The sequence below is a fragment of the Sinohyriopsis cumingii genome, unplaced genomic scaffold (genome assembly GCF_028554795.1).
Source record: "Sinohyriopsis cumingii isolate HCF-2022 unplaced genomic scaffold, ASM2855479v2 utg001770l, whole genome shotgun sequence".
NCBI classification, from domain to species: domain Eukaryota; kingdom Metazoa; phylum Mollusca; class Bivalvia; order Unionida; family Unionidae; genus Sinohyriopsis; species Sinohyriopsis cumingii.
This window is the reverse complement of record NW_028316047.1, coordinates 804,489-876,577: the sequence shown is the minus strand read 5'-3', so window position 1 is coordinate 876,577 and position 72,089 is coordinate 804,489. Positions and strand designations below refer to the sequence as shown.

At 38.0% G+C, this 72,089-nt stretch overlaps 1 protein-coding gene across 1 annotated transcript; it reads left to right on the top strand.

Moving 5' to 3' along the window:
• Nucleotides 1-27,804: 27,804 nt before the first annotated feature.
• Nucleotides 27,805-52,213, top strand: LOC149771576 (perlucin-like). The gene is made up of 5 exons (XM_089948346.1): nucleotides 27,805-27,850; nucleotides 28,258-28,352; nucleotides 31,067-31,157; nucleotides 49,410-49,653; nucleotides 52,180-52,213. Exons 1-5 carry the CDS (start codon nucleotides 27,805-27,807, stop codon nucleotides 52,211-52,213), a joined length of 510 nt encoding a protein of 169 aa, XP_089804472.1.
• Nucleotides 52,214-72,089: the final 19,876 nt, after the last annotated feature.

The window sequence follows — 72,089 nt, the reverse complement described above, 5'->3', positions numbered from 1 at the left end:
ATTGGATCAGAACACGGTGGTGCATTAGACCATTCTGATAAATTATTACCGCGTAGGTAATTGTTCTCAACGATGACATTTGCTGACGGGGAATAATCGCGTCGTATTTCTTCTTTAATTCTCCATGTACCCCAACTCTCGTCCGGACTAGTAAACTCGGTTACGTTTTTCTTATACGCTACGTCTATATAAAATGAATCAACGGCTACTCTAACCGCGGTATCGGGGAATCTATTTATCATCGAGAATAAATTGATAGCGGCGTAACCCAGCATAGACGCCCTCAAATGTGGATACGCGGGGCTGTCTCCATCGCTGTAGGAAACAACTGTACCCAACTTTGTTCCATTGGACAAGAAAGCTGTTTTGCAGTTCACGTATCTATTTTTCGCCACTGCGTCCTTGATTACGAAATCATATTCTGCGTCATCTATAATCAGCCGTGAGCAATATCGTTTGTAATCGCAGTTTTTTCCACCTTGTGTAAACTTACCAATTATTCTTCTACCGAGATCTTTTGCCTCGTGGTTTCGTTGGTTGAATATCCTCCTGGACCATTCGATGATATATTCCTCGTCGGCATCAATGTGTTTTCTGGATTCATCAATTATGCTATCTAGACGCTCTGGTTCTGGTAACCAGACTTCAGTCTGCGCCCGGTATGATATAATCGCGTCACTGACAATCAACGAAACTAGCATGCTACAATCAATCATATACCGTAGCAGCGCTATTGGCAACCACTTCTTTTCATTCATGTGTCTACCGATCCAAATATAGCAACAGCGATGAAGTCCTGCCGCAAATTCAAATGATACTATGCGAGCGAATCCGGTTAAATCAAAATCAGGCAGTGGTCCATTAATAGCAACACGAGTCATTTCATGTCTGGGGTGTCCAAATCGTTTGAAATACTCAGCGGCGGATCCATACCCAAGAAAACTCGCTGGATAACAGGCAACCATATCAACGGAAATTATAGCATCGCGGCTGTATTCAGTGTTCCATAGTCCACCGTGATAGTATTCCAAACAACTGGATTGTACATCTGGTAAAAATTCCTTGCGCGTTGGTCTCCACGCATTTTTCCTTGCTGCAACATGAGCCGCAACCGATGGAATCGTAAAACAATTTGTTAGCAGTTGTTCATCATGCTCCTCAAATTCTATGGCGGTTTTTTTCATCCTGTTGTGAAATGCTTCAGTGCGATATAATTCACCGTTTGGCCTTACAAACTGATCAAAGGTATCCGCATCGTTTTCAGCGCTGCGAAGTAACCACACTGATACAGGGTCGTTTTTACACAAGTAGGCAATAGCATCAAATAGTTTCCTCTCCGCGAGAAAACCGTCCTTGGAGAATTGTTCTCCCAGGAATTCTTCGGGTATATACTTTACTGTTCTATTCCGTGGAAATATTGTGATCACGGGCGTCCATGCGTGTTCGTTATGATCGATAATTTTGATTGGGGCTCCCTTTGATTTGTACTTTGATTCGTATAATACTTCACCGGTTATCGTTGTAACGGTTATTGGAAATCTCAACGACGTTTCTAATCTCGCTATGTCGCTGATGGTTGCTCCACGCTCTTTTACGGTTAGTTCCCACTGGTTGATTTTGCTACGTCGTAAATCAGTCAATTTGTTTCCTCGACACGCATTTGTAAAATGCTCTATTATTCGTTCTGCTACACAATTTATCCCAGTTGACTGTTTCATCGGTTTCAGTTTTCCGATATCAGGTTTCTTATTTAACGGGTATATTCCATAAACAACTGCTGTTTCAGGATACGCTCGTTCATAGTATGGTTTGTCAATTCCGGTTAACAACCCCGGCTTGGAGTCGCGGCTGACAGTGACTGTTTTCTTGTCGCTGAGAACTGGTTCAAATTTATCACGCATGATCCAATCGCCTGATTCCACCCGGACAATGAATTTTACTCTGAAGAAATACCTTTTACCGTCAAGTTGTGATATTATCATTGCTGCGCGGTTGTCGTTCATGGTAGCATCAACAATGCCATCAATTCGAAATGTTGACCAACTGTGAGATGCGCCATCACGCTTGAATTCATTGATACAATCGCGTATTTTACTCAACAGGGTTTTATCGTTTATTAACGCTTTTGGTGTGTCCTTGAGGACTCTATCGAGATTAAACCTAATATTTTTCCGGGGCTTAATTGCTGCCAATCTCTCGAACTCATCCATATAATTAAAACAAGTATTTAAATGAAAGAATATAGTATAATGAATCACTGCAAATGGTTGATGATTGGGTCGACAACCCCGTGCAATAAATCATGTAGAGGTGAATTCTGCGGGTATCATTTACAAAGCGTTCGTAATGGTTCTCTTGGCCCTCTCCCGTGCTTGGTTTGCCACGTCGGTGTAAGAGGAAAATCACAGTTATGTATTAATTGTGGCGGAAAGCGATACAGGGAACTAAAACGCTATTATGACAAGCGAATTAAAAACGCCGTCATTGACCCTACCGCAGACTTCGTCATCAAAACCCCCCAAGACTACGTTGAAAGATTTATAATTAAACCAAATAATAAATTAGACAAATAGTATTATTATACAAATGGACCAAGAATTTCAGCCGCATCCTGTGCTCGTCAGTTACGAGGCATCTCGCGACGGCATTGTTAGAAACCGCAAACTGAAGAAGCCGGTTGGTACCGTGAATAATCGGGGGTATTTGCAATTTAGTGCTGGAAAGAAGACGTATTTTGTTCACAGGGTGGTATATGAAGCGTTTAACGGATTGATCAAAGATGGCCTCGTTATTGATCACATTAATTCTAATTGTCAAGATAACAGACTGTGTAATCTGCAAGCTATCTCTCAGAGCGAAAATATTAAAAAAGGCCAAACTGGTAAGTGTTCAAATCAAGCAAGAGGTGTCAAATCGTTTAATACATCAACGCATGAGGAAAAAACATTTCACTCCATGCATGCGGCAGGAAAATATTTCGACATTTGTAGGGCCTCAGTACGATTTGTTGCAGAACGAGTATATCAAACAGCGATCTCAAAAAGGACCGGACACAGAATTCGATTTTCATATGTAAATATCAGCGAGTGACGAAGTCACCGGCGCCTATGGCGCTGACAAGGCCACCGGCGCTGACAATAAATTGTCCGTTCCGGAAGAAAACAAAGTATGAACACCTCGGAATTGATACACGCGGTTTTCATTTTTTTTATTTAAAAACAAGATGTTTTATAAGAATAATGAATATCGAAGACATCAATAATATATTAACTGAGATTTCAAAATTAAAAAATCAAGGAATTGAATTATCTGATGGTCTCGACAGTGAAAAAATATTATCCGATTATGAGATTATTAACGAACAGTCGAAACGGGGGCGTTTTACCCTGGCCCGCGAGTACTTTTTTATAAAACGATTACAACATACGATTAATGAAAACTTGTACCACAATGACGCAAATGCATTCATTGGACTATTTACTGCCGTTGAAATAATACGAAAAAAACTCGGACGTGTTTATGAACGACGCCGGGAGATTTCTAGTAAGATCAAAAACATTAGAAGGATTATAGACGAAAACTCCGGCGAGAAATTAGAAATTGCTTCGCAATTGCAATAATGGTAGGCGAATCACTTACTACTCGGCTAGCCAGAGAGCGGCTAGCAGCGCTTAAAAAGTTTATACCGTTACGAGACAGGGTCCGAGAACAACTTCAAACGCGGCAGCAACTACAAACCGATTTTACTGTTGGAAGCGAACAACTCTTTGCCCCGGTAACTAAAGCGACCAAAGATGTTACGGCGGTAACTGTACCCGTTCTTGGTGCGCTTGAAAAGATAGCGGCTCAGACCGAACAAACAAAAAGGTCTTTAGAAACACTTCCTGCAAAAATAGCGGCTGCTACAACACGGAGGCCGCCACCACTCGCTATAACCGAACCACAAGAACCCTATGTTACAATGGCCGATGAAGAAGAACTAGGTGCTACTGCGAAAGAACCGGAAGAAGAAATACCAGAAGAGGAAATACCAGAAGAAGAAATACCGGAAGAAAAAGAGGGGAATATACCCCGTATTGTACTCAAGAAGAGCACAATAGATGAAATTAGAGGCTTCAGCAGCAGGGAAGAATTAATTAATTTTGCTGCCAACAATTTTGCTAAGAGCATACGAGATAAGAAGCATATCAATAGCGGTTACGAGAAAAATATAAAGTCGTTAAAGGACTGGGCAAGAATAGTGTATTTAGCGAGTAAACATAAAGATGCATTACCACATCGTGGTGATCCCGATTACGATGAATTCCACAAGGAAGTTAAGAGTATAACACCAAAAAAAGGAAAAGGATACCCTGTTGGTAAAGAATCCTACGGCGTTACCTGTCCTGGTAGTGTTCTCAGTGATATATCACGGCTAGAGGTACTAATTGGAGGAAAACGAGCCGGAAATAACTCTACGGAAATAATCAATGAAGCCGCTGATATTTGCAAGCGGTTATTTGCAGGCGGTATTATGGACATTAATGCATATCGAACGCTCATAGACGAACTCGTGGATGATTAATTGGAAAACTGGTGTTTTTAATAAGGATGATCATACACTACAACCATGATAAACCAGTACTCGTCTACGTGGTAAACTCGCGATTGCCTGTTTACCACGCGTACTATGGAGACGGTCTCGGTAGCACCATTGCGGGGTTATTTACAAGAATGGCTCCAAAAGTAGCGCCGTTAGCCAAACAATTAGGGATGAAGGCTATTGATGTTATTCGTGATAAGGGAATTAGTGCTATTGGAGATGTTGCCGGAAAGGCGCTTTCAGCCGCGCGGGACAAACTAATGTCGTTGGTGAAATCTAGGGGATTTTCAAGAAAAAAACAGAAACCACCGGTAATGCCATCAACGACAGTGATGCCTGCAAATGTCAGTAAAGTAATAAATAACGCCGTGGAAGAAAAATTAGAGTCGTTGGCGACGAAGCCATCAATGGCTGAGCCATCCGCCGATGCGGCAACCAACGCGCTCATGAACGCGATAGCGGGAAGTGGTTTAAATTCAAAGAATTTACGACGAAAAAATCGCAATTGAAAACATCAACATGATAAATAATAGAATGTTTGCGCGTACCGCTGATCCCGCGTTTGATATGGATGCCCCAGTGCACAGGGATGATTCTGTCCGTGATTATCAATATTATTCTTATTATGCAGCGCAACCCGACCTACGATCGCGAATTGAACTTCAAGTCCAAGATACCAGTAAATATTTTTTGCCGTGTGAAGCGTTTATCGAAATCGAGGGAGAACTCGTGACAAATGCCGCCGATAATGCACCATACGCAGATGACCATCGTGTTCGAGTTGGCTTCGTCAACAACGGTATCATGGCGTTATTTGAGAGCGCCAGATATCTTATTGACGGGCGAGAAATTGAATCAATAGAACGCGAGGTTGATGTTGCAACGACGATAATTGGGTTAGCGAGATACTCGGATGATTATACAAGATCGGCGGGCCCATCTATAATGTTCGCAAAGGACTCCACCGATAACGCTGACCATCTTCAGTACGTTAACGTGCTAGTGGAAAGAGATACCGCAACTGACCCACAGGCTGAAGCAAATAACCCAGACCGCAGAGCAAGACCAGGCGCTAATTTCAATATTATAAAAAGTCTTAACGATAATTACAATATGGGATTCGCAACAAGAGTAGGGATGTTGCAAGGACCACGCCGAAAGTTTTCATGCGCGATTCCACTCCATCACATATTTGGATTCTGCAGAAATGTTAGAAAAGTCATCTATGGGGCTAAGCATACAATTGCCCTGACGCGAAGGGGCGATGATAACAATGCAATATGGCATGCTGCTGGCGTCGCTGCCGGTAAAGTCATTTTAACTAAAATGGCATTGTGGATGCCGGTGCTGACTCCATCAGTTACCACGGAAGCACGATTGTTAGCATTTATGGAACAGGGGGGGAAATCGTTGTTGAGTTGGCTAGCGGTAACAACTGATGCTAAAGAGGATAACGTCGCCGATACGTTTACATGGCACTTGGCATCAAAACAGGGTGTTTCAGCCCCGCGTCATATATTCATAGCGCTACAGAATAGGGAACGATTGGACAGTCAAGAACGCAGCCATATGATATTTGATCGATTAGGAGTCATGGAGGTTTCGCTGAGAATAAATGGACAACAGGAACCATCCGAGGATATACAGCTTAATTACGGCGACAACCATATCGCACGTGTGTACCATCGATTGCTGTCATATATGGGTCGTGATCAAAACGTCGACACTGGTTTGCAAATATCACAACTTGATTTTAAAAACCTGTATCCGATTTATTACTTTTCGTTGGAACATCTTGATTTAACGAGACAATCCGTCGTTGATATACACTTCAGAGCTCGTATAGCCCCGGGTGGTGTTAATTATAGAGCGGTTGCTGTCATTCTCAGCGATAAATCAATGCTGCTAGAAGGCGTTGGTGGACGAATGAGAATCGTTGATGCGCCAGTGGAAAACATGTAATTGAAAGCACAAAACGCGTTTACAATAAATGTCGTATAGTGTCGTCAGTGTAGAGTTGACTGATGGTCAAGTCAAGAAATTACGATCAAAGTCGGCTAAACAATGCGGGACCACAATAACGCTGAAGCCGTCACAGATGGCGGGTGGTAATCATAAGATATCGTTGACGGCGCGTCAAATAAAACATTTCAATGATGCGATGAAGAATAAAAAGGGTGTTCAAATAGATTTTTCAGCCGCAGCAATTAAAAACATGGAAAAGACCGGTGGGATATTTCCGCTGTTAGCTGCGATTCCGGCATTGATTGCCGCGGCCGCACCAGCAGTGGCTAAGGCGGCGGCGTTAGGAGCCGTTGGTACCGCGGCGGGGATGGCATTGAAGAAGGCAACCGGGAAAGGCTACAAAAAAAAACGACCCGTGGCCGGAAAGGGTCTAAGACTACCGGGAACCCCGTATTCATGGTACTCGGGAAAGGGTCTAAGACTACCGGGAACCGTTTAATGACTCCAATGTCTAATTTTGATTTAATAGACGCCGCAAACGCGCTAGCGATAAAAAACTTCAGAGGTGTTTTTATGAGGGATCAATTACCGGCGGCCCCAAGGAATACTGAAACAGGCATAATTAACCTCGATGGGTCCTCCGGAGCGGGAACTCATTGGGTTGCATACGCGATTGATCCGCGTGCGATCGTCTATTTTGATTCATACGGGTTAGCCCCGCCGAAAGAGTTCATGCGGTATATCCGGGCGTGTTCGGCCCGGGTTTTTTATTCCACGCTGCCAACACAGCAGTTAAGTGACCCACCGATATGTGGCCGCGAGGTATTAAACGTACTTGCGGCGATTTCATCATCGCGAAAACCACCTCATGTGGTTGTAAACGAATACACTAGTGGGGTCGTAGAAGCTCAACGGATTTTAGAGAATAACATTTACAATAATAATGATTGATATCTGGGGACGACCGGTTTCGGCGCTGAAAAAGCCCACGGAAACGCCCGCCACCGATGACATAAAAAAACTAATTGAGGATGAAATCGCTGATACGTTGAACTTAACCAGTGTTGACCCAGATGAAATAGTTGTATTTCAAGACCGCCAGGGTAAATTGAAATCCAGTAATGTGTCGCTGGATGACGTTTTAATACGACAGCGTGATACCGCCGAGGACACTATCGCGCTGTATACCAGCGACGGACGAATCAAACCGGGTGAATCCATCTTGACGATAAATGGAAAAATAAGTACACTTGGCGACAATTATATAACCATGTCAAATTCGTTAAAAGGTTTACGTAGTGAAATTAACTTGCATGAAGAACGGTTCAGGTCGGCGCTAATGCATTTCGACGATGTGAAACACATTGTCGATAGTTTTTTTCGGGGACCCCCGATGGCAGACGAACCGAATTATGTAATGATAAAAAATGCTATTTCGGATCTTATGACGCTGTCGGCCAATTTACCCCCGTTACGAAAAAATGTTAACAGGATCGATGACAACTTTGATAAATTCTTTGGTAAAAAAAATACCAAGCCGGATGAGATTACAATAACTATAAATGATATCACTGCGCATGGACAGGAAATAAAAACAATCAAAACTGATGTTGCAACAAACAAAAGGAGTGTAGACGCGCATGAACGGGAAATAGAAATAATCGGCGCTAATGTTGCAACGATCATAAATAATGTAGACTCGCATGGACGGAAAATAGAAACAATCAAAACTGATGTTACAACGATCATAAATAATATGGACACGCATACACAAGAAATAGGAACAATCAAAACTGATATTGAAGCGAGCAAAAAGAGTGTGGACGCGCATACACAGGAAATAGGAACAATCAAAACTGATGTTGAAGCGAACAAAAAAAATGTAGACGCGTATTGGCGGGGAATAGGAATAATCAAAACTGATGTTGCAGCGAACAAAAAAGGCATAGACGTGCATACATATGAAATAGGAACAATCAAACTTGATGTTGCAGCGAACAAAAAAAGTATAACCGAGAATACACGGGAAATAGAAACAATCAAAACTAATGTTGCAGCGAACAAGAATAATATAGACGCGAGTTGGCGGGGAGTAGGAATAGTTATAACTGATGTTGAAGCGATTAAAGAAAAACTACCGAGAATAACAGAGCAACTCGAAAAAATAAAAAACCCTCATGAGAACATCATCAACACAGTATACACAATTCGGCATGGATCATTCGATTGGACTCCTACACAGAATACAGTAAATATCACCGCAACTGTTAAGGGCATTTATCGACTGACACTGGTTTCAATGATGCAGTTTAATATATTATCGTCGAGTTCATCCGGGTTTAACAATACAATATCAACAATTATAGACAAGAACGCAACTGAACAGTTTACAATTTATGCCGTTGATGGAAATTTAACCAGGGCAAACATTACATGGTATGTGGAATTTGTAGCGAATCTAAGTAATTAAAAACACTAGCTCTTTTAAAATAAAAATGACCACCAAGGAAATTGAATCAGAGGTATCACCGACGTCACATCAATATCGATTCGATACCGCAAAAGAATTTTCCGCGAACTTGAAAACGCTTTCCGAACAATACCGTGCAAAAATAAAAAAATACCGTCGTAAAATAACCGCCATCGACGCGGTCGTGTACTCGGTGTCGGGTATAGTAGCCGGTACCGGTGTTATTTTATCCACGGTGACCACGATAGCCCCGATCGCTGTTCCAATCGCTATCTCCGCGATGACAACAATTGCTGGAGTCGCCAACGCAATCACTAGGAAGATATCATCGTGTTTTCAGAAAAAACTCAACGAGTATACAGTAAAACATCAAATAGTATCCGACGCATACTCGAAATTATCCGGGTTGATCTCGTTATCGATTGATAATTTGTTCGTATCCGATGTTGAATTCTCCACGATGGTCCAGTTATATAGCTCCGCGATGTCAAAAATCGAGGATTTTCAACTGGAAGCCGAAACCACCTGGTTGTTAAAATTAGACACTAAAAACAACGAATAATAATAATGTCGCTGAACCCCGAAGGGTTTCAATTACTTCAGCGGATCGCGGAGAACACCACTCCGGTACAAACAAATATGATATCGATAACGTCAACGAAGCCAGAATTCAGTGTGAACTTCCCGTCGCCGGTTCCAGTGAAGGAAATAGCACTGGCAAAATTGCGAGTATATCACAGTTGGCCTAATATCCGAGCGGACGCATTTAACGGACAACAACCTAATAACTCGCTGGTTTTTGCACGGACAAATAAACCCGATGGGACCCCAGACTGGGAGGAGGTTACAATACCAACTGGGTCATACCAAATAGAGCAAATCAATAAAGAATTTCAACGCAGGATAAAATCGATCACAGGAAAGGAATCAAAAATCGCTATTACGGTTCATGAACCGACGTTATCGTCGACGATTGAAATAAGCACACCGGGGTATATGGTTGATATTTATAACAGTTCAATAAGAACCATACTAGGATGGCCTGAGAATCCACCCGCGGACACCCCCCCATCAACTATCCTCAGACACGATAACGGAGATGGTGGTAGGCATATTGCTCCATACAACGTAAATATTGCATCGGTGATAGCGATTAATCTAGTGTGTGATGCTATCGAAGGAAGTTACCAGGTAGATACCAAGCAATCAAATCAGGCTCAACAGGGATATATCCTTTATTCGTTTTCACCAACAGCCCCTCCGGGATTTTTAATCGTTGAGAGTCCGATTAATCCGGTCTATATGCGATGCCATGATCGGTTTTTAACGAGAATTAATTTTAGACTTACCGATCAGTCAAATAACCTAATTGATCTACAAGAGGAGGAGTTAGTGATCACTCTGTTTGTAAGATCATAGCAGCAGAGGGGGCGATGACATCGACGCGGTCGTCGATGTGCTTACCGGACGCTGACGACGCTGGGGATCAGCGCGCAGAAGGTGTTAATTAAACCAAATGACGATTGGACGATCCCCCAACGACGACGTCGTTTTTTTTTTACCAGGCGCTGACGACACTAGATCGTTGAGTGCAGAAAGTAATAATTAAGCAAAATAACGATTGGACAAAATGTCCGATTCGCCCCCTCTGCTGCTATATTGCCCTACAATGTTGTATGTTAACTTTGGTACCTTGCTATTGTAAACAGGCAGTTCGTTTATAATTTGTTTTGGATTTAACAAATCAATAAGTATTAACCTTTTCTGTGAATAGTCTGTATGAATTAATGTGTATGTGTGTATGTATTTGGTGGAGTGGATGGTCGAGAAAAGGTCGAGAAAAGATATTTGCTTCATTCTTGATAAAGCATTTAGCTTGTCATTTTACCAGAAACTAAGCATTTGAATTCGAAGAGATTGCTTCCATGATATACCTTTTTTTCTAAGGCAACCACAGTACACACATTATTTTTATATAAACACTTGCAAAAATAAGCATCTAAGTGAAAAAGCAATTGTTATCAAGTTTTTGTAACCGCATTCAGTGAAGTTGAGTAATTGTGTGAAATTAACCAAAGTTTGGAATGTTTCGTATCAAGCTTATGTAGCTATCCCCAATTAGATCCCGTTGTTAAAGACGTACTGCAGTATGCGTCAAACTTCATATGCAAATTATATACACTACAATGACTACATTATATATCAGAAGCAAACTGCTTATTGTTGCAGATATCAGGAATTACTTGTGGAGAATCTTATCAGTCTATTATTAGAGAGGATTTATAAAACTAAAATAGATTTATCGATATGTTTATAAGGTAATTGGCAGACAAATATGCATTAGTGGTAAGTTTCAAAGGTAGGAAACTGCTGTGTAGTATGAATATCATTTTGGAAATTCAACGTTAGGTGTGTGTGTGTGTGTGTTTGTGTGTGTGTCTGTTTGTGTGTGTGTGTGTGTTTGTGTATGTGTTTGTGTGTGTGTGTGTGTGTTTGTGTGTGTGTGTGTGTTTCTGTGTGTGTCTGTGTGTGTGTGTGTGTCTCTGTGTGTCTCTGTGTGTGTGTGTGTGATTTTGAATTTTAAAGTAGCTTTAACAATGTATCAGTTATATCACTACGATGTTTGCATTGGGCAGTTTAGTGTGATGTCTAGCACTGGGGCATGGTGCCACAGACGTATAGCATGCTGTCCCACCCAGGCAACCAGGCCGACCAGTTCTAAAAATAACCCCTTAATGCTGAGATCCTAGCGAGGCAGCTGCTACTACCATAATTAAGTATTTGGTATGACTCGGCCGGGGTTTGAACCCGCAACCGCCCGATTCCGCGCCTGTCGTTCTAGCCACTATGCCACCTGAGTGGTCTATAACGTTAGTTCAGAGTCAATTATTTGTCTTATGCGCTATTGATCCAGCTTATGTGATCTATTTGATCAAACACATTATTACAAGAATAAATATCGTTGACTGGATAAAAATAATTACTGGAAACAAGTTATGTATTTATTTCCGATTAAGCCTTTTTGTTCGTAAACTTTTTGCAATAATAGATTTGAACAAAAAAAAACATTTTTATTAGACCGCTATCACTACACAGGTACTATTAGAGGTACATTGGGAGAGCTAACCGGGCTAAAGCTTATATAACTGTCAATTACAAAGTCATTATACTCAAAAACAGAGTACATACTATCATTTCACGTTTTTAAATCTTCTCTTTTAGATGGTTCGTTCGCAGGAAGTAAGATTATTTAGCTGATCTTTCCAGGAATGTGTAGTGAATATTAATTTGTTTCAGCAACAACATTACGGTAGGATTAATTATCATACTATATATATGTATGTATGTATGTATGTATGTATGTATGTATGTATGTATGTAGGTAGGTAGGTAGGTAGGTAGGTAGGTGAGTAGGTAGGTAGGTTTAAGTAGGTAGGTAGGTAGGTATTTAAGTAGGTAGGTATGTCTGTGTGTGTGTGTGTGTGTATGTATGTATGTATGTATACATAAAGACGAGTATGTGTGTGTAGCATTATTTTATATTTGAATATCTCATATTACTCTCTTCACTGATCTATAATCAACATGTTCTATCATTAGCACGTTCTATATTTATTCACGTTTCCGTTTCTTCATAATTGGATTCGGACAGTTAATAAAACCTAACCGAAATCTCTTCTTTTCGATATTTTGAAAAATAAATTTCAGAAGTCGTACAATAATAGACTGATCATTTGCAGTTTTTCGTTTGCTTGTTTTGTTTTGTCTTTTAGGAGGGTGTATTTTTTGTTAGATGGGTTGACTCCGCACAATAGCAAATGCCTACGGAGATCATCCTAACATAGTTGAAAGTACATGGACTAAGATAAAAATACATACTCTGCAGTATCAATCTCCTATATTAAATTTCCTGTTGTTATAATACTTGGCATATCTGCGTCCCGATTGCATTAATTCATCACGTGCCATCTGGCATGTACTTTCCAGTTTCTGTCGCAGATCTAACATGTACTGGTAGGTAGTTTTTATTTCCTCGCTCGCGACTTCACCTGTCCATAGTTCGCGTAGTATCCACATCGGGCCTCGTACTGTTCTTCCGTACAGCAATTCGAAGGGTAAAAACCTTAAACTTTCTTGCGGTACTTCACGGTACGCGAACAGAACCGCGTTTAAATAGCGGTCCCAATCTTGCGGACGTTCAGCGCACATCTTTCGTAGCAAATGTTTTAGGGTACCATTCAATTTCTCTACCAGTCCATTGCACATCGGATGGTATTGGGTAGTGTTGAGCTGTTTGAATGATAACAGCCTACTTATTTCACCCATGAGGTCGGAGGTGAATTGGGCACCACAATCGGTAAGGATTTCTTCTGGCACCACTACCGTACTGAAGATGTCAACCAATGCTTCAGCCACCCGTTCCGTTCAATAGTTGGTAACGCTACGGCATTGGGATATCTGGTTGCGTAATCCACAAGAGTAAGAAAATACCGGTTTTTCCTTTCGGTAACTGGTTGTATGGGGCCTACTATATCCACTGCCACACTTTTAAACGGTGTATCTATTAATGGCATCTGTCCCAAAGGCACCCTTGTGACCCTTCCCTTACATACGGTTTTCTGGCATACGTCACAAGACTTACAGAACTGTGTGACATCGCCATTAACACCAGGCCAGTAAAATTCAGCGACTACTCTGCTGGTGGTCTTTGCCTTACCTAGGTGTCCTGCCATGCTAGACTCATGGGCCACCCTAAGTACTTGAGATCTGTATATCTGGGGTACGATCACTTGCCAATGCATCTTACCCTCCGGATTGATAAACTATCTATGAATTAGCTCGTTCCTACGAACGAATCTCGAGCTGTCCCCACCCTTCCAGTGTCTAATTGCGCCGGACGCGATTTTCTCACTAACAGTTTTGATGGATTTGTCACGTTCTTGTTCTTGTTTGAATTCATCACGCGAAATTCCGGAGATCGATTCAGGGACTTTTAATTACTGAAACGCGTTTTTCTCTCGTCTGGTTTGCATTCGCGTTTCGACTGCCTGGGCCAAATGTATCCTGAAATCTGCCATGGTTGGAAGACGGCAAACTTCAACATTACCGATCGTCAGATCGTTAATAGGGTTTTCCATACAGAGGGCATCTACAGTTCCGGTTAGGAAATGTGTTTCTACCGTGATCCTTCATACGATAATGCGACCGATCGTTTGATCGAGTAGCATACATGGGGACTCCCACCCGAGCATTTGATTATCTTGCACGAGATTACGTTTGATCACTACACCCGTGCAACCAGTGTCACGTAATGATACGACTTCTCGACCGTTCACGAAACCTCTCGCGGTTAGTACTCGCGCTTCGGGGAAAAGACACTTGCCAAGTGTATGAATACCTGGTTATACCTGCACCATATTATCAGATATACTTTTACTCTTTATAGCCACGACTACCTTATGCATAAGTCCCTTTCTTTTAGGACAATTTACTGGAATATGACCCCATTCCTTACACAAGAAACATTGTATACACTGACCACCTGTGTATCTAACTGACCTACTTGCCTCAGCTGATTTCCCAAGCTCCCTAGGCATCGGTCTCGTAGACTTGTTTCCAGACTTAAAATCTTTTGAAACCACGTTCTGGGTTTCCCCACGAGCCTTGGCATAGGAATCGGCTTGTTTAGCAATATCATGTACGTTTGAATATACTTTAGCCATATCCTGTACGTTTGAATAGACTTTCTCTTTCAGAAACTGACTTAGTTCCCGCCCAGCTGTGTTCAGCAATTGATCTCTGAGCAAGAAATCAGTCAACCCTTCAAACATTTTCACCGCTTTGCCGCTTTCAATCCACCGCTGGAAATAGTTAGTTATTCTAACGATGAACTGATCAGGTTTCTCCCTTCTCGGGCTTGCTATACCTAAACATTTTACGAAAACCCTGTTCAGTCAGCTCGTAGCTTTTAAGAAGTGCTTCCTTCAGGACGTCGTATTTGAACACATCGTCTCTAGGAAGTCGTGAGTACACATCCAGCGCTTTACCTTTTAATAAAGCACCGGAATGCAGTGCTCAGTCATTTCGACTCCACTTCTAGTTCTCGGCATACTGCTCAAACCGACGAAGATAACTATCCATGATATCTTTTTCATCGTCAAGGGGGGGGGGGTAATTTAGGACCCTTTAATTTACTAGACGCATAATCGTGTTTTCCTTTTCTAGCTGCTGATAACTCTACCTTACGTTCATGATCTCGTTGCCTTAATCTTTCTTCTACCTCCAAAGCTTCTAACCTTGCTTGTTTTTCTAACTCTATTTTCTCTCTCTCAGCTCTCCTTTCCCACTCTATCCTTTTTCTTTTTCGGCCTGTTTTTCTAGTTATATCGTTTCCTTCTCTAATTCTATCTTTTCTCTTTCGAATTCCCTCGCCCTTACCCTTTCATCCCTCTCCTGGGCGTGTTCTTCTTTTTCTAATTTAGTTTTCTCGCCTTTACCCTTTCATCCCTCTCCCGGGCTTGTTCTTCCTTAATAAATTCCCTTAAACTTTCTCCTTCATACACAAGTTCTTTGCCTAAGGCGACCAAGTCCTTAAGGGATGACATGATTAATAGTAACAAAACAAATTTAATTTTACAAAAGAAACTATTCCTGATGAAGGCAACCAAAACAAAATGAATATGTATTTATACTAGACCCGCAGACCTAGAACTGCTAAATAAAATAAAAACATACTTGAAGAAGATCTTGTCAAGAACATCACACTCGAATATAAACAATAAGTGTAGACTTTCACAAACAATATGATGACGATTCACTTAATCCAAAGATCCCACTTCTGACACCATTGTCGAAGAATAGAAACCGAGTGGGTCTTTGGACTCAATGAATAAGAAAACACAATGTGAGAAAGATGGAAATATATGAATGAATTAATATAATACAAAATATATGATGTAAGAATACAATGATTCTATCACGCTCTCAGCATACGATTTACTCAAATCACTCTATACAACATTCAAACATCGAAAATAAACCAAACATATTAAATCAATATGAAGTACAGATCCAAGAAACCTCATGGACTGCAGATACGCTTCAAACAGTAATTTTTAACTATAAGAGAGATTCACATAATCTCGAATATGAACTCTATTAAGATTCAGAATAATCTTATGAACACAACTAAGATTCAACATAATCGTATGAACATAAAATTGCAATTGGAACAACAATTGATCCAGACGTATGCTTCTAGACCCCTTGTACCGTCACACGATTCCTTGGGTTGGCCCACACTCTTATCGGCCGCTCGCACCCTTTATGGATCCACCACGTGTACAGTCATACGAACACACAAGTACATACAGCATACAACACCCTTTTTAATTTGCTACGTCTACTTCCGTGGCACAGACATACGTACATACATTCATACGTATCGACATCACGCAGCCTTAAATACTCTGGAAACTCCAGACAGCTCTAAACAACTTTAGACAGCTTCAGACAGCTCTAGTCATATTCACACTTGCAATCACAGTGACAGACACAATCACAGTGACAGACACAATCACAGCGACAGACACAATCAGCTACAATAAAACTAAATTGGTCATAATACTAGTTTCTGTATAATCTCTAGATATATGATAATACTTTAACCTCTAATAGTGACTTGTAATTCAAAGTTCAAATATGCATTGTAACAAATGCATTATTATGCGATAAGATATTACAAACCGAATTAGCTTCGCGTATCAAATGAAAAATGTAAATTTAACACTTACCCCTATGGCTGGAGAACAATGGAGAGCGTACACTCCTTGACGTGATCCAAAACGACCAGTGTCGGTTTTAGAAATTGATTTTACTTAAATCCATAGGAGAGTGAGGAGAAGTCAGGGTAAAATACTCGTGCATATCATGTTAGTAATGTTACTTCGTCACACGTAATTTCTGGCTAGGTACATGCTAATACAGTCGCTTACCTGGGAAAAACGCGTATTCACCCTAGATAACGTTGTACGCATGTGCAACGAGAAATAGTCGAATAGTTCTAAGGCAAAACCAAGTTATGTCTTTGCCTAATTATGTGGCAATAAGGAAATAAAGTGCCAACAACTTAGCATTAGCAATTAATGAAACCAAATTCAGTCTTACCCTACAACCGTGATAGTTTATTTCTGTGCTGGTTTGTTTGATTGTTTTTAATTTAGTTCCTTATAATTTGCTAATTTTTATCCGCAAGAGAGATACAAACATAACTACAGCTTTACCCATAATGTGTGCAGTTTAGTAGTTGTGACAGTTTAACATGTGATCATATCACTTTATATGATTATGATTGATCCAGATAAGCCCATGACATTAGTATGAAGTATTTACTGATTGGCTTAGACCGTGGGAAGACATCTTTAACCCCTCCATCTGTAGAGTTGTGTTTTCAATAAACATTTCTCGGTCATTTTTCAACTCGACTGGCGAAAAGGAATTGAGGACAAATCATCTTGGCTGTCTCAATATGGACAATTTACACCTACAGTGGTTTGTTATGTCATGTATAACAATATCATAATCAGAAAAATGGCGTTAAACTGCAATAAAAGATCAGCAACAAGAAGTAAAATTAAGGGTTTTGCTCATTTGTTAGCAGAGGCGACGTGGGGGTGGGGTCGGTGATATATCTGTAAAATATAACTTTAATCCACCCTATTTACCAACGAGGTTTAAATGTTAACTTATTCAATTAAATAAACTCACTTCTGTTCACAGAGGAATGGTGACATAAACTGCTTACCAACTAACATAAATTTATCCAACCACAGCATAATCACTTAGTAGACTCAAACATAAATTTGTTTCACACCTTCTGTACCCAAAAGGATTGCAAATGCCGAATATTTTTCAACTCGACTCTTAAATTAAATATTAAATCATTATCCGTTTGAGAACACACACACACACACAAATATATATATATATATATATATATATATATATATATATATATATATATATATATATATATATATATATATATATGTGTGTGTGTGTGTGTGTGTGTGTGTGTGTGTGTATTACTCCGACACTGCCTTTCTTTTTCTTTTAACTTTGGCCCTGGAGCGTTGCATTTTATAAGTTTCATTTGATTAAATATGGTCTACTTTAGAGTTAAAAAAGATGCAAAGTCCCTTTTATCGTTGACGTTAGAGACTGTGCGTAAAGGCTCGTCCTAATATTTCACTTAGGATAAGCATCGGACACTTCCTCGGTAGCTTTTGAATTGTTATTATTAAGAAAATGTACGTTATGTAAAGATGGTGTTATATTTTTGTGCTTTTGACTTGTCCTAGCACCGTTATTATGTTGTAATGTTGAATTATCAGAGGTTTTGTTACATGTTTATGTTATTATTTGATATCATAAACTTAATATAATGTATAATATTGTTTCCAAACATAGTGTTCATTTGTAAATTATAGTGCATGCTCTTTACAGCTTTAAAACTAAGATCATTTAAAACCCTTAAAATACCTCTCCCATTTAATTTACATGCAAAGTGTGTTTTGCATGCATTTTTTTAAAATCTATAATTTATAGTCCCATTGATGATGATACATTTCGCCTATAATACCTGTTTGTTATTTCTTGCAATGTCTGTTAAAACTGTACGAACCGAAGTTATCGTTAATATCATTTATAACTGGTAATGAATCTATAAATTACGAACAATAATTATAATTCCGTTGGGAATAATTAATATGATCAAGGAAAATGATCTGTAGGCTTAAAACCGATAAAGCACACGTATTTAGTAGATGTTTGAATAAAGCTCTATATATTAAACCCTAATAATTGGGACTGTATTTTTCTATTTACACAGTATAGCTATCGTTTTGGCTTGTGATAACTTGAGAGTTATATTTCAACTTATAAATATAAATGCTTTTTTTATAGTACTTTGCTGTCCTTTTAATTCTGACTCTTTGTATCATCATTTGAAGACGATATAACGCATCGATAATTAAATCAGTCTCTTTGTTGACGTAAGAGACTATTGTTTTCACCTTGGATAATTAAACGAAATTTCGGACGTTACTACGAAAGAAAAAAGACTGGATGGACATAATAAGAAAGAAATCAGTTATTTTATAATTTATATTACAAAATAATCTAATGAAAAGTTAAAAGTTAAGGTCAACAATTTTTGGGAATATGAAGAAATTTCAACACTAAGCAAACATGGTACCTGTAAACTGATTTAGCTAATTATGTTATACCTTCGTCGGATACATGCCAATAAGAAACTAGATGAATCCAGCGGTTGTCATCCACATTGTGAAATTTAAACAAATAACCCACATTATGTAATATCATAATGTAATTCGAATTTGTTCTCAGAGTCACTGTTAGCAGTAAATCTGGTTTTGAAAACAAACCATAGGTAATATTTTCACTCATCACTTTAAATCGAGTTGGATACATATATCGTTTGGGTAAGCCATGATATAGCCAGCTAAGGCTGGCAGACCTTTTAAATTTCCAGGAAACAAAATTAAGAATCTAATCTGGCACACGCCATAGAATGCCTTCTTTCGTAAATATAGCTATTTAACGTTAATATAATAAAAAGCAAACTTTTCACACGAAGCATTTCGGTAAGCCATGGTAAAGTCAGTGCAATACTTGTTCAGTGACTGATTAATGAACATATGCCTGACTTGATACTAAATGTGTTCGAAATGCAACTTGCAGCCAAACGCATACGAAGAAACTAGATGTGGGAATTTTAAATCCAGGCCTGGAACATAAAGTATTACATCTGTATCCCCTCAATTAAAAATCTGCGCTTACAGGATAGGATTCCAACAGTGTGTCGCATGTGTACTTTCTTCACCAACGTAGTCTTGAATTTCTATTAGAACTTGTACTAACGCAGAAGAAGAACCCATGCCAGAGAAGACATTCCAAAACATAAATACATGTACTGTACAAAATGAAGCAAAATGGAATTCGTGTATTTTCTGTGCAATTTCAGTGTAATTTATATTAATTAGGAATACCCCAGAAAATCAAGAGTCTCAATGTCTTTTTTTGTAACATGAATAATATATTCAAACAATCAGATACATACACGTTTCGCATATGTTTGATAATCATAGGTTACTGAATTTGTATGAGGAAAAAAGAACGAGTGTTTTGGATGGAATACTGTACGACCTTAGGAATGCAGTAGATCTATCAGACAAAACGGGTTCATATTTTCCCATACAAATGCAGTAACCTTTTTTTATCACATGGTCATTTTTTTATTCTACTTAATGCTTAATTATATGAATAAATTACACTACAAGAAACAACGTAAATGAATGTGTGCGGTATTCCAAACTAAGAACAAAAGCGCATATTGGTCATTATACAACACCAACAATATCGCTGCGCACATAACTAGGCCAAAATAAATTTGAGCTTAGTCGCGCGCTCGACATAACTTTCGAAAGAAAATGGCCTGTCTAGTTTAGATTGAAATTTGAAGTCATATTGTGAATGAATGTGCATTGCAACAACTTTTCCATTTGATCTGGAATTGATAGATTTTGGTATTGTTTTCGATTCTACGAAATTGTATGATTATGGACTGGATTTGTATGTGAAAATTCTACATGAAATACATGGGATTGAATAAGCTAGGGAAAAGCGTGTTGACATCTGCAAATGTATTTCTGTTTCTGTCATTGAATGTTTGGAATCACAATGTGGGAAAATATGGAAGTCTTTCAATTGCAATTGTCAAAAAGACGCCATGGAATTAAATGCTTATTTCATGTTGAGTGCAGTAAGGAAGATGTAATTGCACTTGTCATCGAAATTACAGCACAATTCCGAAATGTGTAATCAATATTGAGAACCTATGACATTGCTCATGTAATTTGGAATTGCAGAACTAAGAAAGTACATTTTGAGGAAATTCAGGATGTAACACTGCAAGTATATTTTTTATCATTCTTATCACCAGCTAGCATGGCATGTAAAGAAGCAGGACAGAATAAATTATTGTATACGACTGCCGAGCTGCAAAGGGCCATTTTCAAGGAAATTATTTCTTTTGGAAATGTTGAAATAACTATTAGAAATTGTAGAATCTGCTTCTTCGGCCATTTTGTTTACTATATATGTAGGATATATATGTAGGTGATCACCGCTTATGTACGCTATCCCAAATTTAATTATATTTAGGAGGACAATATGTTAGTACAATCTTGCCCATGTAGCCAAGAACATAAGCTCAACAATTTAACCTATGTTCAGATTGTTTAAAATGTAGATCCTCTACAGCTTTGTACTGAGATAGGTATATAAATTTGGCATGATCTTGTCCATGGTATTCCTACATATATAGCCTAGTTATTTGATATTGACAAAGTCTAAGTGTAATTGTCCTATTGGCACGTTTGAACGAAGACTCTTTTGTCGATACAGTTTGTTTATCCTCATTCGGTTTTTTAACAGGTGCCGTATATCTAAACTCTAGTCACAGTCCCTCGATTTCTGATGAGATTTAGTGACAAAAGAATCACTTAAAATATGCTGTCAGCAATTGTTGCCGATATCTAAAACATAAACAATGTGCTCAGATACACGTTGTTTATTTCTCACACTTAATATGCATCATGCTGAAGGCGCTAACTTCAGAGAAAATGTATCCTGTCAGTATTATTAAACACTGGTGCTATTGTACGACTTCAAGGCACTAAATCCTAAAGTTAATGCTCTGAGCTACACGTGAAGTAATGCACACCAAATAGTACATAACACTGGACAACAAATTTTTACAAAAGTCATGTTACTGAAAAAAATTAGTCAATTCTTATCAATTTTTATGTGCTGAACACGAATATGACAGTCAAATTGCAAAATTCGCTCTAGTTTTTTTGTAATCTGCAAGAAATTAATGTTTACATAACGAAATGCATTCCAATAGTAAAAGGTCAACTGTAATAGCCTACCTATAAAAAATCAAGTCATTGACTACATCTTAGATTTCTTCGCCTGTCTCTTGTACAGCTGTTCGGGAGCATCTCTGAGGAGTGTCCAGCAGTAGTCAGCCAGCATTGTAGTGGACCATTTTCCCTGGTATCTTTGTTCCATTGTTGCGATATCTTGATGAAAACGTTCGCCGTGTTCATCACTAACAATACCACAGTTGCTAGGAAAGAAATCCAAATGGGAATGAAGGAAGTGAATCTTTAGAGACATATTGCAGCCAAGTTTCTTATACTTCATCAACATGTCTTCTACTAGTTCCTTATAGTTTTCTGCCCTAACATTTCCGAGGAAGTTTGTAGAAACTAGGCGAAAAGCATTCCATGCTTGTTTCGCGTCACCTTCCAGCAAGTTGTTGAACCGGTCATCTTTGAAAAGCTCTCGAATCTGAGGACCCACAAAAACTCCCTCTTTAATCTTTGCTTCGCTGAGTCGAGGGAATTTTTCATGCAGGTATCGGAATGCTGGCAAAGTCCGGTCAATGGCTTTCACGAAGTTCTTCATCAAACCTAGTTTGATGTGAAGGGGTGGTAGCAAGATTTTCTGAGCCTCAACCAGAGCTGGGTGTTGGATATTCTTCTCTCCAATGGCTACATTCTGCCTGTGAGTCCATTCCTTCCTCATGTAGTGCATTTCCCTTGCTCGGCTATCCCACTCGCATAAGAAACACATGTATTTTGTATATCCTTGCTGCAGTTCCATTAAAAGGGCAACTACCTTCAAATCACCACAGAGGTGCCAGCTGTACTTGTTATACTCAATGGAATTCAGTAGCTGCCTTAAGTTATCGTATGTCTCTTTCATGTGGACAGCATACGCTACTGGAATAGATGGAAGAATGTTTCCATTGTGCAAAAGCACAGCCTTGAGACTCAGTTTCGAAGAGTCCACAAATAGTCTCCATTCTTGTGGGTCATGAGTGATTTTTAAAGCATTCATGAGGCCCTCAATATCGGAACAGAATATCAGATTACTTTCCTTTCTGAAGAAAGGCTCCAATTGCTGGTGGCGCTTTCGATATGCAGTAATTGTGACATCTTCTTCTAGAAGATTCCATTGTTGGAGTCTTGATCCTAGCAATTCTGCCTTGTTCTTTGATAAGTCCAAATCACGAATCAGGTCATTTAGTTCTTCCTGTGTTATTCTGTGTGGGGTTGATGATGCACCACAGTGAAAATCTGGATCACTGCATGCTGATGGACCAGGAGAAGAACAGGTCGACTCACCTTTGTCTTCGTCAGATGAATCAAGAGAATATTCTGCTGGAGGTTCTGGAATAGGAAGTCCCTCACCATGTGGAACTGGTCTCAATGCAGACGGAATGTTTGGGTAGACTATTCTCGACTTCTTTCGCTTCGTTATTCCGCCGGAAAAAGGAGGAACCAAGCAGAAGTAACAGTCATTTAGGTGGTTGCTTGGCTCTCTCCACACCATTGGGACTGCAAACGGCATTGATGACCTTTTGCAATTCAACCACTGTGAAAGCTGTGTTGTACATGTAGCACAGCATATATGCGGAGCCCAAGGCTTGTCTTGGTCACCAACCTTGCATCCGAAGTAAAGATGATATGCCTTCTTCACTTGAGAATTGATACTTTTCTTCTGGTTGGCAAATGTCACTTCCCCACAAATATAGCAAAAATTGTCCGCGGTATTAACACACTTTCGAGGCATTACTGTTCTTTATTGTACGTAAATGGATAAAATAATAAGTTTTATGTAACAGTAGCTTGAACTGTCTCGCACAACGTCTAAAATATTTTAAATGCTGAACCTATCTGATTGGGCTTTATATAGTACACTGCTTACGTCAGCTTCAGCAGCCGCCTGGCATTAGTATAATAGGCCTACACATGTATAGTACACTGCGGACGTCAACTTACTTCAGCAGCCGCATGGCATTAGTATTGCATTGCATCAGAAAATGATGCAATCAACTGTGGATGATGTGAGCATGATGGTATTATGCAATGTTACATCATTATTCCGGATGTTGCTGCAGTCCTACTGGAGAAATTTACACAGTGAAACATAGAAAATGAGGTATATGAATATCTTCAAAACGAGAGCCAATACAAATTTTTCACGGTTATATTCGTGTTCGGCACACCAAAATACTACAGATTAGGGCCTTTTCAAGTCAGTAATGATTTCACTGTTGACCAGTGTAATCGGTCAGGTAAACTTTAGTGTAGGATGTCTTGGAGTAATCGCAAGATCAGCTGGGAAAATCTTACGATAAGCTGGAGAGATCATACGGTGAGATAGAATAATAGTAGGACAAGCTTTAGTAATCGTAGAATCCTCGTTTGGTGAGCTGGAGAAGGCGAGCTGTATATATCGCTGGATAAATTGGAGTAATCGGTGGGTGAGCTTGATAATTCAAATGATGAGCTGGAGCAATCGTGTGGTGAGCTCGATTAATCGTGGGGTACGCTTTTGTCAAACTTAATATGGTTATACATTAAACTCATTATATATATATACATACATATATATATATATATATATATATATATATATATATATATATATATATATATATATATATATATATAGAGAGAGAGAGAGAGAGAGAGAGAGAGAGAGAGAGAGAGAATTTTTAACATTGAATTAATGGATGTTATGAGGCACTAAATTTTTAATTAGTTATATTTTCTGCGATAGAAACATCGTGTTCGAATAAGCATTACTAATGATCAATACTTTTCTCGTATATTTTGCTTTTCTTTCTTCTGTTGCCTTTTACATTTGTTAACTAATTAACACAAATAATGCTTTTTTGTATTTCAGAGTCCAACAGGGCAATCTCTTGTATTTCAGAGTCCAACAGGGCAATCTCTTGTATTTCATAGTCCAACAGGGCAATCTCTTGTATTTCATAGTCAAACAGGGCAATCTCTTGCATTTCATAGTCAAACAGGGCAATCTCTTGTATTTCATAGTCAAACAGGGCAATCTCTTGTATTTCAGAGTCCAACAGGGCAATCTCTTGTATTTCAGAGTCCAACAGGGCAATCTCTTGTATTTCATAGTCAAACAGGGCAATCTCTTGTATTTCATAGTCCAACAGGGCAATCTCTTGTATTTCATAGTCAAACAGGGCAATCTCTTGTATTTCATAGTCCAACAGGGCAATCAAGAACTAGCTGGAAAACACAGTTTTGCAGTTATAATTGATGGCATGTTGAACTGATCTCAATGCAAACATAGTTAAAGTTTCTTTTCTGACTGTAAAAAGCTACAACAATTGTTATTGTAATAAAATGTATTTGATTGGAAAGCTTCAGCAATGAAACGAGTATGACAGTGCAACACATCTATGTTTTTTTTTCATGCAGCCACTCACATGGTTACTGGAGATGATGCGGTGATCATCCTAGTCTTAAAGAGACGGCTTCTGTCCCTAAGGTTGTTTACAACATGAATAGTATCAGATTTGTTTGTACTGCACGAAAAACAGGATCAAACATACCTTAGGGTTAAAAGTGTTGCATAGTTAGAAAATTTATATGATAAAATCTATTACACAAGACGTTATGATACATTATGCACTTCATCACAGTCATAACGCATTTGAGACGATTCGATTTTCTTAACATTACGGCAGATTTTACTGTCTTAAACATTTATAAGATTTATTTGAATTTACTATATAAACATTTTTTTTTTAAAATCCAAAAACAAAGCATTACCATTTTAAGCGCGATATAAGTAACAGCACTTCAGGTAGACCAGTGAACTATAGAAGGCATGTTTATATCAAATTTTAAGTGACCTGGTTAAATTTTAACTCTCTGATTTACATATTTTGAATGCTTTGACCCTATCTTGCTAGCAACGACGGCCACTTAGCTTGAACTATATTAACTAAATATAGTTAATATTAAGAAAAGGGAGTTAGTTTCGAATTAACTCTTTCTCTCTGTCTCTCTCACTTGTATTATCTATTGAAGATCCCGGTTTTATTTACGAGTTACCTTCTCTTTGTCAAAGATGAAGTGTCCCTCCACCCAACACCCCAAGAAAACCAAAAGCATCAGAAGCTAGAAAGAAAACAATAAAGAACGGACAGTTATGACTGGATACAGATAAATATCGTCAAAGAGAGTAGGTAATGAATTAGTGTTATTTCTAACACAATGTACAAATCATGATATTAAAACCAAAGTCCAACATACGGGTGAATGCGTATTATTACAGCTATGTCAGAAATACATAAAGTGTGTGTGTGTGTCTGTGTGTGTATCCGCACACGCGCGCAAAATATACATGTATGTGCGTCTCTTATTACAATGATAATTGTTGCAACTAATGCAATTTTGGATTCGATATACAAGTGTACTAATGTATTGCATTTCTGGAATCTGATATAAACTGTACTAGTATGTTTCATTTGGCGAATTACATGTAACACTGCAATTCTGTCAGCATTTTGGGGAATTCGGTGTAAACTGTAATATTAGACCACATTTCAGGAATTTGGTGCCAAATTGTACCAATTATTTTATTTCGAGAATTTGATGTTAACTCTACTATTATATTATATTTGAGGAATTAAATATAAAACTGTACTTCGGCGGGGAATGCACACTCCGTTTTTCCTGTTAATTCATTTATGGAAAACAACTGAGTTTTATAGCAATTGTTGTTGCATTCTCTGACATTCCACGTGAGACCACAATATATTTCAGTTATTATTTTTGTGGCTTTACTCAAAACACTCAAAACTGCTAAAGAAATGCTAATACTATATCGTCTGCATATACTTTGCATGAAGCACAGGAATATTGGGATTGTCAACCGCATCCAACCTTATGACATGAACTGTAACGTGTCTATGAATGTAGGTCATTACAGCATTGTTTATATATCATGCGCTTAAAAATAGGAGTGTCACAGACGGCAACGTGTATTAGGTGCTCCTTTACTATCATTGACCGCTCCCGTGGACTCGTGGTTAGAACGTCAGAATCGGAAACGGAAGTACGTGAGTTCGATCCCCAGTTGAGTCATACCAAAGACTTACAAAAATGGTACTAACAGCTGAATCGCTTGTCGCTATGCATTAAGAGGTTAGTGTTAGGACTGGTCGGCCTGGTGTCAGGATAATATGAATGGGTGGAGCATCAAGCTACATATCTGCGGCATGATGCCCAAGTGCTAGACATCGCTATAACCTGTCACACTGCAGACATCGTAGGAATATGACTGAAAAATTGTTAAAGTTACGTTAAATATCCAAATCACACACACAGAGACACACACACACACACTATCATTGAATTTAACGTTATAAATCTTCATAATTTTTTCCAGATTTTATATTGTTTTCCTCATTACCCACATCACATGTGGAATAGTCTATACATTTTGGTGAATCATATAGTTACTGATTATATTAATGCCATACTACAAAAATATTGAAACGAAATACATTAATGTCATGTTTCAGACTCTGTGATAAATATTAGTATTTGTTATTAATAACTGGAAATTTATGCACAGCGTGACATAGATGACGCATCAGTAAGATCGTGAACTCAGACACTGTGGTTCCAGGTCTCTTTATCTCCGTCGTTTAGAACACGTTGCCCTAAATTAAAACAAATTCTGGACTATGTACCTGCTGATGTCACGATCTGAGTCACAAAATCGTCCCACGTTTTAAATAGGACATAACATGAGCAGTGGACACGAAACACTTGACCATTGACGAGCAGATAAGTGGAGGACAATGTCTGGCATTCTTGGGTTATGCATTCTGATTTTTCTTGCTGATAGTAAGTTTTTTTTTCTTCTTTTTTGGGGGGGTATACATGTTATTACCATGTCTTGCTCTTTAAAAATATACCAGCATTATTGCCTACTTATGGGTAATCAAGTTCGAATATGAACAGGCACCGCTCTTGAATGGATTTCCCTTTTCTAATTGCATGAGTTAGTACACCAATATTTGGTTTAAAGTTCAAAATTATTTTATACAATCCTACTACTATTCAATGCTAACTAAAATTACAGTCATTGCAGTTCATTAGTATAGCTTTCTGCGGAATTTTATACAAATTGTTCTTGTGAGTAAGTGTGCAGGTGCACATCGAAACACTTTCGTCTAGTTCTCCTTAATTTCAAAGTCTTGTAAACCAAGGATGCAGTCTGTAGAGGGAATGATATGTTTATGTATTTACAGTAGGTTCAAGTGCAACTTGTCCAGAAGGTTTTGAGATTCATGGAAACCGATGCTACAAAGTGGTGGATATTCCATCCAGTTGGGCCGAGGCTAAGGTAGAATATATCAATCTCATTTTTAGTTTAGTTGTCCTCTTCAGTCATAAAGTTGATGACATTGAACTATCGAATTTCACCTATATGTTAAAATCATACGTAATCACCTAAAAAAAAGGAGATGCACCTGTTTGTTAACGTACTACAGGATAACAATAAAACTGATTAGGTTTTGAAAATTCAAATTCGTGAATATCCATATCTGTTGTTGGATGCATCCTATGTTCTACTTCTTTCAAAACTTTTCTGATACAGTGTATAGATATGTTTTAATTGTTCTCTCCGGGCATCTAAAAAATTTAAGTCAATGCCGTCCAGAAAAGGAAAAAAAGAGTTTACTAGCTCATAGTGGGTCAAGCGAGCTTATACAATATTTTAGCAGGTGGTATGTGTCATCGTTCAATATTTACTAAAATAAAATAATTTAAAAGAGAAAAGATAAAACAAAATATTTTTTTTCTTAACAATCGCTCAACATAATGTATACGGATTTCAAAGAAAGCTTTCTGGCATAAAGACACATCATATGTGTGCATATAATGAAGCTCTGATATCAAATAAACTGTAGTGACTATAAAGAGAAAACAAAACCTTAAACGACTTCTCAAATTCAGCTGAACAGGATTTAACAAATTAGATAGAAAACACATTTTCTGAAGACCTTCAATTTTGTAAAAGACGGCAATGGTTCTTAAAACAGCAATCGAAATAGACTCAATATTGTCTGTATTAATCGGTCATAAATATCGTGACGTGAAAGAATTTACGGTTTTGCAAGATTGATGACCGCCTGTCATCAATATTGCTGCCATTATAAATACTGGAAATCATTTAAAGGATCTTCTCCCAAGAACAGCTTCACACTGTTTGTAAATGTTTAAAGAGAAAAGATGAGAAAGAAAACCCAAAACATCCTGGCATAAAACACATTCAGGTTTATACAATTACGGTCGATTTGTCATCAAATAACCGCTGTTACTAATTTGACACATAATTAAATGGACTCTACAAAAATATAAACATAGAATGACCATCTTGGTACAATTGCATTTCAACTGTTTGAAAGTCTGCCTTTATAACAAAATAGAAAGTCAGTAAACGACTGGGTCGGTGGTTCTTTCCGGGGTTTTCCGGGTTCTTCCTCCACCATTAATACTGGCCGCCATGTATAGCCTATCGTGCTGAAAAATGGCGTTAAACCCCACAACAACAACAACAACAGTAAACGACCTTAGCTCACAAACCGCTGGGCACAATTTAACCAAACTGAACAGAAATCGTTCCTGCAATGAGGTGGCTCATTCTCTATAATTAACGACGATCCTTATTCAATTATGACCCACGTTGCTAAAGGAAAAAAATATACGTACCAACGAGTTTCTTTATCTAACACCGCTATACACTGTTTCACCGACTTTAACATAACTTCAACGATCTGACCTTTAAAAGTTACGTTAATGATGCCGAAGCAACATCAGATATATGCGTAAATAATATTAACAAAACCAGTGAAATAGAAAACCCTTTAAACGCATTTTCTCAAGGTACGCTAAACACTGCTCAAAACACATTGAACACAAAATGTGTTCCTACTCTGATATGTCTTTATACGATTTATTTACTTAGCAACATTTGTTTATGAAATCCAGCGCATACATTACAAGTTCAGTTGCACCAGGACCATTTCAGTTATATTAGGCACTACTCTGTAGACAAAATATAAAACACATCATAGACAATGTTGCATTTATAAAATGATAATATTTGTATAAACAACCTCGAATACTTTTAATGAAATTGACCTTTCCACAAATGACCTAGTCGCACCAGTCACCTTACGCAAATGACTAGAGGTTCAACAAAATAAGTTTTCTTAAAATTATTTTCTTTTTATGTTCGATATTAATGCTACTTCTATCAAATCTAAATAATAGTCTTCACTTGTTAGCAAGTCTCCAGGACATGTCAGAATAAGATAATAACTGCTTTTTGTGGGGTTTTTGTATTTGCTTTGGGGGGGGGGGGGGCGCTCTGAAACAACAATGAGTTATAATAACAACTATTTGGTCCGCGTAGGTAACTGGTACCCAGACTACACTGCACCAATCCAATAAATTTGTTCCGTCTGGATTTGTAATAACACTGAAGCATAAGTGTGTGACCTTGCTATATATACTTGATCTACTTTCCCTGGGGTTAAAAAGATCTTGTCGCATCGTGTGGATGGTTGCCTGCCATAGGCTACACATGTTAAGTTTAAACACAAATACACTCTTTCCAGAGCCAACACATACTAAAGTTAATGTCGCTAATAATGTCGTTGATTTGTCTTAACTAGTTATGATACATCTTCTACAACACAAGTCATTTTCTATGTTCCAGAATCAAAACTTAACTTTGCAATGTTAACTGCTGATATATATATATATATATATACATACATACATATATATATATATATATATATATATATATATATATATATATATATATATATATATATATATATATATATATAACACGTAGGTCCTCTGCAAATAATTTCTTGTTTTTTAAAAATAAACAATTGTGTTGGGATAAATTTTAATTATTATTTCTCTACAACCACTTTCAGAGTTCAGTGCACTTCGGCTCTAGATAATCTTATCTCATAAATAGCGAAGATCGCAATAAATTCAGAAATGCAAGACATGCAACTTAATTTCTCGCGATAGGTTTACTGTTCTGTCATTGGTGGAGACCTGGCTGCCATTGATGATGCAAACGAACACGCTGTAATCAAGGGGATAATAGAGCGAATTCATGGTATGTTTACATTATTCATAGAGGATGATACATTGACTGTTTGAGTTAAAAAATGACTATTTATATTTAGTTGTCAGATAGACAGAGAGACTAACAGACAGGTAGATCGAAAGTCTGCACTATTAGTAGTTAGAAATCTAGTCGTGTCGTTAATTTTTATTAATGATACATCTGATTATTGGACTTTACTTCATTTACGATATATATTAAATCATTTTCTGTATTACGCAATATGCACATAGTTAATGATGAGGTTAATATGTTTTGAGTTAGTATCTCTAGTTAATATGCTTTTATTTTATTATTTTCTTATCACTACACATTTTATATCTGAATCATATTATCTCTGATTTAAAAATATTGGTTTCGTTCGTTTTTGCATATATTACCCAACATACAGTTACAGTGCTAAAGGCTCTCTGTTAACAATGTTCGAGATAAACATATGCATGTAATATTGATACATAGTGGATCAAAGTTGTAAGTTTAAAACACAACAAAGGCTTTTGGGAGGGAGAGAGAGGTGGTAGCGGAAAGTAATAAAGAGACAGAGAGACAAAGAGAGTGGTACAAAGGGTCAAGTCGTTCCAACATATGCGTAATATTTTCGTAGTCGAACATTTCCACTTTGGGTTTCCTTGCTGTCCACCTATGTAGGTATAGGTACATATATGCAACAATTTATAAAGCACTAATATATATATATATATATATATATATATATATATATATATATATATATATATATATATATATACGCCCTTTGTTTATCTACATACACACTTGTTTATATAGACCTATAAAGATATTATGCAGTTCATGAAAGCCGCCATAGACCAGGTATTGCCAGGATATATCGTCAAACAATTTAACAAGTGGACACACCCATGGAATCAGCACTGTATGTATACATGAATGTTTATTATACTGTGGCGGCCAAATATAAGACATATTTTACAATGGAGTAAATGGTAAATAAAGAGAAGTCAATGTTCAGTTAAAGCTATTATTTGCTTTGTTGTCATTTTGCAGCAAAAATGTCACCTGTGTAGTTTTTATATGCAAAGTACATTTTCTGACAAAATATATTGGTCTGTTTGCATACATACATACATACATACATACATACATACATACATGCATGCATGCATGCATGCATGTATGTATGTATGCATGTATGTATGTATGTGTCTATGTATGTATGTACCTGGACCTGTTTGCAAAATCCCTAATTCGTCCACGCTCTGGTGACCTAGGGGTTAGAGCGTCCGTCTCAAATGCTGCAAGTAGTATGTTCGAACCCAGACCGGATCATACCAAAGATAAAAGAAAATGGTACTAACTGATGACTCGCGTGACATGCATCATTAAGAGGTTAGTGTTAGTACTGGTCGGCCTGCAGTAAAGATAATATGACTGGGTGGGGCATCATGATACATGCCTGTGGCGTGATTCCCAGTGCTAGACATCACTGTAAACTGTAATACTGCATATATCGTATCGATATGATTGAGAAATTGATAAAGCTACGTAAAAAATTCCAAATCACATACACAGGTACACACGCACACGCACACACACACACACATTAACTTTTCAAAGGCGATGGACGATACGAATATGTACTTTTGCTAACTGCATCATTGTTTTTTTATTCAGGAGGTTGACAACCTCTCCGTACATGTTTTTGCTGATTCGTTTCTCGCTGGCATCTATACCGTATATTAATTTTTGCCTGCAGTCCATCACTTAAAGCTGATTGAGCACTGCGCTCACTTTCTAATACCAGTAGCTTCTCTTTCAGCTTTCCCTTTTGTCCGCTAGTCTCAGTATTTCAACATCTTCACTGATTTCCTGCACCTTCCGTCGTCTGTGATCCTATGTCAGAGTTGGTCATGCACATATTAAATAGAAATCTTACAGCTGAGTGCCAATATACTCTATATTTTCCATTCTGTCCAAAGTAGCTTCTCGTGGGTCGGTGGTTCTTTCCGGGGTTTTCCCGGATTCTTCCTCCACCATTAGTACTGGCCGCCATGTATAGCCTATCGTGTGCTGAAAAGTGGCGTTAAACTGTACAACAACAACAACCATTCTGTCCAAAACATTCATATTAGAGCTTGTTCTGAATAGTCTGCGCTGTATCATCCTCCAGGACACAAACTTTCCGCCATCCAAGAACAGTCCCTGCCAAAAGAACTGCCTCAATCAGCTTTGACGAGTGGACACACCGATCTGTACTAAACATGAACTCAGCTCGCGAATGACCACGTATGTCCTCGTTGATCGCGTTTAACTGACTGTGGATCAGTTTTACCTTCTCGTCATTCCTGTTTGAAAAACAATTGTACAATAAACAAAAATGACGGAAGTCTGCCTATTGTACTCGAAGTAAACTGTGCGATACGCTAACTACATTAATGGCAACATTATCCTCCTATGTAATGGCTAATTCTGTTATGCATTGTGCTGGTATAGCAGCAGAGGGGGCGAATCGGACATTTTGTCCAATCGTTATTTTGCTTAATTAATACTTTCTGCAACTCAACGATCTAGTGTCGTCAGCGCCTGGTAAAAAAAAAACGACGACGTCGTTGGGGGATCGTCCAAACGTCATTTGGTTTAATTAACACCTTCTGCGCGCCGATCCCCAGTGTCGTCAGCGTCCGGTAAGCACATCGACGACCGCGTCGATGTCATCGCCCCCTCTGCTGCTATGATCTTACAAACAGAGTGATCACTAACTCCTCCTCTTGCAGATCAATTAGGTTATTTGACTGATCGGTAAGTCTGAAATTAATTCTCGTTAAAAACCGATCATGGCATCGCATATAGACCGGATTAATCGGACTCTCAATGATCAAAAATCCCGGAGGGGCTGTTGGTGAAAACGAATAAAGGATATACCCCTGTTGAGCTTGATTTGATTGCTTGGTATCCACCTGGTAACTCCCTTCGATAACATCACACACTAGATTAATCGCTATCACCGATGCAATATTTACGTTGTATGGAGCAATATGCCTACCACCATCTCCGTTATCGTGTCTGAGGATAGTTGATGGGGGGGTGTCCGCGGGTGGATTCTCAGGCCATCCTAGTATGGTTCTTATTGAACTGTTATAAATATCAACCATATACCCCGGTGTGCTTATTTCAATCGTCGACGATAACGTCGGTTCATGAACCGTAATAGCTATTTTTGATTCCTTTCCTGTGATTGATTTTATCCTGCGTTGAAATTCTTTATTGATTTGTTCTATTTGGTATGACCCAGTTGGTATTGTAACCTCCTCCCAGTCTGGGGTCCCATCGGGTTTATTTGTCCGTGCAAAAACCAGCGAGTTATTAGGTTGTTGTCCGTTAAATGCGTCCGCTCGGATATTAGGCCAACTGTGATATACTCGCAATTTTGCCAGCGCTATTTCCTTCACTGGAACCGGCGATGGGAAGTTCACACTAAATTCGGGTTTCGTTGATGTTATCGATATCATATTTGTTTGTACCGGAGTGGTGTTCTCCGCGATCCGCTGAAGCAATTGAGACCCTTCGGGGTTCAGCGACATTATTATTATTCGTTGTTTTTAGTGTCTAATTTTAACAACCAGGTGGTTTCGGCTTCCAGTTGAAAATCCTCGATTTTTGACATCGCGGAGCTATATAACTGGACCATCGTGGAGAATTCAACATCGGATACGAACAAATTATCAATCGATAACGAGATCAACCCGGATAATTTCGAGTATGCGTCGGATACTATTTGATGTTTTACTGTATACTCGTTGAGTTTTTTCTGAAAACACGATGATATCTTCCTAGTGATTGCGTTGGCAACTCCAGCAACTGTTGTCATTGCGGAGACAGCGATTGGAACAGCGATCGGGGTTATCGTGGTCATCGTGGATAAAATAACACCGGCGCCAGCTACTATACCCGATACCGAGTACACGACCGCGTCGATGGCGGTTATTTTTCGGCGGTATTTTTTTATTTTTGCACGGTATTGTTCGGAAAGCGTTTTCAAGTTCGCGGAAAATTCTTTTGCGGTATCGAATCGATATTGATGTGACGTCGGTGATACCTCTGATTCAATTTCCTTGGTGGTCATTTTTATTTTAAAAGAGCTAGTGTTTTTAATTACTTAGATTCGCTACAAATTCCACATACCATGTAATGTTTGCCCTGGTTAAATTTCCATCAACGGCATAAATTGTAAACGGTTCAGTTGCGTCCTTGTCTATAATTGTTGATATTGTATTGTTAAACCCGGATGAACTCGACGATAATATATTAAACTGCATCATTGAAACCAGTGTCAGTCGATAAATGCCCTTAACAGTTGCGGTGATATTTACTGTATTCTGTGTAAGAGTCCAATCGAATGATCCATGCCGAATTGTGTATACTGTGTTGATGATGTTCTCATGAGGGGTTTTTATTTTTTCGAGTTGCTCTGCCATTCTCGGTAGTCTGTCTTTAATCGCTTCAACATCAGTTATAACTATTCCTACTCCCCGCCAACTCGCGTCTATATTATTCTTGTTCGCTGCAACATTAGTTTTGATTATTTCTATTTCCCGTGTATTCTCGGTCATACTTTTTTTGTTCGCTGCAACATCAAGTTTGATTGTTTCTATTTCATATGTATGCACGTCTATACCTTTTTTATTCGCTGCAACATCAGTTTTAATTAATCCTATTCCCCGCCAATACGCGTCTACATTTTTTTTGTTCGCTTCAACATCAGTTTTGATTGTTCCTATTTCCTGTGTATGCGCGTCCACACCCTTTTTGTTCGCTTCAATATCAGTTTTGATTGTTCCTATTTCCTGTGTATGCGCGCTCATATTATTTATGATCGTTGTAACATCAGTTTTGATTGTTTCTATTTTCCGTCCATGCGAGTCTACATTATTTATGATCGTTGCAACATTAGCGCCGATTATTCCTATTTCCCGTTCATGCACGTCTACACCATTTCTGTTCTCTGCAACATCAAGTTTGATTGTTTTTATTTCCTGTCCATACGCAGTGATATCATTTATAGTTGTTGTAATCTCATCCGGTCTGGTATTTTTTTAACCAAAGAATTTATCAAAGTTGTCATCGATCCTGTTAACATTTTTCCGTAACGAGACAAATTGGCCCGACAGCGTTGCAAAATCCAAAATAGCACCCATTATTGCTGCAAGATTTGGTTCGGTTACCGCCGGGGTCCCGAAAAAACTAGCGGTAGTGAGTTGTATATCGGTGATAGATTTTTTCACCTCGGTGACAGATTTTTTCACCTGCGCGTCAAGTTCGGTCACCGATCTATCCAACCTTATAAAACCGTCTTTGACTAATGTTACCGCCGATATATGTTCACCCGGTTTGAGTCGTCCGTCGCCGGTATATAACGCGATAGTGTCCTCGGCGGCATCACGCTGTCGTGTTAAAACATCATTCAGTGACACATTACCGGATTTCAATTTACCCTGGCGGTCTTGAAATACAACTATTTCGCCTGGGTCAACACTGATTAAATTTAACATATCAGCGATTTCATCCTCAATTAGTTTTTTTATGTCGGCGGCGGCCGTTTCCGTGGATTCTTTCAGCGCCGAAACCGGTCGTCCCCAAATATCAATCATCGTTATTGTAGAAAAAAAACGATGTTTCTAATTAACCCGCCGGGCCTCTACGACCCCACTAGTGTATTCGTTTACAACCACATGAGGTGGTTTTCGCGATGATGAAATCGCCGCAAGTACGTTCAATACCTCACGGCCGCATATTGGTGGGTCACTTAACTGCTGTGTTGGCAGCGTGGAATAAAAAACCCGGGCTGAACACGCCGGGGCTGAACACGCCCGGATATACCGCATAAACTCTTTCGGCGGGGCTAACCCGTATGAATCAAAATAGACGATCGCACGCGGATCAATCGCGTATGCAACCCAATGAGTTCCCGCTCCGGAGGACCCATCGAGGTTAATTATGCCTGTTTCAATATTCCTTGGTGCCGCCGGTAATTGATCCCTCATAAAAACACCTCTGAAGTTTTTTATCGCTAGCGCGTTCGCGGCGTCTATTAAATCAAAATTAGACATTGGAATCATTGACCCCCGGGTCAATAAACGGTTCCCGGTAGTCTTAGACCCTTTCCCGAGTACCATGAATACGGGGTTCCCGGTAGTCTTAGACCCTTTCCGGCCACGGGTCGTTTTTTTTTGTAGCCTTTCCCGGTTGCCTTCTTCAATGCCATCCCCGCCGCGGTACCAACGGCTCCTAACGCCGCCGCCTTAGCCACTGCTGGTGCGGCCGCGGCAATTAATGCCGGAATCGCGGCTAACAGCGGAAATATCCCACCGGTCTTTTCCATGTCTTTGATCGCTGCGGCCGAGAAATCTACCTGAACACCCTTTCTGTTCTTCATCGCATTATTGAAATGTTTTATTTGACGCGCCGTCAACGATATCTTATGATTACCACCTGCCATCTGTGACGGCTTCAGCGTTATTGTGGTCCCGCATTGTTTAGCCGACTTTGATCGTAATTTCTTGACTTGACCATCAGTCAACTCTACACTGACGACACTATACGACATTTTATTGTAAACGCGTTTATGCTTTCAATTACATGTTTTCCACTGGCGCATCAACGATTCTCATTCGTCCACCAACGCCTTCTAGCAGCATTGATTTATCGCTGAGGATGACAGCAATAGCTCTATAATTAGCAATAACGCCGCGAGTTACATTAGCTCGGAAGTGTATATCAACGACGGACTGTCTTGTTAAATCAAGATGTTCCAGCGAAAAGTAATAGATCGGATATAGTTCTCTGAAATCATATTGTGATATTTGCAAACCAGTGTCGACGTTTTGATCACGACTCATATACGACAGCAACCGATGGTACACGCGTGCAATATGGTTTTGACCGTAATTAAGCTGTATATCCTCGGATGGTTCCTGCTGACCGTTTATTCTCAGCGAGACGTCAGTAACGCCTAATCGATCAAATATCATATGGCTGGATAATTGATTATCAACTCTCGTCATATCCTGCAACGCGACAAATATATGACGTGGAGCCGAAATGCCTTGTTGTGATGCCAGGTTCCATGTGAATATACCATTGATATTTGATTGCTTAGTATCTGTTGTTGTTGTTAGCCAACTTAGTAATGATTTTCCTCCCTGCTCCATAAAGGATAGCAATCGTGCCTCTGTGGTAATGGATGGAGTCATTACTGGCATCCACAATAATATTTTAGTTAAAACGACTTTACCAGGGTCATTATTTGGATTTGCAGGATCCGCTGGAATTCTCCAAATTGCATTTCTATCATCACCTTTTCGCACAAGCACCACGGTATGCTTTGCTCCGTAGATAACTTTTCGCACGTTCCTACAAAATCCAAATATATGATGCAGTGGAATCGCGCATGAGAAAGATCTACGCGCCCCTGTTAACATTGATATGCGTGTTGCAGCTCCGAGGTTGAAATTAGGATCGCTGTTTATAATCATATTCTCAACATCAGCGTCATTGTTATTAACATTATTTCTTGGTCGTCTTACCACAAATTGCGAGTTTCCAGCAGTGTTTCTAGTATCCTTTGCAAACATCATAGATGGACCCGCTGATCTTGTATAATCGTCTGAATATCTTGCTAGCCCGATTATTGTTGTAGCAACATCAACATCGCGTTCTATAGACTCGATCTCTCGCCCGTCAATGAGATATTTTGCGCTCTCAAACAGCGCCATTACGCCGTTATTGACTAAGCCAACTTTGGTACCATCTGGATACGGTGCTGGTACAGCAGGAGTATCGGCCTCTGTTACAAGTTCTCCTTCGATTTCAATAAACGCTTCACACGGTAAAAAATATTTACTGGTATCATGGACTTGAAGTTCAATTCGCGATCGTATGTTGGGTTGTACTGCATGATAGGAATAAAATTGATAATTACGGACAGAATCATCCTTGTGCACTGGTGCGTCCATATCAAACGCCGGGTCAGCTGTTCGTTTAAACATTTTATTTAATAATACGCTGATGCATCTAAATCATCGTCGTGGTTTTAAACCACTTCCCGCTATTATGTTTGCGATGTCATCTTGATTATTGTTTACCAACGACGCTAGTTTTTCTTCCACGGCGTTATTTATCACTTTACTGACATTCGCAGGCATCACTGTCGTTGATGGCATCACCGGTGGTTTTTGCTTTTTTCTCCTCACCAACGACATTAGTTTGTCCCGCGCGGCTGAAAGCGCCTTTCCGGCAACGTCTCCAATAGCGCTGATTCCCTTATCACGAATAACATCAATAGCCTTCATTCCTAATTGTTTGGCTAACGGCGCTACTTTTGGAGCCATTCTTGTAAATAACCCCGCAATGGTGCTACCGAGACCATCTCCATAGTACGCGCGGTAAACAGGCAATCGCGAGTTTACCACGTAGACGAGTACTGGTTTATCGTGGTTGTAGTGTATGATCATCTTTATTATAAAAACACCGGTTTTTCAATTAATCATCCACGAGCTCGTCTATGAGCGTTCGATATGCATTAATGTCCATAATACCGCCTGCAAATAAACGCTTGCAAATATCAGCGGCCTCATTGATTATTTCCGTAGAGTTATTTCCGGCTCGTTTTCCTCCGATTAGTACCTCTAGCCGTGATATATCACTGAGAACACTACCAGGACAGGTAACGCCGTAGGATTCTTTACCAACAGAGTATCCTTTTCCTTTTTTTGGTGTTATACTCTTAACTTCCTTGTGGAATGCGTCGTAATCGGATTTACTACGATGTGGTAATGCATCTTTATGTTTACTTGCTAAATACACTATTCTTGCCCAGTCTTTTAACGACTTTATATTTTTCTCGTAACCGCTATTGATATGCTTCTTATCTCGTATGCTCTTAGCAAAATTGTTGGCAGCAAAATTAATTAATTCTTCCCTGTTGCTGAAGCCTCTAATTTGATCTATTGTGTTCTTCTTGAGTACAATACGGGGTATATTCCCCTCTTTTTCTTCCGGTATTTCTTCTTCCGGTATTTCTTCTTCCGGTATTTCTTCTTCTGGTTCTTTCGCAGTAGCACCTAGTTCTTCCTCGTCGGCCATTGTAACATAAGGTTCTTGTGGTTCGGTTATAGCGAGTGGTGGTGGCCTCCGTGTTGCGGCAGCCGCTAGTGTTTCTAAAGACTTTTTTGTTTGTTTTGTCTCTGCCGCTATCTTTTCAAGCGCATCGAGGACGGGTACAGTTGCCGCCGTAACATCTTTGGTCGCTTTAGTTACCGGGGCAAAGAGTTGTTCGCTTCCAACAGTAAAATCGGTTTGTAGTTGCTGCCGCGTTTGAAGTTGTTCTCGGATCCTGTCCCGTAACGGTATGAACTTTTTAAGCGCCGCTAGCCGCTCTCTGGCTAGCCGAGTAGTGAGTGATTCACCTACCATTATTGCAATTGCGAAGCAATTTCTAATTTCTCGCCGGAGTTTTCGTCTATAATCCTTCTAATGTTTTTGATCTTACTAGAAATCTCCCGGCGTCGTTCATAAACACGTCCGAGTTTTTTTCGTATTATCTCAACGGCAGTGAATAGTCCAATGAATGCATTTGCGTCATTGTGGTACAAGTTTTCATTGATCGTATGTTGTAATCGTTTTATGAAAAAATACTCGCGGGCCAGGGTAAAACGCCCCCGTTTCGACTGTTCGTTAATAATCTCATAATCGGATAATATTTTTTCACTGTCGAGACCATCAGATAATTCAATTCCTTGATTTTTTAATTTTGAAATCTCGGCTAATATATTATTGATGTCTTCGATATTCATTATTCTTATAAAACATCTTGTTTTTAAATAAAAAGAAAAATGAAACCCCGTGTATCAATTCCGAAGGTGTTTAATAATTCGTTAGACGTGACCTCGTCAGCGCCATAGGCGCCGGTGACTTCATCACTCGCTGATTTCTGTTATATATGAAAATCGAATTCTATGTCCGGTCTTTTTTGAGATCGCTGAATTCTGTATTCCTTCTGCAACAAATCGTATTGAGGCGATATAAATGTCAAAATATTTTCCTGCCTCATTCATCGACTGAAATATTTTTTCCTCGTGAGTTGTTGTATCAAATGACTTTACGGGTTTTGCTTTCTTTGGGTATTTACCGGTTTGGCCTTTTTTGGTATTCTGACTTTGCGAGATAGCTTGCAAGTTTGTAAGAGAATTATCAGTCTTATTATTATTAATATGATCAATAACAAGCCCATTTTCGATTAATCCGTTGAATGCTTCAAATACAATCCTGTGAACATAATACTTCTTTTTTCCGGCACCAAACATCAAATACCCCTGATTACTTACGGTACCAACCGGCTTCTTCAGTCTACGATTTCTAACAATGCCGTCGCGAGATGCCTCGTAATTGACGACCAGGGGATGCGGCTGAAATTCTTGGTCCATTTGCATAATAATACTACTTGTCTAATTTATTATTTGGTTTAATTATGAATCTTTCAACGTAGTCTTGGGGGGTTTTAATGACGAAGTCTGCGGTAGGGTCAATGACGGCGTTTTTAATTCGCTTGTCATAATAGCGTTTTAGTTCCCTGTATCGCTTTCCGCCACAATTAATACATAACTGTGATTTTCCTCTTACACCGACGTGGCAAACCAAGCACGGGAGAGGGCCAAGAGAACCATTACGAACGCTTTGTAAATGGTATCCGCAGAATTCACCTCTACATGATTTATTGCACGGGGTTGTCGACCCAATCATCAACCATTTGCAGTGATTCATTATACTATATTCTTTCATTTAAATACTTGTTTTAATTATATGGATGAGTTTGAGAGATTGGCAGCAATTAAGCCCCGGAAAAATATTAAATTCAATCTCGATAGAGTCCTCAAGGACACACCAAAAGCGTTAATAAACGATAAAACCCTGTTGAATAAAATACGCGATTGTATCAATGAATTCAAGCGTGATGGCGCATCTCACAGTTGGTCAACATTTCGAATTGATGGCATTGTTGATGCTACCATGAACGACAACCGCGCAGCAATGATAATATCACAACTTGACGGTAAAAGGTATTTCTTCAGAGTAAAATTCATTGTCCGGGTGGAATCAGGCGATTGGATCATGCGTGATAAATTTGAACCGGTTCTCAGCGACAAGAAAACAGTCATTGTCAGCCGCGACTCCAAGCCGGGGTTGTTAACCGGAATTGACAGACCATACTATGAACGAGCGTATCCTGAAACAGCAGTTGTTTATGGAATATACCCGTTAAATAAGAAACCTGATATCGGAAAACTGAAACCGATGAAACAGTCAACCGGGATAAATTGTGTAGCAGAACGAATAATAGAGCATTTTACAAATGCGTGTCGAGGAAACAAATTGACTGATTTACGACGTAGCAAAATCAACCAGTGGGAACTAACCGTAAAAGAGCGTGGAGCGACCATCAGCGACATAGCGAGATTAGAAACATCGCTGAGATTTCCAATAACCGTTACAACGATAACCGGTGAAGTATTATACGAATCGAAGTATAAATCGAAGGGAGCCCCAATCAAAATTATTGATCATAACGAACACGCATGGACGCCCGCGATCACAATATTTCCACGGGATAGAACAGTAAAGTACATACCCGAAGAATTTTTAGGAGAAGAATTCTCCAGGGATGGTTTTCTCGCGGAGAGGAAACTATTTGATGCTATTGCCTACTTGTGTAAAAACGACCCTGTATCAGTGTGGTTACTTCGCAGCGCTGAAAACGATGCGGATACCTTTGATCAGTTTGTAAGACCAAACGGTGAATTACATCGCACTGAAGCATTTCACAACAGGATGAAAAAAACCGCCATGGAATTTGAAGAGCATGATGAACAACTGCTAACAAATTGTTTTACGATTCCATCGGTTGTAGCTCATGTTGCAGCAAGGAAAAATGCGTGGAGACCAACGCGCAAGGAATTTTTACCAGATGTACAATCCAGTTGTTTGGAATACTATCACGGTGGACTATGGAACACTGAATACAACCGCGACGCTATGATCTCGGTTGATATGGTTGCCTGTTATCCAGCGAGTTTTCTCGGGTATGGATCCGCCGCCGAGTACTTTAGACGATTTGGACACCCCAGTCATGAAATGACTCGTGTTGCTATTAATGGACCACTGCCTGATTTTGATTTAACCGGATTCGCTCGCATAGTATCATTTGAGTTCGCGGCAGGACTTCATCGCTGTTGCTATATTTGGATCGGTAGACACATGTCTGAAAAGAAGTGGCTGCCAATAGCGCTGCTACGGTATATGATTGATTGTAAAATGCTAGTTTCGTTGATTGTCAGTGACGCGATTATATCATACCGGGCGCAGACTGAAGTCTGGTTACCAGAACCGGAGCGTCTAGATAGCATAATTGACGAGTCCAGAAAACACATCGATGCCGACGAGGAATATATCATCGAATGGTCCAAAAAGATATTCAACCAACGAAACAGAGAGGCAAAAGATCTCGGTAGAAGAATAATTGGTAAGTTCACACAAGGTGGAAAAAACTGCGACTACAAACGATATTGCTCACGGCTGATTATAGATGACGCAGAATATGATTTCGTAATCAAGGACGCAGTGGCGAAAAATAGATACGTGAACTGCAAAACAGCTTTCTTGTCCAATGGAACAAAGTTGGGTACAGTTGTTACCTACAGCGATGGAGACAGCCCGGCATATCCGCATTTGAGGGCGTCTATGCTGGGTTACGCCGCTATCAATTTATTCTCGATGATAAATAGATTCCCCGATACCGCGGTTAGAGTAGCCGTTGATTCATTTTATATAGACGTAGCGTATAAGGGAAACGTAGCCGAGTTTACTAGTCCGGACGAGAGTTGGGGTACATGGAGAATTAAAAATGAAATACGACGCGATTATTCCCCGTCAGCAAATGTCATCGTTGAGAACAATTACCTACGCGGTAATAATTTATCAGAATGGTCTAATGCACCATCGTGTTCTGATCCAATTTGTAGACACAAGACGGTTTATTTAAGCGGCTGTGGCGGGTCGGGAAAGACGACTCGGGCAATTGAATTATTTCGAACGCGGGCAAGTATAATCGTGCTTACACCGACCCATAGACTAGCGCGAGAGATAAAACAACGAAATGTTGACGCCGTTACTTATCACAGCTTTTTTCGATACAGCGGCGGTGAGTGGACTCCTGATCGAATGGGGGAAAAATTTATTCCTGGGGTTATCATTTGGGATGAGATATGTACTGTTTCGTTAGATGTTTTACAAATGTTTCTTGATTGGTTGCTGCGCACGAATACAGCGGTAATCATGTGTGGGGACCATGGCCAACCACCACCATTTGTCGGCGAGGGTCCACATGATTGGTTAAAGGGTTTTGTGGACTATTATGAAGAAACCGATACTGATTACCGAGCACTTGATGAACAACTGCGCGAGGTTAAAAAACTAATCAGATTACAGCCGGATAGAGTTCAGTGTGAAATAATCCGCGAGGTGATTCCGGAAACGCCGTTAAATGAATTCTTTGAAACATGGAGACCAAATGATTTGATTGTAGCGAGTAGAAAGATAGTCAGAGACACACTTCAGCGGAGGTTGTTTACGTTGCATAAGGAAAAGTTTCCAACGAGTCCAGTGCCGTTATGTTATAGACCCGCGGATACACGGCGGCAGAACATTGAAGTTGAAATTCCAGCCCCGACAGCGTCGGGGACAAAAAAACAAATTCTCGTGCTGAATGATATCGTGCTCGTTGATATCAGCGTCGTCGAGGACGCGCTACGTGCTGATAAATCCCCGTGGACGCTAGGATACGCAACAACAATACATTCCTCGCAGGGACTAACCATCACGGACACAATTGTTTGGATAGTTGATAATCGCATCGAATGGTCGAATCTAGTCTATCTTGCAGTGTCCAGAGTACGAAGGATAAATCAGCTTCGAAGAATTGTTATTGACGGAGCCGGTGACGGAGTCACTGACGAAGCCGGCGACAAAGTCACCATCGATGCAAGCGTCATTGATAGAAAACTCTCGGGTTACCGCCAACAGGATAAAAAAAAACAGCGGCGTTTTGATATTGATGCCGAATTAATAATCTCGCTACGACAACAACAGAATAATCACTGCGCGAGTTGCAATTGTATAATGAGTTGGCGTTATTCGGATAAAGACACTCGCCAATTTACCGTGGATAGGATTGATAACAATCTCGGTCATGTCAAAAACAATGTGAGGTTGACCTGTCTTGAGTGCAATAGACGCAACGGCGCTAGTTAAGACCACGTGGGGGTAATTGAGTATCGTTAGGTATCACTTGTAGTTGCTCGCGTGTAAATCCGCGCTGAGGAGCAGTTGAATCCAGTCTATAGATCGGTGGTCTACCAGTTGATCGTGTTATCGTTGATATGTTATGTGTGGTAACACTCCAAATAGGATCGGTAGCCCTTTTTTTACCGCCTTCAAGCTCTCCTGGTTCATATAGATATCTAACAGTGACATCGCCAAGAATCGGCTTAGAAACGCTATTTATTTTTAAATTTCCGGGTATATACTCGTATTTAATCGCGTCGCTGGGCTTCATGTTGATTACTCGGGTAATCTCGTTATTTAACGCTGCAATTACACCTGGCAACCTTTTGACCCATTCACGAGATCGTTTTTCTTGAATGAATTCCTTCGCGTATTGATATCCAAATAACCGTTCAGCGAGAGTCCGATTGAATCGTTCAACAATTGCCTGATCACGATGTAGCGCAGTATGACCTCGTCGTATCGCGACGCTATGATGTTTCAGCGTTGATAAAACAGCGCCGCGAAATTCACTACCAGGATCAACTTGTAATAGATTTGGCCAGCGCAGAGGACCTCTTCGATAAATCCGCTCAAACGCATCGGCTACTTCAGTTGCTGACTTTGTTTTCAACGGTTCCGCTTGTTTGTATCGACTCGCAACATCAACTACGGTTAGCGCGTATTTGTAACCGTTGTCATGCGGTAGAAATAGTATATCAGCCTGATGAACTTCATTAGGTACGCTGACATCAAAGCGCGAGAAGTTGATTTGTTTAGGCGGTGGTAGATAGATTTGCCATATAGCCTGTTTGGATAACCAATTAGCCGCAGTGGTCTTTGTTACCTTTGCAGCGCTTGCAAGCTTACCAATTGCGGCCTTCCCCTTCCAGTATCCTCTCGGAGAATAATAGATGGAATCCATCGTTTTTCTTGGATGATTGTTATTAATTACCAGCGCCAATCATTAATTTACCTTTCATAGCCGATTTTACCAACCATGAGGCCAATTTTTCTTTGACGGATTTATCAGGAATAGCATTTAGCGCGTGAATTAATTTTACATCCGCGATATGACGCTGTTGCAGATCGCTACTTTTGTAAGCAACATCATGAGCATGACACGCCTTATCGATAGCGTTTATTGGATACTCACCGGGTTTGGGCTGATTTTGATCATCGAGTCTAATATCTAATCGTGTTCCGGGGCCACAGTAGTTATATCCTGGGAGGTGTTTTTCTCCTGGATACTTTGCCCACGGTGTTCCGGGGAGTTTTGCCAATTTGGCTGCGATGTCACCTCCTCGCTTTTTTTTAAAACATCTCCGGGTCTAATAGAAATAAATCTAAATTTCTTTGTACCGCATTGTACACACTTACCAGTAAGCGCCGATCTGTTATTTCTTGTCGTAACGGTTGTCATATCATTTGTGCCAGTACGCACTCTACACTTCACACAATATAGATCCATAATTTATGTATAGAGATATGAATATAATTGATTTTTCGGCGACTAAAACAAGAGAACCAGTTAAGCATGTTGCAGCGTTACCAAACTCGATCCGGATGATTATCATCGGACCATCTGGATCCGGCAAGACGCAATTGTTACTCAATTTAATAATGAGATGGATGAAGTGGGATAAGTTGTATTTGGTTGCTCCTAGCGTAGATGATCAACGATGCTACGAGGTGTTGAAAGATTTCAACGAGAATGCATCAGCGATCGCTAAAAAGAATGTTATTGAGTTTATTACGGATATCAATGATGCACCGGGTATTGATGATATTGATGGCGACGTTAACAATCTAGTCGTGTACGATGATGTTATGTTAGACAATCAAAAGAACCCAGCTAGGATATTTTCCAGAGGCAGGCATAAAAACACTGACGTGATATATGTCACTCAACGATACACTCAGATTCCAAAAGTAATCAGAGATAACTGTAATATTCTTGCTGTATTCAACGGCGTTGATACACACACGCTACGAAATATTTGGCAGACATGGTGCGGCGGTGACATGGACTTTAATGTTTTTCGAAACTTTTTTAGTCATGCTCAGTCGACCCCACATGGATTTGTAACGATAAATTTACATGATCCTCGGACACGATATCGTATCGGACTTGACCAAATATTCGGTTAGTTGTAAATAATTTTCATTGTAAATAACCACTTAGCAGCAGAGGGGGCGATGACATCGACACGGTCGTCGATGTGCTTACCGGACGCTGACGACGCTGGGGGATCGGCGCGCAGAAGGTGTTAATTAAACCAAATGACGTTTGGACGATCCCCCAACGACGACGTCGTTTTTTTTTTTACCAGGCGCTGACGACACTAGATCGTTGAGTGCAGAAAGTAATAATTAAGCAAAATAACGATTGGACAAAATGTCCGATTCGCCCCCTCTGCTGCTGGTATTGAAAGAGAGTGTTCAACATCAGAGTGGTAACTTACCCAAAAGGTTTTAGAGATTGGAAGCTCCGTATTTGCGAGTCACTTAGAATGCCGTGTCTCTCACCGGATTTATCTTTGACTCCTGATTTAAATTTAGTTAGCAATTATTGAGCTTGTTAGCTACTTAACTGCTTACTTAGGTGGCGAGTTAATTAATCTGCTATTAAGTTTTATATGGCTAATTAGATCTGGTATGGGGGCCCCGAGTGGCCTAGTGGTCTAAAGCGTTCTCCGTTAGGGATCACTGCCATCTCACCTCTATTTGCGTGGGTTCGAGTCTCGGATTCAGCTAATGTGGGTATGTGAGAAAGCTTGCCAGTAGCTTCTCGTGGGTCGGTGGTTCTTTCCGAGGATTTTTCGGGTTCATCCTCCACCATTAATATTGGCCGCCATTTATATTGTGTGCTGAATAATAGCTGTAAACCCCACACCAACAACAACAACAACCACATATATGGTTTATCTGCTTGTTTTCTAAATATTTTGAACATTGAAAGCTATATTTCATTGATTTAATGTAATTGTATTCTTGCTTGATTCCCTGCGTCCCTCCCTTCCTTCCTTCCTTCCTGCCTGTCTGCCTTTCTTCCTTCCTTCTTAGTAGACAGTGACCTAGCTCAATAGTAAACTCTTTTCAAAGATCGTTAGTTAGTTTAATAATGTCTGTTTGCGCATTTATTGGTATCTTGAACACCTAGCGATTTATATATGTGATTTAAAACTACACTTGTATTGCAACTCTGGAAAAATATGATTCAGTACTTACAGTCAAACCATGCCAGTTTTTATACCATAGTCCACAAAAATCCAGAGAGTCCCATACCAAACTGAGGGTTAAAACATATTGGTTGACACAAGTTGAATGTTAATATGCTGTGTAACATACTTTTTTTAGCATGGTTACCCTTGCGGTAATCATGATAATCGTATTACAAATCTCTCCCGGTGAACCATTTACTTAGTTACAACATACCGACCTCGAAGGTAGTGTGCACGTTTTTTAAACATCAAGCTCGCGTTTTGGCAGTACTTTGACAGGAAATCATTTCGATCTTGGATATATTTATGTGAAGACTCGGTTCCAACCAAAGTGTAACAGCAGAATAACCCCCGTTCGACAGAATCAAAATGGCATTGTGCCTATAGTTTTAGGAGTAATATACCCTTTTCTGTTATGACCATGACAGTGTTTTTGTTTAATTTTCTTTGCAGGATGGGGGTTTGTTGGTTGGGTAATTGGTATCATGGATGGAGCAAACATCCTTTTTATAATAGAACCATACTACCGGTTCTCTTATACAGATACATTCGGTTACTATACTTGCAACCAAACTCCTCATATGCCGTGATTATTCCAAGGAACAAACAAAGAAACAAGTTTAAATGAAATAAGTCTCTGTGTTGCAATGAATATTTTATTTATTCACAGGACCCACGAAGGATGTACATCACTGGATAGACGGATCCGACATACTGGCCGAGAACGAATGGCGGTGGATGGGACGAGACGGAAGATCGAAGCCCATGTTGTATACAAACTGGTACCCGGGACAGCCTGACAATACCGGAGACACTGAGCACTGTTTGGAGCTGATGAATAGCTTTAGCGGAAATCACGGCCAATACAACGATTATCCTTGTGACAGCAGACATGGTTTAATATGCGAGGCGAGGTGAGAGAAAAAAACAAACAAATTTGTTTGCGTCATTTGTATTGTAATTTTCATATCAATATGTCGTAAAACATAGCGAGCAATCTGTATTTCCTTCCAATCTACTCTCTTCAGTTTAGTCTAAACACATTTTCTGTTACATAAATTTGGAATTAAGGATTACAGTATGTACAATATAGAGGGTAAATGTGCACTAGTGTGTGTTTTCATTTTTAACGTAGCTTTAACTATTGTTTATTCATATCACTACGATGTCCGCAGTGTGGCAGTTTATAGTGATGTCTAACAATAGGGCATCGTGCCTCATACATGTACCATGATGTCCCACACAGTCACATTATCCTGACACCAAACCGACCAGTCCTAACACTAACCTCCTAAAAAAAGCGCCAAGCGAGGAAGCTGGTAGTATCAGTTTTGTTTATATAATTATTTGGTATGACTCAACTGTGGTTCAAACCGGCGACCTCCCGCATCTGAGGCGGACGCTGTAACCACTAGGCCATTAAAGCGGTAGCACAAATATGAAATCAAGCGAATTCGTAACAAAGATGATAAATGAATGAAAGAAGATAAAATTAGGAATTCATCTTAAGGTATAGTAAACTAAATTGACAGAGTTCTAAAAGAAGGTAGAAGGAAATAGGAACAGCAAAAGTGAGCGAGATTACGGATGAACATCACTTTCTTACAGAGAGAATCTTTCAAAGAATCGATAAACATCCTCTGGGCAATAAGAGAATCGCTGTTTACAGATGTTCATGACCCGTAGAAGCGCATGCGTATTAGTAATGTAATAAATATTGAGTATGCGCATTTGGTTATAGCGCCCCGTTTTAGGGAATTATTAGATTTGTGTGATTATTTGCGTGATTATTGGCATTCGGCGCAATGGAAATATTCCTAGCTCGAAATAATTAGCCAATTGTTAGGAGTAAAGTGTTAGTGAGTTTCCGTGATGCCATGTATCACTAGCATTGAATTCCGGCCAAATCCGAACGCATGTCCCTGGAGTAAGATAGTCCGTATTAAAATCTAGTGGTGTACATTGGTGGTGGACTGCAGTGGCAGTATTTACGGTAGGAAACCGGTGAATTACACAAGTGAATAAATAAGAAGGGACCTGTCAGATACCGTTTATGCCGCCATGGGGGCATATGTGGTGCAGTTATGTTGGCGAAATGTGCATGGAAAGCATACATTGACTGGCTTAAGGTGGCGGAGTTAAAATATTTCCCAGTTTTACGGGATACTCGTACATTTTCTAAGGCTTGAACGGTTGGCGGCACGGAAACTTGATGAAGATAAACCATGCAGATGTGTGGTTGAGATATATTTGGCAGGTTGTTTTATATGTGGTCTTGCATTAATTAGAGTAAAATTTAGGTATAGAATGGACATGTCGGGCTTTCTAATTTACAACTGAAGTGGTATGGAAGTCTTTGGTAGTAAAGTTTGGGTAAACTTATGACTTCTAGCGAGAATCACGCCAGGGTTGGACAACCGCTCGGTCAAGTAAATACCCCTGTGAGTGTAACGGTAATAGCTGCACTGAAGTAAATCTTTACGACATTTTAATTGTATTTTAACGGTATCAAAAATACGAAGTTTCCGACATAAGAAAGCTTTGTATCTCCATCAAGAAGTTTTATTTTTATTCAATGTGACGTGTGGGACTGAAACAGTTCGATGAACAAAAAGAAGTGTTGTGTATTTGTTGCATGTCCACTTCTACGAGCAGTTAATCCAATTACAATTTTTAAAAATAAACTTTAAGTGAACTGCAATGTGTCATGTGTTTAGTATGAAGATTCTGAAGTTTAAGATTACGCCAATACATGTGTCTGGGAACATAACTATTATTGAATGGACATTATAATGGGGTCGCCTGGATTAATTATGATAGGTAATGTATTCCATTTGCAAATGAACGGACAATGAAACGAGTTGCAATAAAGACGTTATATCGTTTACTGAATATAAATTGGTTACATTACGTTAGCCAAGGAATTTTCTCTATGTAATATTCAAAACAGATACGACGGGAGTGATAAAAAATACCTTATAATGTATACGGTTCAACTACTTAATGACCTTCAACTGTCTCATGATATGTCTCTCGCTGAGCCTTAACATTTGAGTATGTTCTGTCAAAGTAATTAACAATGGACGTGATACAATTATAGAATGGAGTATGTTTATCATTGGGCCTTAACATTTGAGTAATGGTCAGTCAAATTAATTAACAGTGGACGTGATACAATGATATAATGGAGTATATCTATCACTGAACCTTAAAAGTTGAGTAAGTTCTGTCAAAGTAATTAACTATAGACGTGTCACAATGAATAATGTGGTACGTCTATCATTGAACCTTAAAATCGGAATAAGCTTTGTCAAAGTAATTAACAATGGCGGTGATACAATTATAGAAAGGGGGCAAAGCCTTTATCATCTGTGTCAATATGTGCTGTTTTGAATAATTATTGTATCACTGTAGCTAATATATTTTCTTTCCATTTTCAGTGCCGGGGGAGATAATCAGGAGATTGTTGGATAAAGAAGTGGAACAAAGTCATTTATTCATGATCAATAAACCTTCATGAATCAATTATCTCCATCACCACTATGAATTTTGCGAAAGGAGATAAATTTGGAATCTTCTGATGAGGCAAATTTTAAATAAAATAATTAGGCTTGAATTCCGTATTATTATTGTACCCAATAAGGCATATGACAAACCGCAAGGTTACACATTTCCTTTAATTACAGGAAACGTAAAATTTCAGCATCAAACCTGAGCTGAAATATACCGTAATTGGTTATTATAAATTCATATTGCTTATTATGGCTTCAACATGGAATATTACTAATTCAATCATAATGTAATATTGCGTATTTAGATGAAAATACAGTTTTCGGAAGTCTCATCACGAAAACTGTTGTATTTCTTGTCGTTTAGTGGTTCCGAAAGGTATAAAGAGTATTTGCTTGAAATGAGTAAATACCGGATCTCGAGTGGGTGAAACATTAAGTATGTTCACGTAAGAAATAGCATATTATAGGTTTACATGTGCATGGACACTGGGCAAAGTTTAAATTTCCCCCTCCTCTTCAGCAATCACATAACAGTTGACGTTTGATTTTAATTAAATAAAAGTGCTTTTAGTACAAGTATCTTGTTTGTGGCAAGGCAGTATTATTATTTTATATTTCAAAGGTCGAAATAACAGCACATTACCCAAAACTGAACAAATTGCATAGACTATATCGTACGGTCGATATTATTAATTGCAAATCAAACACATTTATCTTAACGACATTTGTCAGCACAATATATGCTATACATGGCGGCCAGTATAAATGGTGGAGGAAGAACCCGATAATACCCCGGAAAGAACCACCGACCGAAGAGAGGCTTTTGACAAGCTTGCTCACGTACCCATATCGGCCGAGTCCAAGACTCGAACCCAAGCATACAGAGATGTGACGGAAGTTATCCGTAACGGTGACCGCTTTAGAACACTCGGCCACTTAGGGACCCACTGACAAGTTAATGATGTACCTGACGAGTAACATTTATTTTGTAAACAACATAATACATAGCTTATTTGTCTCAATATTTAAAGTTAAATATTCAGATCGTCAATAATTATAAATACGTTTCCTTCAACTGGAGTTAAAATAGTCTTGATTCTGACCTCATAATGCGTCATAATAGCAATTTCCCATTACGTTGACAGAGTATTTGCAGAAAACAGTAATTTCGACCTAGGTCAAGTAGAGAGGTATGTAAACTTGTTTACATGAGGATTATTCATTCCTAGCTTAATATCCATAGCAGAATTGGTACTATTATCGTCCTCAGATTTAATTTTGGTGGATTTATTTAGTTATTTACCTGTATTTCATAGTACTCATTAATACTTCTTAGATTAAATCATTAATTTGGAATTCTAGTAAAAAGACAAATTCAGACAAGAATGTTTTGGATTGTATTAGTGTGACACCTCAAAGGATCATCAGTACAATGCCACATTACAGACCATTTAGATACCAGTACATTCGAGACTACGGGCAGACAAACATTGAATATTGCAATATATTCGGAATACCACTGGAATTCAATTGAAACTTCTTTCATGTAGACTTGTGATGCAACTTTAAATTCTATTTGGGATTTAACTCACAATACTCTATGTTCATTTTTAAGTTTTCCCTTTTTAATCTAGGAAAAAAAATGATTTGATGAATTTTACAAACACTTGTTTTTTGTGTTCCATTGTTATCTATCTATCTATCTATTTATCTATCTATCTGTGTGTGTGTGTGTGTGTGTATGTGTGTGTGTGTGTGTGTAAGGATATTAATGTCACTCGAATCTTAGCGGCAAATAATGAAAGTGGGTAGATGTCAAATAAGAGACAATATCGCATCCAAATGCCAATAGTAAGCTACACACACAAAAAATATTATTTTAGAAATTTATCAATGATATATAAGGGTATTGTGCGGACATGGAACGGAAAAGTCAGGACAAATAGGACACCAAACTTTGTAAAGAGATAATGTAGACTGATTTGTTACTGTTTATGTTGGTTTTAATGACCCGTTAAGCACTTTATTGGTTATATCACTCCGAGAAAATGGGAGTGAATTACCTTGAACAAACCGCTCCGGTAGCCTTGTGATTAGACCGTCCGCCCGCATGCAGGAGGGCGTGGGTTCTATCCCCTGCTGAGTCAGATCAAAGACTTACAAAACTGGTTCTAACAGCTACCTCGCTGTGCGTTCATCGTTAAGAGATTAGTGTTAGGACTGGTCGGCCTGGTGTTAGGATAATGTGACTGTGTGGAGCACACGAGTACATTTTTGACAACATATTCATATTGATACAACTCATACACAATTCCATGACAGTACGAGACGTACACTGGAAGAGCTAACATAGATGAAAATGTGCACATTTAAAGGAATAAATGCTTCCTTAGTAGTTCCTCCTTATATCCATTTATCAGGAGTTTTAATTACATTTGTGACGAAAAACTGACAATTACAAGTACAAGGGCATACTAACTTTCAAAGAAAATTAGATATCAGCCAATTTATGAAAAGACAAAATATATAAATCCAACGGTCAATTGGTAGCAATCATATTCTCTTTTCACCCGTGATGCAATACCACTGAACAATATATGACAATTAAAAATACATATATTATAGTAGCTTATGAGTTCATTTCTAGCTAAGTAGTATGTATTGTCGCAATGTATCAATTAGATCATATATTTATTCCTTTAATATAAATGCCCTGACACGCCAGGACAACGTACTTATAGATAAGAAAGAAAGCTAGCCTACGTGTCCTTTCGATATTCGTGGCAGGTCAAAGGCACATGTAACTATTCAAACTACAACTGAGAGAGAGAGAGAGAGAGAGAGAGAGAGAGACAGACAGACAGACAGACAGACAGACAGAAAGAGAGAGAGAGAGAGAGAGACAGACAGACAGAGAATTGTTCAGGATAATGTTTCAATATTCAATCTCCAATTAAGAAGTCTACTCCCGAATGTGAAGCTGTCAAATGTGAGCTTTATAGCCTACATACGAAAAATGAATCATACGCAGTTCTGTGCCGATATATATCAGGCACGTGTACCACGTGCATATTTCAAGTGCGCGATATAATACTGAGACTAAACCCATTTCATGAGCTAGCCAAATGACATTCAACGACAGGGTCAAACGTAAAGTGTATACATCTAAATTGAAAGTCGTATATACCCAGAGTCCGTGCGTTCTTGCATGGATGCATGAAACACATCTCGACATATACATAGTCCGTGCGTTCTTGAATGGATGCGTGAAACACATCACCACATACACAGCTAAAGATATACTGACCTTGCTCATTATACTATTCCATCCTTTTGGTGTGCGATAAGTAAACAAACAACTATAAAGTGTAATGTTAAGGACTATAATATACACACATACCTAAGTCTACGAACATCACACGTCCATCTGACCAGTATAATATACACACATACCTAAGTCTACGAACATCACACGTACATCTGACCAGTATAATATACACACATACCTAAGTCTACGAACATCACACGTACATCTGACCAGATAGATCTCCACGAATTATTGGTCAGTGGTATAAGGTCACTGGGAATATCACATATTGAAGGAACTGACTTTCAGCTTAACATTTTATTCAAATGCCAAATATATTTTGTTTGAAGTTAGAGTCGGTCTATATGCGAGTATTCACCGACTAGCCCGTTTTACCACTTCTGAAACATTCGGGATACTCTAGACTTTTCCACAGTCATGCATTCCTTGTATTTGAAATTGTAACATGAAAAAGCGGGTTTTATTATTTAATGACTTTTTTTATCTCTTAAAAAGAATATTAACAACATTTCAGTGTAATTTAGTACAATATATAGAGCAAAGATTAAGACGGTTAAGTGCGTAGCATTGCCAGCATTGTTTGCAGCTTTTGTTATGGCCTATGCAAAAGTAAATAGTAAATTGAATGGTTAAACTGCTACACACACACACACACACACAGATATATATATATATATATATATATATATATATATATATATATATATATATATATATATATATATATATATATATATATATTAAATGGAACTAATCTTTGTCAAAACGTATTTTATTTTATTCGGCAACATCAATACGTATTTTTTAAAATTGAATAATTCGGTATTTCCACAATATCTTCCTTAACAATGCTAGCTAACCTTTTCCGTAATTAATCGAAAGATCAGTCTATAAATGGAATAGGGTTCAGCCCTTTTGAAAGATTCCGATCCGCTTACACGTCATTATTTCCTTAGAGTATTAGCAGCGATAACATTCCATTATCCTGAACAGTTTCGTTTATCATTTACTGAAAATAATTGAGATATTTATATTGACAAGGTCTCAGGTGACACACACACACACATACATACACACACACATACATATATATATATATATATATATATATATATATATATATATATATATATATATATATATTCCCTTGCTGACAATAATCCGTGTTTATTGCTAATGTTAAAATTTGACGTCTATCTTGAAAGCGAAGATCTTAAACAAGGATGATTATCTGTATTTGTATTATGTTAGAAAGATGAGAAAAGTATCCATTCTGCTACGTAATTAATACCTTCCCCAAATTGCTTTACTTTGCTATCCATTATCTTATGTCCAGTTTCTGACTATAAACTGACACACTGCAGACATCGCAGCGATATGGCTGGAAAAGTGTTCAAACCAAAACGGCAATAAATAACATTTGTGTCTTGTTATTCTCAAACTGTACGATTGTATGTTGGTTTATCTCATTTTCTTTTTCCCCAAAAACAGAAATACGCGTAAACAGATACGTCCATTGTTACAGCCTACAAGCCCGGAATTGTTGATATTGTTAAGGCCTTCAAACCGCAACAACGTATATGTTCGTACGATGCAGTATACGTTATGTAGCTATCAAGCCTTAACAATGTTGTTGGAATATTTTCTCTGTTGCGCATGTGCGCAATTTCTAAAACTAAAACATCCGGTTGCGGAAGCAGTGGGCCATTCAATTTCCCTTTGTTCCCGGTATGTAGATCTTGAGTATGGTTTCATTCCCAAACATATGATAGATTTTGATCTTGGATTTATTGTGTTGCCTGTTACTGAAGTAATTATAACAATAATAATTTGTATCAAATGGAAGAAGTAATTATCTTTGATAGAGATTGCCTGATAATTCATTTTCCGTGATGTTGATTTGTACAATTAAAAATAAATGCTTTGACAAATTACCCTAGAGATGTATCTGGAGAACTGTAAATGTGCAAAGCCTTATTTATAGGAACAGTTTAGCAAAGCTGAATTTTGTTGTAGCAGGTTGCTCAGTATTGGTTTCGACAAGATGCAATAGCGATAGCGTTGTGTTTAAGTCAGTTGAGAGCAGGTGTGAATAAAACTCCTGAAAAAGCAATGGTTTTTTTTGACGTAATTATTCTTCGTTTTTATCACTTTAATAATTCCATTTTATTTGTTAGTGCCACAATTTTGGAATTGTTTGTGTTTTTTATAGTATTGTTTCCTGGCGTTGCATTAAATGCAAATATTTGTCGCTGAATCCATTTAACAGTAGAAAAAAATGTTTGTGTCTGTTTTTTGTTAAGGAAAATGGTGTTCTTATGGGATAGAAAGCCAGCCAAGAGAAAATATATATCTGTTCAAAACAAGTCAATTAGGGTAAAGTATGAGAGAATTTCACCAACTTCTAGTGGAGAACAAGACCCAGTGGCCATAGATGAAACAAGTGGTTCTCTTCCAAAGGTAATATCTGCATCTGGGTCCATATCCTTGAACTCAGAACATGTAGATAAACAATCAAAAGAGGCAGTTTTTCTCTCAGGTAAAATACAGTCTGTCCCTAGTTTAAGATCCTAATGCAGAGTTCTTGCAAAAAGAACATGTTCTTATTTACAAAAATACCTTCCTATAAGATTTGATAGAATGTTTCCTGATATTTACCGTGTCTTTCTTTAATTGACATCCCAGTCATTCAGTACATAATAAATGCTTACCTAACAGATGTCTTTAATTGGCAAATACTTCCAGAAAAGCAATAAAATTAGAACAGCCAAAAGAGGCATAATTACAGAAGAATAAAATTACAGTGGTTACAGCCTGAATATACTACAAAAGCAAATTTATTTCTAGCATTTTTGCTGTCTCATACATGTATGTGCTTATTTACATTGATTTTACATGTGACTGCAATATATGTATCATATGATGTATAATCTGTTATTTTTCTCTTATTAATCAACAACAAATAAAGTGCTTACAAATCTTGCAGATGCCTTAGATGAAACAAAAGTCTCCTACCGAGAGAAGAAGAGAAAAAGACTAGAACATTGGGCAGCTTTTGCTGATGAATTGGTTGAAGTTGGCACAGCCGTGTTGTTTACACCACCTCACAGTCAGTGTATTTGTTGTACACAAAGTCCCGATCAGATTTTTCGCTGCATGGACTGTGGCACATCAGCCGTGTACTGCAGAGAATGCCTTGACATTTGTCACAGTCTGCCACATCTGCACGTGTTTGAAGTGTTTAAAGTAAGCTGTTATTAATTTACCGAGCAGCAAGTTCAAAGCCCCATGTTAATAGTCTTTCGGTTTATATTTCACTGATCCTAAATTATACATTGGCCCATCTTTATCATTAAATGTAGCAATTATAAACACCTATTCTAAGGGCCATGTTTTCCTTGAATGAATGCATACACAGAAAGCGAATAGCAGTTTCCTGGCAGCCTCTATTTGACAACCAAGCCAGGTTAAGAGAATCATACACATGGTGGATATATAAACAAATCATAACAAATGCATGTTCCTTTCGTTTTGCTAATTTTCTTTATAAATGTCTATTTTAGTGAATAATTATAACTAGAGCATTCGCTCTTCGAAAAATTGTTATTGTTTCATGTGTAAAGAGAGAGAGAGAGAGAGAGAGAGAGAGAGAGAGAGAGAGAGAGCGGGGGGGGGGGGGGAGAAGGGGCATAGGACGAAGATATAAGTATGCGTACCATAAACTACCACTGCAAAATTTGTTTTGATAATAGCTGAAAATAGATGACTCGGCCAGGGATCGAACCAAGATGTGGCGCAGCTTTTTGGATGTTGACTGCAGCAGATGATAACAAATTACGAGTTATTACATTGTTTTGATACCATATAAATAGGACTACCAATTCAGGGGAAGTAGCTAAATGATTCTGAAGATGACTGTCCTAGCAGATGTCTAATGTCTGAGAGGTATATTTCATTCCGAATCAACAGGATATGCTAAGAAGTCTTTCAGTGAAAATCACATATCAACTAATTTGACAAAACAGCTGCAATTGTAGCAATATTGGATACTATATTGGTACCATTTTCATTTAGGAAAAAACAAGCACAATAAAAAGTCTTGAGGGGAAACACGATGTAGATAGTACTGTCAACTGAAAATACAGGACCAGTGGTGATTAGATTTTCATCAAATCAGCACCATTTTAATTTTGGGTAATCTTTGGTTAAAACACCGTATCTACATATACATCCATTGTAATAGAACGATTTTCAAAATGAATAACATGTAAATATTAGATGTAAAAGTTCTAAGGACCAACTAAACAGAAAATTATAAATCTTTTAGCAAATGACATGTGACCTATTACCTAGTCCTACCTGTAAGACCTGAAGTTGATAGTTATGTTTTAACTAACGCGCTGTGTAGTGTGTTTTGATGTCGACTAACATCGTTATGAAAGTAAAATTTTCAGGAATATTTCACACAACTGACAACTAAAATAACGACGCTTTTCTACAAAGTAAAGTTATAATGTTTTAGTCGTACTTTACTTACTATGATGCCTTTTCTCTAATAAATTCAAATTCTCACAAAAGAAACGGGCCCGTTTTCAAGTTTCTAGCACCTAAACAAAATCAAAATGTGCTATGTCTCACATGTAGGACTAACCTATTACCATGCACCCACTAAGAGTACCTGTACAATTTTCAAGATGACCACCAGGGTAGATGTATTTCATATCAGAGGGGTATTATTTTAATTTAGGACCAAGCAGTATGTATTGGTTTGATTGGCATTTTCAACGTTGCTTTAACAATTTGAGTCATATCGCTATGATGTTTGCCGTGTGACACTCTATAGTGATGCAACATAATGTGAGATAGTGGTGAATTATTCAAGGTTTAAACATGTGAGAGAAAAATCAATTTCATATATTGTAACAAGTGTGTTAAGGAAATATTAGGATAAATATACCAGCATAGTATGAGCTGTCATATGGGCCTCAGTCGACATATTTTCCATTTCAAATTCTCAACGCTCTGCTTTCAACTACTTAATTACGCACAGCTTCCGCAACCGGATGTTTTAGTTTTAGAAATTGCGCACATGCGCAACAGAGAAAATATTCCAACAACATTGTTAAGGCTTGGTAGCTACATAATGTATACTGCATGGTACGAACATATACGTTGTTGCGGTTTGAAGGCCTTAAAAATATCAACAATTCCAGGCTTGTAGGCTGTAACAATGGATGTAACGCTTTAGTAGATGATTCACCGTGAATGTTTTAAAAATCAGCACCGGTGGACCAGGTCCATTATCTATCTATGTATGTATATATCTATACATCTATCTATCTATATATGTATCTATCATCTATATATCTAGCTAACTATCTAAACACATGAGCTTTAGATATTCGCTGTAGAAAATATAATGGGAATGTGGAAAGGTTTTATTCTAGAAGGAAATTTAGACGTCTCTAAGTATATGTGACGGTCTGAATGACATATAGGAATGCATTTACTTCATCGTATGCATGCTATTTTCTGTTTGGTTTTTTTTTTTTTTTTTGCATTTTCTTTTTGTTTGCTTTAGCAGAAATAAAACTGACATTTTACAATTCCTGATATGTAGTAATTTGTTAATGATCGTGCAACGGCTTAGTGGTAACCACGCTGAAATATCAAGAAGCTTAGACGGATTTTAAAATTCATGTCCATGTAAGTACTGAACTAGGCTTAGACAACTTTCATAATGAAAACCCACTTGTTTAAAAACAGCCATTAAATGTTGCAGTGTCGTTTCTTGTATTATATATAACTGTCGCAGATATATCGGAGTTATTGTGTAATTTGTGTCAGACGGTTTATTCACAGCAATATATATATATATATATATATATATATATATATATATATATATATATATATATATATATATATATATATGTTTATAAATTTTCATTTATGTGTATGCTTTAGTTTACATCTTTGTACTGTCTACGGTAAGCGTGTTCATTTTATCTGTATAATCTATTGTACATTATGTCTAAGAACGTATTGTTTATTTCCCTTTACATTATACTCTAATTTAGGCGAAAGCATATTTAGTTTACTTTATTTTACTTTGTTGTACCGTCTACTGCACCTTGTGTTTAGGTATAGTTAGCTTTGTTCTATGTACAGTGTATCGAACGTTGTGTGTTAGTCTGTTTTGTTAACTGATCTGTATCGACTGAAGTATCTTGAAGCAAAAGTATGTTTTGTCCATTTCACTGTCCTGTCTATTGTACCTCATGTATACAAATGTTTTGTTTTCAACTTCACTGTCCTGTCTAATGTACCTCATGTATAGAAACATTTTTTATTCTTCAACTTCACTGTATTGTCTACTGTTTCTTATTCATAAGTATGTTTTACCAACTTCACTGTACCGTCCAGTGTCTCTTATGCCTAACTTGTTTAATTATCTGCACCGTCAATTGTACGTTATGTAAAATATGCTTATGTATCTGTAACGTCTGTTTGATATTATATGTAAATAAAATTAGATGATTTGTCCGTACAGTCCATTCTGGACTAAACTTGTACATTGTGTCTAAGTATCTTTTTGATAATTCGATGTACCGTCTTTTGTACCTTATGTCAACATATACTTAGTTTATTTCTCTCTACCGTCCGACGTGATCTCAAATTGTATATATATGTATATATATATATATATATATATATATATATATATATATATATATATATATATATATATATATATATATATATATTTCTCATGCATCTATTTTGTTATTGTCTTAAAATAATATGTGAGTGATAGTCAATCTGATGGAGGGGAACATGGCGGCGCTTGTTTTGGCGCTGGAAATGAAAACTATAATTCTGTCAAAATCACTATTTCATTGTTTCGCTGGCATTTATCACTGGAATGAAAATGTGACGAAACAGAAAAATACATTCATTAGGACACTTAGAAAATCAATGGAGCTGAATTGAATACAAGTATTAATGAATTTATCCTAACTGCGGTTAGACGTACGTATATATGATTAAACACAGACGTAATATCATACAGTTGAGATATTTTCTGTTTCGTACTCTACGGAGAATCGAACCTCCGGCACACACGAGCCCATATTCCCTCACACCTAAGCATCCATAACCATACAATTCCATCTGTGTTATATGCAATCATGTGTAGCAGACACACTCGCATGATGACCTAGTAGTTAAGTCTCATCTATCGACACAGTCATTCCCGATTCCTTATGGTGATGTGTGTGATATGCGTGATATGGATGTTTAACGTTGCTTTAAACAATTTTTCAGTCATATCGCTACGATGTCTGCAGTGTGACAGCTTATATTGATGTCTAGCACTGGGGCATCATGCCGCAGACACGTAGCATGATGTCCCACCAAATCACATTATCCTGACACCAGGCCGACCAGTCCTAACACTAACCTCTTAATGCTGAGCTTCGAGCGAGGCAGCTGTTAGTACCATTTTTGTAAGTCTTTGGTATGACTCGGACGGGGATCGAACCCATATGGTGATGTGTGCTTAGTCGTGATGGAATATGGGCTCGTGTGTGGGCACGGCGATGGGTGAAGCTTAGCCGCGGACTGGTGTTCGAATGTACATATATAGCGTATTAAAATTAACTAACCAGTATTATTATTTGTATTATTTCTGCCTACCATTATCAAAACATTTTTCTAATGAATCCAGGGATAGCACTTTCGGTTCTGGCTTGTATATATTCATATACCCTCTCTCTCTCTCTCTCTGAGAAATCAGATCCAAATCGAAATAAAGGCGTTAATCCGTACTAATAATTTCGTATTTGCATTTTAAAATAACAATACAGGTGGGTTATGCATATTAGAGAATATTTTTCATTCCGCTTTTCTGGCGATTGAGTTCTCGACCACCTCGACATCTTTATCCTGGACATTTAGAAGCAGGATTTCCCACTACAGGCATTGGCAAAACGGGCGGTTCGTCATGATGCTGGTACATTAGAAACAGGCGCAATGCAAAGATTTCCGCATGAGACACGGCACGTTCACGTAGTACACTGAGCAGTGACACATCTGGCTGCACACTAATTATTATGATCTATCGAAATATTTTCTAACAACGTGCTTTCGCCATATTTTTTATGATGTTCTAGAATAATCTACGACCGGTCCTGTGGCCTACTGGTCAGAGCGTCTGCCTCTGATGCGGAATGTCGTGGGTTCAATCCCTGGCCGAGTCAATCCAAAGATTTATAAACATGGAACTAACATCTACCTCGCCTGGCGCTCATCATTAAGAGGTTAGTATTAGGACTTGTCGGCCTGGCGACAAGATAATGTGGCCAGTTGGGACATCATGCTACATGCTAGGCATTACTATAAACTGCCACTCTGCAGATATCGTAGCGATATGATTGAAAAATTGTTAAAGCTACGTTACAAATCCAAATCAGACACACACACACACACGCGCGCGCGCGCGCGCACACACACACACACACACAGAATAAGCTAACTATCATATTCTCACCTAACTATATCCCTAATAAAATATTGAAGCCTTTAATTGATCGTTATCAATTAAGTTGAGTCTATCTTACATGGTTGAAGGTTCTCGTGTGTATCATCACTCTGCTAGCTACCAGACGATTTTTAGCCTGCGATTATAATAGCAGCGATGTTCATGCCAGTGGAGCGAATTCGTGTCATTGCAGCAACAATCGTACCATTGCAGACAATTTTCATTGTATTTCCATATTAGCGAACATATATTGTACTTGTACTATTTTTTCTCCACAATATGGTATGTTGAAATACAACGTTGCATACTATATTCCAGATACGAAATATACACATCTATGTGCGCATATGTACAAGGGCTGGTTATTTGTTTTCATTATTATTTTGAACCTTTTTAATATTGCAAAGGGGCAGGGATATATGTGTTGTATAAACACAACTCCAGTTACGCATATATTGCCATATTTGCGGAGCAGATCAGTTCAAAGACAGTACATATCCCAAACACAATAGTGCCAATGTTTAAACGACGCAACTCGCGGCATGGATTCCATATCAGCTTAGAAAGAACAATTCATCTATAGTCCATTTGATTGCATCGGTCTTCGTTTAATAAGAACCCATCGTTATCAATAAATAGTATAGTTTGTGCGGTTTGTCACTTTTCCATCGTATGCTTTGTGGAAAAGAAAAAAAATCAAAATGTTTGCTGGGGATCCCTTTTTTATTCATCAAACCAAATTGTCTGTTTCGAAAAGTTGGTTTAAAATGGAACCAATTCCCTTGTCGAGGATGCATCATTTTGTCGAAAGAAAACAACGACATTTCACACTTGCTTGAATGGACATCATGAGTACAGGAAGAAGAAAGCATACATGTTTCAGTTACGTCAGATTTATCTGAAGTCAGAATATAAATTGAGCCCTGCAGAAACTAAGGGTAAAATCGGAGCATTTCTCAGTCTATCAACATGTTGGTACTCGTTGAACATTTACGTATTGGCTAGTAGGCCTATGACCTACAATCAACGTATCGAAATTTAATGTACAATGTATTCAGCCAAATGACTGCGCTTGTTTTCGGTTGTGAATAAATTACTTTACGGATAAATATTTATGATAGTCCCCGCGTTAATCATGCAGTCGTCGGGTTTTTATCCTGTACTGTGTCCTCAGCATGAAAGAAACTTTATTTTTACAATTATTTCGACGATAAATGAGGAAATTAAAACTAGCTGATATTTGATTTCTCGTTTGAATGACGACTGCAATGATGTATGTCAACAATATTTAGATAATTTCGTTCATCATTTTCAATGCGGTTTAGCTTTAAGTGGTGGTTTTCAATAAAAGGCAAAGTAGATAACACAACAAGGATAGATTGTATAGTTTTCTTACCATCAATGACTATGCAAATCCTATATGAATGCATTCAACTCATTTTTGACATTTGGTAATCCTTTCATCTCTACTTAGCGATTGACATGCCTTTTCAAATGATACCTTCTTTTTACCTACTCCTCCACCTCCATCAGTTGGAAATACTTTGTTCATGTTTATTTTGCTTCTGTTGACGTTACATGTTTACATGATTAATGTTAAATGCGCATAATAGGCCCTTGTGAAAGCATTTTGAAACATTTTTATTTAAATTACATTTATTAAATAAAACTCTGAAATCATTGAATGTCGTTTGTGACGTGATCATCTCTTTTTTCTATGCTAGTATATAGTCTAGTTTCTGAAAAACATCACTTGCACACTAGTACATTAGTTTAGAGATTTACGGCGAACTGTTAATATTATGCGTACTTCTTGATGATATACTCTATATGTAACAAACTATAACTAGATTGAGTACGCTATTAGTCTTCATTACTGTTCTGCTGTGTGCGCACTTGCCAGTATATAAGTCACTAAGCAAAATTTTTGACTTCACCCTTCGTTATAAAGATCCCCTAGTGTCACTGAAGCATTTGTTTGATCCAATTAAGAGTCTTGAACTGTACACTGTAGGCAAGTAAAGGACTTACTTCCATTCATTACTGATAGAAACAAAACCAATAAAACAAACTTAATAAAACATTAAACAGTTCACCGACAAAAGATAAGCATAAAATAAGCTGACTTCTTTACAAAACAATGAAACTACTATGTTGTTCCTCTTGGGATTATGATTTTGGGGACGGGGCAAATAAAGCCAAAATACAAATGGGCTCGTACGTATCGATATAGTACACCTTCGAATTAAGTTGTTTTGAAAGTCCAACCAAACGTAAGTAGACAAGAACAGAGCCATTTCACCACCAGATTAGTGGTGTTCGGTGGCCATCAAAAAAGCTTTCTCCAATTATGCTCTGATCGCCAACTTTGTTTACAATCCACGTGGTTTACCTGTATATTTCATTCAGTCTGTGATAAGATCTTGTAACATAGGATGTAAGACAGTTTACCCCATTTTAAGCGTAGATGATATATTACTTCAAATGCATTATCTTAAAAGTTTTATCCAGGTTGCCGTTGATGGTTACGCACATTACGCATATGACCACATATTTAGTATATCTTTTAAAACCTTTATAAAACTGAATATATAGTATGTACGCTGTATCAATGATATACCACGAGATGTATACATTTTTCAATAAAAAGAAACGAGGCTTGCCGAGTTTCCTTTTAATGAAAACGTTTTATAACGAGTGGTATATGATTGATACAGCTACAATCATATTTAATGTATATCACACACAAATACATATATTTGCCCTTTGAAAGGAATTCATATTTACTATAGACAGCTGTGTATTGACGAAATGAATGAACTCATCACATGTTCCAAGTGTGTCTTTTATGATAAAAATTGTCTCATAAACTCTTGATCAAGCTGTTTCAATGACCCGAGAGAGAGAGAGAGAGAGAGAGAGAGAGAGAGAGAGAGAGAGAGGAAGGAAGTAGAAGTTCAAATTCTCTTGAAAGAGGTGTCACTTTAACAAAGAAGATATGGCTAAATCTGGGGGAATTTGGCAAGCGGAGGTACTTAGAGATCGACTGTGAAGACATAAGTCTCTTAGATTTTCTGACGTGTAAACTGTTTATTGAAATACACAACATATAAAATTACATTCTAATATCAATCTACATAAACTTAAATTATAACACTAAAAAATCCTGATACAAAATGAACAATTGTACATAGACGATAATCTTACTTGTAAAGACAGACGTCTCTTTGAGTTTTTGACGAGTAAACTGGGGTGTCCGTGGACTGACGCTTTTTATATCAGTTTCTTAGGACAAAGTCAAATATGGTTATACGTCTAGTTATTGTGGTACATCAGAATCTCAAAGTGAGGCTTCATCTTTTCTAACAGATTATTGTCTGGGTCTATGTGCGTCATTAGACAGACAATCAGACAATTCAGCTAGATCAGCTCATTTACTTATCTAGAAAAATCCATGGAATTCGTCTAGTTCATCTATCTACACAGCTTACCGAGTGTAGATATTTGCTGGCTTATGATACAAGGGAAATGAATGTAAAATATGATTTTGCCCTTTTTGCTCATAAGGGCGCAGTCTTTATTAAATAGTATATAATTGTAGTACCGACATAAATGGATTTAATCTCAATATATTTTAATAGAAAATTACTTTCAATATAATTTAACCAGGAAATACTTTTAATACTATTTAGTCAAAAATTGATTTTAATACAATTTCGAGACAGTTTCAATCCTATTATTTGTACTAAAAAATTCTGTCCTAATATGTCCGCTAAAAATGTAGTTCTATGCCTTTTGTGGCTATTCACAATCACCTTTGCATATTGATAAATTCATTGTTTTCTTTTTTAGTTTCTATTTTTCTTCATATTCATTAAATCAATATAATAAATACTTATGATTTAAGCATGAAATATGGTTCTGATGATGAAATCAGAGAAATACAAACACTTGGTTAGCTACGACGGTGACTTGAACTCTTAGCCATCAGTACAGGTGCATGGAAATTCATGTGAATGCAAACTTTACGAAATGATGAACCAAAAAGAGGTAATCAAAATATTTTAACACATTTACAGTTGTTCTAAGTCATTATTCTGCTTTAGTAAGATTACTACTGACCATAAAACTCTCTCTCTCTCTCTCTCTCTCTCTCTCTGTATGTTTCTGTCTGTCTGTCTCTCTTTCTGGTCGGATCGACTTTAAATCTCTTTCTTCTCTATCTGTGTCTCTGTATGTATGTTTGTCTCTCTCTCTGGTCGATTCGACTTTAAATCTCTCTCTTTCTCCCTCTCTCTCTGTCTGTTTCTGTCTGTCTGTCTGTCTCTCTCTTTCTGTTCGGTTCGACTTTAAATCTCTTTCTCTCTCTGTATGTTTCTCTGTATGTATGTCTATCCCTATCTCTGGTCGGTTCGACTATAAATCTCTCTCTCTCTCTCTCTCTCTCTCTCTCTCGTCCTTTTGTCGGTTTGACTTAACTTTCATCATCATTGATAAGTCCAGAAACATCATTGGATGACACAAACGAAATCCTCAACGCTCTTCATTTTATGGATTTTTGCCCGTATCTTGCTACGATAGTCCAGAGAGAGAGAGAGAGAGAGAGAGAGAAAGAGAGAGAGAAAGGAAGGAAGAAGAAGTTCAAATTCTCTTGAAAGAGGTGTCACTTTGACAACGAAGATATGGCTAAATCTGGGGGAATTTGGCAAGCGGAGGTACTTAGAGATCGACTGTGAAGACATAAGTCTCTTAGATTTTCTGACGTGTAAACTGTTTATTGAAATACACAACATATAAAATTACATTCTAATATCAATCTACATAAACTTAAATTACAGATAAAAGAGATGCATATAAAACTACGATATTCCTTCACTTACCAACACCATACATTGTATAATATCTACCTTTTAGAATATAATACATATAATTAAATATTGAATAGATTCACGATAGATAAATACTCTAAAATTCAATTTTTTAGACTAATACCATAATTGAAATATATTTTACTGAATTTAATCTGAAATGGCATCATATTGAACTCTATTATTTAAAGAGTATGTTATTTCTAAATTAACTATTACTGAGTATGTAGTTGGTAGCGAACGTTGCGTTTTACTATAATTAGTAATACAATTACAAACAACTAAACTTTCTAATACATTATATTAAAGAATAGTAAAGAAATATTAAAATAATCCAATGTTGCAACGTACTGATGTTAGATTAACATCTTAATACTAAACATCCTTATAACACTAAAAAATCCTGATACAACATGAACAATTGTACATAGACGATAATCTTACTTGTAAAGACAGACGTCTCTTTGAGTTTTTGACGAGTAAACTGAGGTGTACGTGGACTGACGCTTTTTATATCAGTTTCTTAGGACAAAGTCAAATATGGTTATACGTCTAGTTATTGTGGTACATCAGAATCTCAAAGTGAGGCTTCATCTTTTCTAACAGATTATTGTCTGGGTCTATGTGCGTCATTAGACAGACAATTCTGCTAGATCAGCTCATTTACTTATCTAGAAAAATCCATGCAATTCGTCTAGTTCATCTATCTACACAGCTTACCGAGTGTAGATATTTGCTGGCTTATGATACAAGGGAAATGAATGTAAAATATGATTTTGCCCTTTTTGCTCATAAGGGCGCAGTCTTTATTAAATAGTATATAATTGTAGTACCGACATAAATGGATTTAATCTCAATATATTTTAATAGAAAATTACTTTCAATATAATTTAACCAGGAAATACTTTTAATACTATTTAGTCAAAAATTGATTTTAATACAATTTCGAGACAGTTTCAATCCTATTATTTGTACTAAAAAATTCTGTCCTAATATGTCCGCTAAAAATGTAGTTCTATGCCTTTTGTGGCTATTCACAATCACCTTTGCATATTGATAAATTCATTGTTTTCTTTTTTAGTTTCTATTTTTCTTCATATTCATTAAATCAATATAATAAATACTTATGATTTAAGCATGAAATATGGTTCTGATGATGAAATCAGAGAAATACAAACACATGGTTAGCTACGACGGTGACTTGAACTCTTAGCCATCAGTACAAGTGCATGGAAATTCATGTGAATGCAAACTTTACGAAATGATGAACCAAAAAGAGGTAATCAAAATATTTTAACACATTTACAGTTGTTCTAAGTCATTATTCTGCTTTAGTAAGATTACTACTGACCATAAAACTCTCTCTCTCTCTCTCTCTCTCTCTCTCTCTCTGTATGTTTCTGTCTGTCTGTCTCTCTTTCTGGTCGGATCGACTTTAAATCTCTCTCTTTCTCCCTCTCTCTCTGTCTGTTTCTGTCTGTCTGTCTGTCTCTCTCTTTCTGTTCGGTTCGACTTTAAATCTCTTTCTCTCTCTGTATGTTTCTCTGTATGTATGTCTATCCCTATCTCTGGTCGGTTCGACTATAAATCTCTCTCTCTCTCTCTCTCTCTCTCTCTCTCTCTCTCTCGTCCTTTTGTCGGTTTGACTTAACTTTCATCATCATTGATAAGTCCAGAAACATCATTGGATGACACAAACGAAATCCTCAACGCTCTTCATTTTATGGATTTTTGCCCGTATCTTGCTACGATAGTCCAGAGAGAGAGAGAGAGAGAGAGAGAGAGAGAGAGAGAGAGAGAGAGAGAGAGGAAGGAAGTAGAAGTTCAAATTCTCTTGAAAGAGGTGTCACTTTAACAAAGAAGATATGGCTAAATCTGGGGGAATTTGGCAAGCGGAGGTACTTAGAGATCGACTGTGAAGACATAAGTCTCTTAGATTTTCTGACGTGTAAACTGTTTATTGAAATACACAACATATAAAATTACATTCTAATATCAATCTACATAAACTTAAATTATAACACTAAAAAATCCTGATACAAAATGAACAATTGTACATAGACGATAATCTTACTTGTAAAGACAGACGTCTCTTTGAGTTTTTGACGAGTAAACTGGGGTGTCCGTGGACTGACGCTTTTTATATCAGTTTCTTAGGACAAAGTCAAATATGGTTATACGTCTAGTTATTGTGGTACATCAGAATCTCAAAGTGAGGCTTCATCTTTTCTAACAGATTATTTTCTGGGTCTATGTGCGTCATTAGACAGACAATCAGACAATTCAGCTAGATCAGCTCATTTACTTATCTAGAAAAATCCATGGAATTCGTCTAGTTCATCTATCTACACAGCTTACCGAGTGTAGATATTTGCTGGCTTATGATACAAGGGAAATGAATGTAAAATATGATTTTGCCCTTTTTGCTCATAAGGGCGCAGTCTTTATTAAATAGTATATAATTGTAGTACCGACATAAATGGATTTAATCTCAATATATTTTAATAGAAAATTACTTTCAATATAATTTAACCAGGAAATACTTTTAATACTATTTAGTCAAAAATTGATTTTAATACAATTTCGAGACAGTTTCAATCCTATTATTTGTACTAAAAAATTCTGTCCTAATATGTCCGCTAAAAATGTAGTTCTATGCCTTTTGTGGCTATTCACAATCACCTTTGCATATTGATAAATTCATTGTTTTCTTTTTTAGTTTCTATTTTTCTTCATATTCATTAAATCAATATAATAAATACTTATGATTTAAGCATGAAATATGGTTCTGATGATGAAATCAGAGAAATACAAACACTTGGTTAGCTACGACGGTGACTTGAACTCTTAGCCATCAGTACAGGTGCATGGAAATTCATGTGAATGCAAACTTTACGAAATGATGAACCAAAAAGAGGTAATCAAAATATTTTAACACATTTACAGTTGTTCTAAGTCATTATTCTGCTTTAGTAAGATTACTACTGACCATAAAACTCTCTCTCTCTCTCTCTCTCTCTCTCTCTGTATGTTTCTGTCTGTCTGTCTCTCTTTCTGGTCGGATCGACTTTAAATCTCTTTCTTCTCTATCTGTGTCTCT

What these genes read in the sequence shown, in the direction of transcription:
- LOC149771576 (XM_089948346.1), top strand. Translation starts at nt 27,805, where the DNA reads ATGTCTGGCATTCTTGGGTTATGCATTCTGATTTTTCTTGCTGATA. An exon ending in TCTGATTTTTCTTGCTGATA is followed by an intron (nt 27,851 to 28,257) that starts GTAAGTTTTTTT and finishes ATGTATTTACAG; the next exon opens with TAGGTTCAAGTGCAACTTGT. An exon ending in GATAATAGAGCGAATTCATG is followed by an intron (nt 31,158 to 49,409) that starts GTATGTTTACAT and finishes ATTTATTCACAG; the next exon opens with GACCCACGAAGGATGTACAT.